Source organism: Kogia breviceps, chromosome 4, assembly GCF_026419965.1.
Source record: "Kogia breviceps isolate mKogBre1 chromosome 4, mKogBre1 haplotype 1, whole genome shotgun sequence".
NCBI classification, from domain to species: Eukaryota; Metazoa; Chordata; class Mammalia; order Artiodactyla; family Physeteridae; genus Kogia; species Kogia breviceps.
The window spans coordinates 22724338-22796426 of record NC_081313.1 but is presented as its reverse complement, the minus strand read 5'-3'; the positions used below and the strand labels follow the sequence as shown (position 1 = coordinate 22796426).

Sequence of the window (72089 nt, the reverse complement as noted above, 5' to 3'; positions counted from 1 at the left end):
TCAGCAACTATCAAAAAATCTTATATATTTACTATATACCATTTTCAACATACATATAATCATATGCCTCATTTTATGGAAAAAGTTGGCAATATTATATATAGTAAAAATGTAAAGCAGCAGCGAGTTCAATGTGAGCCTTCTTTATTTATAGAAAAATTTCAGTGAAATGTTTTCAATCTCATGATCTATCCCTTTAAAGAGGTTCTCTGGTTCCACCTTATCCCCACCCCCATCTGTATATGTGTGTGTATTTGAAAAAGTTTCAGATTTTTATTTGGAAAAAATTAAAATGGTGTGATGTGTCTCCCTAATATGGGTCTCGTTTTTCAGACTTTTGCATACTTTAGTCTGAATGCAAGAATTAAGGTCACTGGTCTTATACTTTAAGGGTTTTGGGGCTTATTTTTGGATAACTGTGAGACTGGGCCCATTTTCACATTAGCAGTGACTTGAAAATTATTCCACGGGGTAACAGACATATTCAAAAACCACAGTCAATACAATTAATATTTTAGATACGATCATAATAAAATCTTATTAATAAGTGATTAGGTTTGGGGGGAAATATTTTATGTGCATTTTGTTAATAAACAAAATATAACATGCATTCACTTTTAAGTGACTAGCCAAAAGCTCAAAGTACTGCCAGTATTGTAGTTTTGAAAGAAGAATTTCCCTTCACCAAATAAATGTTAGTACCGGTATATTTCCTGAAACAATCTAACTTTTTATTTTCCAAGTTAGGTTTTTAGCCTATGAACGTCAGCATATTTTTGAATATTTCTTTCTTTTTTTTAAATTTTATTTATTTATTTTTGGCTGCATTGGGTCTTTTTTTTTTTTTTTTTTTTTTTTTTTTTTTGCGGTACACGGGCCTCTCACTGCTGTGGCCTCTCCCGCTGCGCGGAGCACAGGCTCCAGACGCGCAGGCTCAGCGGCCATGGCTCACAGGCCCAGCATGGCTCACGCGCCCAGCCACTCCGCGGCATGTGGGATCCTCCCGGACCGGGGCACGAACCCGCGTCCCCTGCATAGGCAGGCGGACTCTCAACCACTGCGCCACCAGGGAAGCCCTGCATTGGGTCTTCATTGCTGCGCGCGGGCTTTCTCCGGTTGTGAGGAACGGGGGCTACTCTTCCTTGTGGTGCGCGGGCTTCTCATTGCAGTGGCTTCTCTTGTTGCGGAGCACGGGCTCTAGGCATGCGAGCTTTAGTAGTTATGGCTCGTGGGCTCTAGAGCGCAGGCTCAGTGGTTGTGGCACACGGGCTTAGTTGCTCCACGGCATGTGGGATCTTCCCGTACCAGGGCTTGAACCCGTGTCCCCTGCATTGGCAGGCGGATTCTTAACCACTGAGCCACCAGGGAAGCCCGAAAGTTTCTAATAATGGTGTACCATGAACTAATTCAACACCGATCATTTTCACATACTGGATTTTGTTGTTTAAAGCAATGAAAGACACTTAACCACAAGGACATCCTTTATTGAGAAATAGGATACCACTTAGAAATGCATCACACTAGTTGCAGAATATGTATTATCTAATATTCACTGACCTCACTGTGAGACAGACTTGAACTAGTAATAAAACAACCTATTTAATTAATTTTCATTTACGTAAGGGTCATTTAGTCCAAACTAAATATTAATTATCATTAATTCAATCAACAATATTTATGGAGCACTGATTTAGGGGCAGGTCCTTCTCCAAGCTGTGGAATTTCTATAAGTTTCCAAAAGACATCAGTACTAAACTCATGGAGCTCAGTCCTATAAATCTTTTTTTTTTTTTTTTTTTTTTTTTTTTTTTGCGGTACGCGGGTCTCTCACTGCTGTAGCCTCTCCCATCGCAGAGCGCAGGCTCCGGATGTGCAGGCTCAGCGGCCATGGCTCACGGGCCCAGCTGCTCTGCAGCATGTGGGATCTTCCTGGACCGGGGCACGAACCCGTGTGCCCTGCATCGGCAAGCGGGCTCTTAACCACTGCGCCACCAGGGAAGCCCAGTTGTATAAATCTAATTATATTAAAATGTCTTTTGTAAAGAACTTTTGTTGTTGTTGTTTCTAAAACAGACTCAATTCAAAGAATTGAAGATAAATTATATACTCATAAAATTTCAGGTTGATTTAAGTTAAAAAAAAGACAAGAGAGAGAAAGTATATCTTTCAAATTTCAAAAACAAAATTATCCATTTCTCATTAAAGCATATACCTTGTGTAAAATAAGGATGCTTCAGCTTTTTCTCTCACTTCCATAGGAAGGGCTTTTTCTTCTTTTAAGAGAGAATTTCCTGGCATTTTCCTTTTTTTTTACTAAAAAGAAACTATTCTTATACTTTTTACTGGATTTTCACAGCACCAGGACCCGGGGTAATCAAAGTCATTCACCAGAATGACCGTGCATTGTAACAAGGCCTTCTACTGCTGCTGTCTGTGAAGAATGGAATCATTTTTTTAATGTAGAGAAGCCAGGAAGAAATAAAATGAAATGTCTGCCCTTTAACATTTCAGAACTGGGAAACTGACTCACTCTGCCCTATTCCAGTTAAATGTAATAGATGTATTTTTGTACTTCTTCAAACCACAGAGCTTCTGATGGACACTCTTTTAAAATACTCCTATAGATAGAATACATTCTTCCTCTCTGTTTATTTTCTTTGGAATAGCAGCTGCCTCAGCTTAATGAGATTGAGACCATTTCTCTGAGGATCAGGTGCTAGTTCGGTGAGATTAATGAACAGTATGAAAGCTTAGTTTGATATTTGAAAAACTTATTTATTTATTTATTTATTTATTTATGACCACTACTCATGGAATTCTGCTCCATAACCAGCGAATTCTAGTTTCTCAGGCCTGATTCAGGGTAACGTGTAGACTTTAATATATGACCAATACTATATTGGTTCTCATTTTCTCAATATTCAACTCTAATAACACTGGGCTTTTGTTCAAAGCTAATTCTAAGCAATAAAAGGTTATTTTTCTTTATTTACTATTTTAGACCCTCAATAATTATCCTCCTAGTCTGTCAATTTATTATAATTTCATCATGATGATATTTTGACATCCTTGACTCTCTAGTAGAATCAGTAGATTTTTGGCAACATTTATTATTTGTTCAGAGATTTAGAGTTCATTCATTTGCATTATCTGTCTTATCACAGTGCCTGAGTGAAGAAGGATGCTGATGGTTTCTATAAATACACATATTCTCAGTTGAAGGAAACATTTTTCTAATCCTTTCCTATGGTCATTAAAAATACTTTGAAAGTAAATATTAAATATTTTCAATACCAGTTAAAATTAAAGTATTATATCTCTGTGTATCTATTAATATTGTAATTGCATCGTAGTAGGCTGAAAAATGTCTCCCCCCAAAATATTCACATCCTAATCCCTGGAACCTGTAAATGCTACCTTATATTGCAAGAAAACAGGGGTATTTGCAGATGTGATTCAATTGAGATCTTAAGATAGAAAATTATGTTGGATTATCCTAAATGCCATCACATGTATCCCTATAAAAGGGACTCAGATTTTACACAGATCGGGGAGAAGGCAACGTGAAGATGGAACAGAGAGATACTTAAAGACACTGGAATGATGGGGCCACATTTGACGGGATGCCTGCAGCCACCAGAAACTGGAAAAGTCAAGGAAAAAATTCTCCTATAGAGCCTCTGGGGGGGACGATGGCTCTGCCGCCACTATGACTCAGATTAAGTGATACTGACAGAACTGTGAGAGAATAAATGGAACACGTTTTGCTTGTTTTAAGCCAAGTTTCTGCTGAATTGTTACAGAAACTTTTTATGACTTCGAAAAGTTATTCTTATGTTATCTTCTTGATTGAGGGCTTAGCTAATTTATTTCTTAGCTTTTAGTTAATTCATGAAACATCAATGTCTTTCTGAGAACTATTTTTATCATATTATGTATTCATCGGCTCATAATCCATACGGTTGCCATTTAAGCAAATTTAGTGAGATTTTTCTTAGCACCCATATTCTATGTGTGTAAAACAATATAGATGCTTGAATAGATAGAATGTTATTCATATCGTAGACTCATATATTATAGGTTAATGTATAGAGGGGTATGGATAGATAATTTTTAATATCAAGCAAAACCAAGTTTTATTATGATATCATTCCTTCTTTATTTTTTCCTCTTAGTTTTTTGCTTGCTTTGCTATATTTGAACAAAACTGTTTTCTATTGACTTATTACTTATACATGTCATACAGTTTGTAATGAATTCCTGTGAATTTAAAATATACATTGTTATATCTTTAATTAATAGACATTTAGTTAACCAGTTTCTACCTATAGGTGATATGTTGTTTCACCTGTCATATAAGATCTTTAAAACTGGCCTTTAAATGCCCTAAAGGCCAACATTGTCACTGTTTTTTTTTTAGCTTATGACTTTTGTCTTGTGGTGGAAATAAAGGGAAGGATCAGGATGCATATACTTGTTCCACCCACATGGCTTTGTTCCCCTCTCCAGTCTGCAACACTATACGCATTTCTAGTTGATCTTTCAGACCTTTACTGTGAGAAGCCAATGGGGTTCATGAAGAAAGAGTCCTCCAGGGCATGCAGACTCTCCCAGTTTCTTCAGGGCAGGGTTGTTTCACATGGCATTGCCAGCCTGCAATTAACCTTCCTCAAGTGTCTGTCCTTCTAGCTAAATTCTTCTTACCAGCGTCCTGCTGTGTCTACCAATTTTGTTTACTTTTGTGTTGTTTTAAGAACGTGTTTTATCTGTGTGTAATAGTACTATTGTAACAGTGAAGAGCTAAATTGGACTCCAGGTTAGATCTGTTTCTTTGAATTTAACTTTTGCTTTTCATTGCTTTTGTTATTATATCATACATAATGGCCTGCCTCAAGGAACACTGCCCCTCTGCCTGAATGTTAAACTAAACTGCCTTCGTTCAGCTCACAGGGAGCCGATCTGCCCCTGCCCACATGTGAACGGCTGCAGATAAGAAGAAATTAACACATCTCCTCCTACTTTGCAAGATAAATGGCCTTTTTAACTTTACTTCTTCACCTCCTCTCCCTCTCTGTTCTATAAAAGAAACTGGCATCCAGACCCGGATAAGATGGGTTTTGGGGGGACCCTAGTATGATGCCATCTTCTCGGTCTGACGGCTTTCTGAATGAAATCGCTCTTCCTTGCCTCACCACTTCCGGTCCTGATTTATTGGCCTGTCGTGCAGCAAGCAGAGCGAGCTTGGACTCGGTAACACTATTGCATTATTTGGAACATTAGTTACCTCTTAGATGTCATTTTCTACGAAAGACAGCTTCACATCTGACTCTGACAAATTGTAAATTCTTAAGTATGTCTTAACTGCTAGAATTTTCTATTTCTTATTCCACTTTTTAGAGTATTTCCCTCATTCACATGTGTGTTATATTGTCCAAGTTTTACACACTTGTGATGTTTCTCTGTTCTTGTTTACCATAATTTTTACTGATATAGAGCAAACCCCTTGATTTTTAAATCATTTTTACCGTAAATTCTATTTTGACTGAAATTTATATTGAAAATCTTGTTTTAATCTTGCTTAAAATTTCCAGGTCTATAAATGGAGATACTTTTAAATGTCTTAAATTTTGGGTTTGATTTGTCTACTATAAATAATATAGTGATAGAATTTTAAGTAGTCACTCTAGGAAAATTTGTCTTTTAATGCAAGCTTTATAACAATTCACAATTATTATGATCCATAATATACTTCATCTTATATCTGGTTTTCATTTAACTTCTTTTGCTTTTTCCCTTGTTTCTGCATTTCCTTGTATTCCAATTTAAAAACTTTTCTAGAAATAGTTTGTGTTTTATATTTACGGTTCTTATTTTTCTCTAATACTTAAAAATGTCTATCCTCCCTTTATAAATGGTACATGTGAATCCGAGCAGGGCCCTTTTGAGGTTCCCGGGCACAGAGGTCTCTTTTTTGTCCCCTATTTCTTGTCTGCAAGACTCCAGCCTCCATGACCTTCCTTGAGTGCCAAAAGGCAGATTTAAACAGTTGCTAATCAAGGGAGGAGCAGCCAAGAAACCACTTGAGGCAAGATTAAAGGGGCCACAGAAGCTCCTCAAGATTAGACCAACCACTGAGACCCTGCACACACCCTAATCTTGTCAGCAACCCCACCCTTGGGAGGCATTGTTATAAAACTCCTTATCAAATCCTCCTGGGTGGGGACACACAGTTTTTGAGGCAGAAGCCCGCTGTGTCCCCCTTTGCCCGGCAAAGTTATAAAGCTATCCTCTTCTATCTCATCCAAAACTCCGTCTCTGAGGTTCTATTCGGGACTGGTGTACAAGAGAAGCTGAGCTTTCGACATCAGTTAACTGAAATGACCGTATCTAAATGTAAAACAACTTTAACTGCAGCATAAACATCTATGTATATATCCCTGGTAAAACAAACAAATAACAACAAAAATATCAATATGCGTAACTTGTTCTATAACATAGCAGTACATTTTGCATGGAATTTCTTCATCCTTCTCCCCTCCCTACCTCTAAACCCAAGGGTTGGGCATACCATCTAAAATATCTCTTCTTGTTTATAAGTTTGTATATATACAAACAAAAACTGCAAACAACATGAACGTTCTTAAATGGTAAAAATGCTGAATAAATGATAGTACATATAAATACAGAAATATTACCATTTTTATATGTGACTGGTATGTCCGTCCTCACATGATATCCTGATTGTTGTTTAAGTGGGAAATGCGGGTTTCAGAGTACTGTGCATAGTTTGCTTCCGTTCTTTATAGAAGTAAACAGCAAACACATCTACATATGTGTTTGTGTGTATGTATGTTTTTGTATGGGTGCGTGGTATCGAAGCTGAATCCAGCCTCTGTACCCTGACACCGAATGGAATCTCAGAGACAGAGTTTTGAGTGAAGCAGAAAAGAGTAGCTTTATTACTTTGCCAGGCAAAGGGGGACACAGAAGTATAATGTCCTCAAAACTGTGTGTCCAAAAAGGGAGGGGGGGGGTGTAAGGAGTTTTATAGTCAAGGGGGCAGGGCTGCTGATAAGGATCCGTCTGTGCATTCCTTCAATCCAGATATCATCTGGCATCAGGTGGTGATGGGCGAACTGTTACCTTCTCTGGAATGAAGAGTGCTTCCTTTGGTGAGGGTTTTAGTTCTGCAGAAGAACTCAAAGATATTGTTATGAATATCCTTTGCGGGGGGTGGGGGGGACCAGGACCCTGCCCCCCAAGGCTGTCCTATTGTTTCTTGACTGCTCTTCCCTTGTCCCTGCATCCCCCCTCCCTCTCCTGATTAGCAACTGTTTGAACCTGGCTTTTGGAACTTCGAGAAGGGGATATAGAAAGGCTTTTGTGCCCAGGAGCCCCACAGGGTCCTGCTGGGTTTCAGTATCTTTTTAAATTCATGAGGAAAGATGTAATAAGTTATATATAAAAAGAAAAACCTCATTGCTTGAAGGAGCTAGAAAATGTTTTATTTCTGTGATTGCACTGAACTTGTATTATTTTGCAATACAAATATTTAGTACTTAAATTGCATTACATTCCAAAGCAGTGTCGTCAAAAAGTATTTATGTTTTAGTCAGTTTTCTCCAGAAAAACAGAGCCTGTAGCAGATTTAAAGATATACAGAGAGAATTTTTTTATGAAGGTGACGTGATTATGGAGGCTGAGAAGTTCCGTGATCTGCAGTTGGCTTGCTGGAGGCCCAGAACACTGGTGACGTAGTTACTATTCAAACCCAAAGGCTAAGTGGAGAGGAGCCAATGGCGTAGGTCCCAGTCTGAGTCTGAAGGCCTGAGAACCGAAAGCATTGATATCTAAGGGCAGAAGAGGGACCTCCTGGCTCCAACAGAGAGTAAATTCACCCTTCCTCTGCCTTCTTGTTCTATTCAGGCCCTCAGTGGATTGCATGACACCCCCCTGCATTGGTGAGGGCCATCTTCTTGCCTTAGTCTACTGATTCAGATGCTAATCTCTTCCAGAAACACCCTCACAGACATACTCAGAAATAATGTTTCCCCAGATATCTGGGCATCCCTTAGCCCAGTCAAGAAAGTTGACACATAAAATTATCTATCACAATTTAGCAGGAACTGTGTTTTGCTATTTACACATATATGTACATACATATGTAGTTTGTTTATATATAAATTTATTCTCAGTTTTACTAAGCTTATCTATGTGATTTTCTTTTTCTGAAAAAAATATGTATGTAGTTTATTTTTTAATTTTTATATTTCTTCAATATATTTTGCTTTTTTATACTTGCATAACTAGTTACAGAGTTGTTTTTGCAATATCTTTTTTTGACCACACTTTCACAAGTCGCTATATTGTTTTGGAGAATGGGGTCATCTCTCAATACATGTTTTATTACCTCATCAGATAATAAAGAAAATGTGACTGCTTTAAAGTATAAATATTCCTTTTCTCTAGAAATTTGTAGGAATTTATTATTATTTTGTTTGTTCATTAATTTTGTCTGAATGTTTCAGATGAAAGCACCATCAATCTTAACAGGATTTTTGGTTTTTTTTTTAAATTCAGTGAAATGTTCTACTATTTATTTATCTAAATACCTTTTTCTCTTATATTGTCTCTTTCCCTCAGTAGGACATATGTTACTGAGGTTGCATGTGCATTTATTTTAAATTCCTAAACTCCCTTAAGGGAAAGTTTCATATTCATATTTTGCAGGAATCTTCTCAAACATTACTAAGCATATTTATTAAGTTATTTGTGGTTTTTTTTCCCCATTAATTTCTTTCCTTAATAGATAGTTCTTTCATTAGCTCCAGCCGGTGTTCCTCTTCTATGTTCCCCTCAGATATTTGGTCACTATGGATTTTTCTGTGTAAATTTATAACAGTAGTTAGCATTGATCAATATTAGTAGTTTAAGTGGCTTCTTTTTATTCACTCAGCACGACACTAAATATTTTTCTTTCCCAAACAGCAGATGCACTTTTACTTTATGTGATTTCTAGCTGTGGTTGTGATTATGAACTTGAGTCTGGTCTGGTTTTTCTACAGAACAGAAAGAAATAGCCTTTTCTATGGTGATGACCAGAAGTTTTCCTCAGCACACCTCTCAGCTTCTCTTTCCAGCTTCAACACTCTGGGAACCTGTCATACTTGATCTCTTTGGAGAGGTATTCTGGGACAAATCCTCTAGATACAGAAAATGTTAAGAGGTAAACTGGCACAGAATTAACAGCTTTCATACTTGGCTACAAGACAGTCTTCTCTAGTTTCCCAGATATTTCTTTTTTTTTTTTTTTTTTTTCGCGGTATGCGGGCCTCTCACTGTTGTGGCCTCTCCCGTTGCGGAGCACAGGCTCCGGACGCGCAGGCTCAGCGGCCATGGCTCACGGGCTTAGTTGCTCCGCGGCATGTGGGATCTTCCCGGACCAGGGTACGAACCCGTGTCTCCTGCATCGGCAGGCGGATTCTCAACCACTGCGCCACCAGGGAAGCCCCCAGATATTTCTTGACCTGATGCATTTAAGGACGTTTGAAATCACACTATTTTGAAGTGTCTTAATTTTGCTTATATTGGGTTGTGGAAGTTTCAGATTAGGTTTTTCCTCTCAAGGCAATCTGATTTTATTGGCTCTGTATCCTTCAGAAATAACTGAATAATTTATTCTTACTAGGGACTTCTCTTGGTTTTTCAGGACCTCCAAGTCTTTAACTGTTTATTTATTATATTTTGTGATTATTCTATCATCTCAATGGGATTTTTGAAGGAAGAAGAGATTAAAACATGCCCTTAGTCAGCCATTTTGAACCCCCAAGTCTCACTTTTTTTTTAGGTAATATTATCACAGTGAGGGAACAGAAAAAACAGTTAATAACAATCAGAGTTTAATACAGAGCACAGTTCTCTGATATATACGTGGACTTATATAAACAGCAGTTGAAATCTAATCCCTATTAGAAGGAAATGCACATTCTAAATGTGATTATTTTAACTTAATTATGATTAATTTTAATAAAATTACATAGTTTTCTGTAATCCAGTTTATCATTAATTAAAATGAAAGGTATGATTAATACATCCACATTAAAAGTGTTTTTAAAAATTAAGCAAGGGGCTTCCCTGGTGGCGCAGTGGTTGAGAATCCGCCTGCCGATGCAGGAGACACGGGTTCGTGCCCTGGTCCGGGAGGATCCCACATGCCGCGGAGCAACTAAGCCCGTGAGCCATGGCCGCTAGGCCTACGTGTCCGGAGCCTGTGCTCCGCAGCGGGAGAGGCCACAACAGTGAGAGGCCCGCATACCGGAAAAAAAAAAAAAAAAAAAAAAAAAAATTAAGCAAGAAAAAATACACTAATAAAGTAAATGTGAATTTTATTAGTAAATGAGGAAAGTTAATTGGTTTGAAACAATTAGAAATAGACATATCCTAGATTTAAATTGGGTGTAGAATAGAAATCCGACAGAGAATGTAACTTTAGTTCAAAAAGTAATACGGAGAGTTTTACAAATCATAACTTGCGTGTGCGTGGAAAATCACTTCGGTTTCTTTTTAAAGTGTGCATTCCTGGTCCTCATTTCCAAATATCCTAATGAGATTCACAAGAAACTAAATTCCTAACAAGAATCCCCAGGTAATTCTAATGAGAGACGCTGTTCCTAGAGAGCATGTACTCATTTTACCACTCAATAAAAGAGCTCAACAGAAATAGTTAATCAGATTTGATAATGCTGCAGCAATGCTAACTATAAGAGTAATAGTAATAATAACAATTACAAGGGCAAACAAATTAATAGCTTTATAGTTGTCAGTCTGCTATGAACTTTCTTTTAATGGTTTCTACTAATCCTTATAAAAATCTGAGTTCCTACAAATTAAGCTCATACTTCTGATAAAGAATTTAGTCTAATGCTTACCTGGCAGGGGAGATACCATGATCACGAAGGTGGTTTTCCCAGGGCGAGGCTTATACATTGCACTCCGGATGTGCTGACCCCTGCGATTTCCCCAAATGTGGGAAACTCGACTGCATAATTTGTGGTAGTGGGGGACTGCGTTCGCGCTTTCCCCTTAAAAAAAAAAAAAAAAAAAAGAATTTAGTCTAAGAAAAGAGAAGCTATTTGTCTGATGTCATGTAAGTAGCAAGCGTCAGCACTCTCTGACAGCAGACTTCTCCCATAATCCTCCCTGCTAGACACTTCTATTTAAAATCATAATTTTAATAGTGCAAGTTGAAAACAACATATATTTATATAATTACTCTGTACCATGTTAATGTATCACATGACTAATAGAAAGACACCTTTCTGATGTTGATTCTTCCCATACAAGAACAAGGTATTTACTTCCATTAGTCATATCTTTTTTTAAGACTCTCCATAATGCTTCACTATTTTATCTATTGAATTTCTAAAATTTATTGAATGAGTTATTTCTAAATATGTAAATTTTTATTCTATTGCAACAGAGTTCTTTTTTTCTTTCTATGATGTTTCTTATCAATTTTTATTAGAAGTAATTTTGGTATATGATTAGGTCACCAGTTTAACACATTGCTTATTTAAATTTTTTGTTACATTACTAAAATTTTCTAGGTAATGTATCTGTAAATTGTTAAAATTTTACACCACTTATGTCTCTCATATAATCATATGATAATTGAAAAATGCATATTAATCAAGAACTGTGTCAAGCACTGCATTGAGTGTTGGAGTGAAAAAAAACAAAAACAAAACCTTGCCTCATTAAACTTACAATTTACTGGTAATCTCAGGCATTTGCCAAATAACCATACAGAAATATAATTCCAAATTGGATAGGTTCCATTAAGAAAACACAGAAAGTCTTTTTTTCAATAAATTTATTATTTTATTTATTTATTTTTGGATGATTTGGGTCTTTGTTGCTGCACGCAGGCTTTCTCTAGTTGTGGCTAGCGGGGGCTACTCTTTGTTGTGGTGCAGGGAATTCTCACTGCAGTGGCTTCTCTTGTTGTGGGGCACAGGCTCTAGGCACGCGGGCTTCAGTAGTTGTGGCTTGCGGGCTCTAGAACGCAGGCTCAGTAGTTGTGGTCTACAGGTTTATTTGCTCCGCATGTGGGATCTTCCCGAACCAGGGCTCAGACCCGTGTCCCCTGCATTGGCAGGCAGATTCTTAACCACTGTGCCACCAGGGAAGCCCAAGAAAATACAGAAAGCTTTTAATGTATGCCACGGGGCATGTGATTAGCAGTTCAGATTTTAGAGAAATGCTGCAGTTAACTAGAAGTGTTACGGAATATTATTTTACATGGGTGGCACTATTTGAAAGCTCCAGACATGAGGGAAATCAGGGCACAATGGACAGCCTAGGGCCTGGTGACTGGGGCAGAGATCACAAAGGGAGATGAGATAGGAGAGTGTATTATCTACTGCTGTGTAAGAAATTACCCCCTGGGCTTCCCTGGTGGCGCAGTGGTTGAGAGTCCGCCTGCCGATGCAGGAGACGTGGGTTCGTGCCCCGGTCCGGGAAGATCCCACATGCTGCGGAGCGGCTGGGCCCGTGAGCCATGGCCGCTGAGCCTGCGCGTCCGGAGCCTGTGCTCCGCAACAGGAGAGGCCGCAACAGTGAGAAGCCCGCGTACCGGGAAAAAAAAAAAAAAAGAAAAAAGAAATTACCCCCTAATTTAATGGTTTCTAACAATAAAAATGTATTTTCTAACAGTTTTGGGGAGTCAGGGGTCAGAGTGTGACTTAATTAAGTGCCTCTGTCTAACATCAATACTGAAATTATAGTCTGTAGGCCACCTAGGGCTCTGGTCACACCTATAGAGTCAAAATGAGGGGGGGGAGAAATCCAGTTACAAGTCCATTCATGTGCTTGTTGGCAGGTCTCTGTCCCTCGACACATGAGCCTCCTACAGGGCTGCTCGACAAGGTGGCCTAACATGGTGATCAAATCTAAGAAAGCATGAGAGAAAACAGCCAAGATGGAAGCCAGTCTTTTACAGCCTAATCTTGGAAATGACACTTCACCCCTTCTGCTATTCTATGTTACAAAGGACTCCAGCTTCCACCACTCACAGCCCCTCCCTCCCCGACCCACACCACCACACATACACACACATGCACACTCCATCCTTCCCATCTTCTCCATCTCACTGTCTATTGTTTCTTTTCCCAGGGTGACCATAAGCTGTGGCTGAACCATAAAAATCTTCACGTGTGCACAACCTGACAGTGCTTTGCAAAACGCCCAAAGAAGTCTGACGACTTCTTTGTTTGAGCTGGTACAGGGCCTCATGTGACACGTTCCTTTGCACAATCTGAAAGTATGTGGGAGTTAATGTCCCAAGGGATAAACTTTGAACAGTAGGATTCAGTGATTTGTGGATAAATTCATTCCTATTTATCCCTTCCAATAGAAGGACCCCAAATGAAGCTAGTATGGATTTTTGAGAGTAATCATGGTATTCTGCAATTTGTCTTACTTAGTGGTAGTCAGTTCAATAATCTGTACTTGTATACTCTCTCCCTTCCTCCTTGCCACTTTGTCTTTCACTTCTGCTCCCTAGAAATGAACATAACTCCTCTGCCTCAGGCTCAGCTTTCTGGAAAGACTAAGCTACCAGCTTGTACTTAGAATGCTAATCTTCAAGGTGGAATTTCGGAACTGAATTTTACCCTCAACTGAAAGCAATAAGAGCACCATAAAACAGCACAATCACTAAAGATTTTATCTGTCATTTGGATAAGGTATAGGTGGAAGGTGAAGAGTTCAGCTTTATAATGGCTAAGGCACTTCAGCAGTATGACAGCAAAAAATAATTATAAGGACTGTGAAGTGGGTTGGCTTTTTATAAACTTCTAACCATAAGAATGTACTGTAAACCGTTGTTATTTTTAACCCAAATTTTAGTATAAAAATATGTGACCTTCAAACATTAGAAGTTTGCATTCCTATATCCCTTACCTAGAGTTTCCAGGTTTCATTATTTGCTATATATCCTTTATCTCTCACCCTCGGTCTACCTAAACATACACTCACAACAATACACATTTTGATTACGTATTTATCAATTATTTAAAACTAAGTTTCTGATACTTCACACAAATATTTTAGCTTGTATTTCATTTTTTAAAAAAGATATTTTATCTAATTGTAATGTAATTATCACACCCAGAACATTTAAGCCTGATATACAAAATGTTCTTTAATATGTATGTCATGTGTTCAATATAACAATTTTCCCCAAATAAGCCACCAAATATTTTTCTAGTTTTTTTTATTTCTTAGTTCTGATCCAAGATCTAATAAAAGATCACAGATTGAATTTTTTTGGTCATCTAGAACAACCCATATTCCTTTTATTTTTATAACATGGACATTTTCATAGTTGTGACTGTGAGAATTTTCTTCACTTACTTCCAAATACCAGGAATGAACTTGACTAAGGGCTTCAAATCCACCACTCTGAAATCCAACTCTGATAACACTGAGGTCACAGGCTGTCCCTAAGACAGATTCATGGAATAAACGGGACTCCTCTTAGAGCTGATGTTGCCAGTAGCAATGTCCCTTTATTTTCCATTCTTGATATTGAAAGTTTTCATTCTTATGGGAAGCTCTTCTCCCTTTTTTCTTGGTCACTGTAACTAGAGGTTTGTCAATTTATTGAACTTTTCAAAGAACATTCTTTTATTTGCATTGATTTTAAAAAATTTTTCTATTTTCAATTTCATTAATTTCTTCTCCATTCTTTATTACTTCTTCTTTCTACTTGCTTTGGGTTTAATTTACTCTATTTTTCTTTAAACATTTCTTAAGATGAAAAATTAGATTATTGATCTCAGTCATTTCTTCTTTCCTAATATAAGTATTCAATACTATAAATGACCCTGAAAGCACTGCTATAGCTGTATCCATCATATTTTGATGTGTTGTATTTTTATCTGTATTTCATACAGACTATTTTTTCATTGGTTTTAGACTTCCCCTTTAACCCTGGGTTATTTAGAAATGGGATGTTTAATGTCTAAATATTTGAGAATTTTTTAGATTTATTTCTGTTTGACTTATAGCTAAATTCTATTATGCTATTAAAATGTAGCTATGATTTCTATTCTTTTAAATTGTTTGAGATATTTTTAATGGCTTATTATATGGTCTATCTTGTTGAATATTCATATGTCTGAAAATAATATGTATTCTACTGTTGTTGGGTGAATTGTTCTATAAATGTCAATTAGGACTGTTTGGTTGATAGTGTTCAAATCTTCTATACTCTTAGTCTTTCTGTTTACTTGTTCTATCAATTACTGGGAAAGGATTTTTGATATCTCAATTATAATTTTAGAACTGCCTATTTGTTTTACTAATGGCCATTTTTGTCTCATTTATTTTGATGCTCGTTATCAGTAATATATATATTTATAGTCATTATGCCTTATTGGAGAATTGACCCTTAATGATGATATACTGTCCCATTTTATTCCGGATAGTATTCCTTGTTCTAAAGCTGGCTTTTTCTGATATTAACATAGCTATTCAAGGTTTTGGGGGATATTTTCATGGCATATCTTTCTCCATCTTTTTACTTTTAACTTATCTTTATCAGTATATATTAACTGCATTTCTAATAGACACAGTAGAATTGGATCTTGCTGTTTGATCCAATCTGACAATTGCAGTCTTAAGAAAGTTATATTTAAGCCATTCATAAGTAACGTGATTATGGATGTCATTGGATAAAAACTTTACTATATTGCTAGCTGTTTTGTATTCATTTAATGTATTATATACTCTTGCTCTGCCTTCTTTTGTGTTAAATAAACATTATATAGTATATCATTTTACCTCCACTATTGACTTATTACTTATACATCTCTTATAAAGTTTGTAGTGATTTCCTGCTAATTTAAAATATACATTGTTATATTTTTAATGAATATACCTTTAATTAATCAGGTTCTACCCTCAAATGATTGTTCCACCTATCATATAAGGTCCTTAAAACTGGCCTTAATATACCCTAAGGCCAGTAGTGTCACTGTTCTTTCTGATTAAAGCTTTTGTCTTGTGGTGGAAATAAAGAGGAAACATCAGGATGCATATACTTGTACCACCCACATGACTGTGTGCCCCTCTCCAGTCTGTATCACCATAGGCACTTCTTAGTTGATTTTTCAGACCCTTTGCTGTGAGAAGCCAATGGGGTTCATGAAGAAAGAGTCCTTCGGGACATGCAGACTCCTCCGGTTTCTTCAGTGTGGTGTTGTTTCACATGGCATTGCCAGCCTGCAATCATCCTTCTTCAAGTATCTGCTCTTCTAGCATCCTACCAATTTTGTTTTGTTTTGTCTTGTTTTAAGAACGTGTTTTTTTCCGTATATAGCAGTACTATTACTGTATTAATTGGAACATTATTCTTCTCTTACATGTCACTTTCTAAGAAAGACAACTTCACATCTGACACTGACAAATTGTAAATTCTTAAGTATGTATTTCCTGCTTGAATTGTCACATAATAGTAAATGTTACACTGAAAATATTTTATGATGAAAGACCTTTGGAATAAAATACCCATGGAATATTGTAAACAAAGTTTTAACATATTAAACAGGGAACTTTTTAAACAGAAGTATTTAGTAAGTTTCTCACAACTTGACATAACCTTAAACACATACCTTGCTTAGAATGATTTCTTCTATCATAGAACAGTCCTATGCTGAGATCTATTCCATTATTGAAATAGCTGAAAATCAATGTGTTATTGGGATATATATAGCCAGGTGTATATTCACATTGTCAGTATGCTTTATAATAAATGCTCAAGGACTTCAAATTATTATAGCTAAGTGATTTGCCCTTGAAATTCATGGATTACTGTTATGTATTTTGATTCTTGCATTTTATATAATAGTAAGTTCATTTGGTTCAGAGCCTTAAATGTTTCCAAATGACTACAATTTTTTCAATGCAGGCAGTTTGGAAAATAATTGCTTTGAATCTCACTTTTTTTTTATTACCCATCATCTACACTATGCCATCCAGACAAGAGAATAGTGAAGTAAAAAAAAACATTGTTGATTTTTTGGTTACATTACAAAGTCTTCCCATTAACGTTTATTGATATGGAGTTTTTTTAAGTGCAAGGACTAAGATCACTGAAAGTATAAAATAACATGCCTTAAATTTTGTTGTTGCTGGTAGATAGGCTCTGCTATAGAAATGCTGTTTTGAAGGATAGTCACAAAAAGTCACAAAATCAGATATGTAAATTTTACATGGATTAGAATATATTAGCTCAAATTTAACTTAATCCTAATTTTAGAAAAGCTACAGAACATAACAGAAAGTCAAGTTAAAAGCTTATTATAATTTGTGATAAGACAAAAAAATCATATATTCATACCATTCCACACTTCACAATATATAGGGCATGGAATTTCTAACACTCTTGATATCTTTGGCTTAATCCCATAAAGTTAACATTAAAAACTTCGATAATTTTTGAGAAATATTAACAATTTAAACAAATATTACATATGGTTGAGGATTTACTAAATGAAAATTGAAATTCCTTTCTGAAATTTAGTGATTATTGATTTCTTCAATCCACATAAAATTAATTTCAGGGCACCAAGACACAGTTCAGTCAGATGAGCACAAATTTCCTTATTTTCTCTGTTCAATGTTAGACAAGAAATATTCAAATATAAACCATACTATCTTCTGTCTGCTAATAGTGTGTCAGATACAATGGTGTTCATCAACCCAGTCTATTCAGCCCCACTGTTTTCCTAGTCTTCTTTCATCTAGGGAAAGCAATGTAGCATGGTTCCAACAATGAGATGGAAACAAGTCACTGAGTTGAGCTTTGGGGAATGTTTTGAAGAATGGTGAGGCTCCATAGGCAGGCAGTTATGCTTTTGCCCTTAGGCACTTTATGTTTTTTCCACCCTTTCTTCTTCTTTATGCTTGGAGTAATGGCAGGTTGTTAGAAGATCATCAACCATTCCATGAACGGGAGAATGGAATCCACATGCTAAAAATGGCAAAGCAGGAAGACAGAATGTACCTGGGCCTTCAATGGCATTGGTCAGAAGTTGCATGTTTGAGAAAAACTTATAACAGCAACAAAACAACTAAAGAGAAGAGGAGGATGAGAGAGAATGAGAGAGAGAGAGACTTAGAATGAAGAATGTTCTTTTATGTTTTTCTTCCTTGTTTGAACTCTTTCTTTGAAAAAGAAAACCATCATAGGATAAAGTGCTAAAAAAAAATGCTCAATATTTAGTTAGTTAACTTATTCAATATGCTTTCCAGAAGAAAAAAATAAAATCATTACATGATGTGGTTGACAGAATTGTAAAAATATCTCCCCAAGATTTTTTGTTCCCTAGCTGTTCAGTAAAGCACTGATACAGGTACTGCTGAGAAGAGTCTTTCACATGGAATTAAGTTTACTAATCAATTGCTTTATATTAGGAAGGTTATCCTGGATTACCTGAGTGGACCTAATGTAACCATATGAGCCCTTAAAAGCTAAAGAGGAAGACAGAATCGTCAGTCAAAGAGATTAAGCTTGAGAGATTTGAGGCATGAAAGGGACTTGACCCACTCTTGTTGGTTTAAATATGGAGGAATGGGGCCAGGAGCCAAGGAAGCTGAGAAGGATCCCTATGTCTAGCCAACAGGCAATACCAGCAAGAAAACAGGGACCTTAGCCCTACAACCACAAGGAAGTGAATCCTACCAACCACTTACACAAGCCTGGACGTGGATTCTCCCTTAAAGCATCAGGAAAGGAACACAGCCATGTAGAAACCTTGATTTTAGCCTTCTGAGACCCAAAGAAGCTAGACTTCAGACTGTGAAGGCACTGTGAGATAATGCCTGTGTTAAGTCTCTAAATTTGTGGCAATCTGTTATGGCAACATTATGAAAATAATAATCATAATAATACAAGAGAACCTGTTTAGGACATTTGCAAAAAATGTCCTAACATATTAACTTTTCAAAAATTACTTTCATCAAATTATAAGGCACAGATCAGGGATCAGAACCCAGAAAAATTACTACTAAGAACTCAGTGTTTTAGTGGAGGCAGGGAAGTAAGGATCATGTGATGCAATCAGGGTAGACAGTGTGTGGCACTGTGGATGGGCCTTTGTGAGTGAGTTGCCCATTGGAAGTTTGAAAAATAAATGCCAAAAAACTACACTACTTCATAGTTTTCACTAGTGTCAATTTCTAAAAAATTTTACATGAATTACTATAATTTCAACAAAACATTGATTTTACTAACATTTTATATTGTTGTAACTCTAAGATTTGAACTATATGATATGGTTTACTGTGAAATATAGGAAATTTATGATTATGTGTTTTTAAATTTTTTGCATGTAAAAAGTAGGTTGGGGCTTCCCTGGTGGCGCAGTGGTTGAGAATCCGCCTGCCGATGCAGGGGACACGGGTTCGTGCCCTGGTCTGGGAAGATCCCACATGCCACGGAGCAGCTGGGCCCGTGAGCCGTGGCCGCTGAGCCTGCGCGTCCAGACCCTGTGCTCCACAACGGGAGAGGCCACGACAGTGAGAGGCCCACGTACCGCAAAAAAAAAAAAAAAAGTAGGTTGATTGAGACTATGCAATCCCATCTAGTCACTCTTTTTGTGATTATACTGAAATGCCATTCTCTTCAAAAAAAAAAATATAGAGAGCTCAACTGAAATGAAAGGATTATAGTAGTATGAATTAGCCATTCATATTAGTGATATATTCAATCAATCCAAAAATATTAATTGAATAACCATTATATCCAATGATTTTTATATATAAATTTACCTGTATTGCCACAACACAATGCATATTTTGAATGCATTTAAATTATTTTACACACATACACAAAATAAGACTGATGATGATTAAATTTCACCTCGAAGTATCTTATTAGGTGATTAAATAGTAGGTGGCACAGAGTACAGTGAATAGTACCAACTATTATTTCGTCACTCACTTATAATAAGAAAACATTGAATAAAGAGTTAGTGTTGTATTTATCTGAGTTTCCCAAGAAAACAGAAAAATACCTAATTCATAGGAACATAAAAATGCTGTTGGAGTGAACTGTATGTTAATACTTACACGATTTAAGCAAGAATATGACCAAGGATAACTGTATAACTGAATAGTTATGTTCTGTCATTTTGATTTAAAAATTCAAAATAACACTAAAAAATCAAAATTAAGTTTTATTCTTAATTATTTGCTATCTTTCATTCTCTAAACAAATATTACATGAGTACCTGCCATGTAGCAAGTATTGTTCAAGACATTTAGGGAATGGAAATGAACAAAGAAAGTCTGGCTTTAAGAATTTCCTGGACATGTTAGAATGTTTGCCACATGCAATACCTGAAGATGTTTATTAGAACTTTATTCAGCATGCAGCAAAGGGCAGAGGAGGAAGTGTTTAACTCAAGGTAAGTTGTTTATCTACTGGGGGAAAAATCAGTGAAATCAGCTGAGAAAAACTGTCATGTGATATTATGGTTTAGTTATTCTGAAATGGGAAATAAAAGAACATTTTATACAGAAAAATTATTTTATGGTGTGCAAATTAGATGTTTTTTGCACTGAGGTTTTTTAAAATGACAATGTTAATCATGAACTTAAGAAAAAATACAGGTGTAAAAAGAGAAATGAGTTATATTTTTCAGGATTTAGCTGAGGAGACTATGTTCCAGGCAGTGGCACTGGAAGATGCCACTTGTAGGGCTGTGAAAACGCATGGAACCTTTGAATGATGACAAGGAGTTCAGAGCTGGAGCTGAGAGGTTTCGTAGGCAGGCAGGGATGCGTCTGAGAAGCAAGTAGGAGAAAGATCACAAAAGGTCTCAAATATATTGCCAACAAGTATTTTACTTCAAGCTAGGCTCTGGGAACTCAATGACAGATGCGAATTGCAGAGGAATGACCATATTTCCATTTCAGAACAATCACACGGGCAACAATGTGGAGGAGAGTCAGAAGGGAGACCAGAATGTGAGCACTCAAATGAAGAAATAATGAGCATGAACCCAATGCCAGCAGAAATAGGCTGGAGGAGAGGGCTTCAAGAAAGATTTAGGACGTAGAGTCTGTAAGACTTTCTGATTGATTTGAAATGAAGGGGAGGAACAGCCAAAGGAAGATTCAAGGCCACCGCAATTTACTGGTTATCAAAACTTAACTTATCACATATACTTGTGATAACTATAAACTGAGATTTTAAAAAATCGTATTTATACTTGAATTTCAGAGTGAACCTAAACATCTCCTAATAAAACTTGCCTATAATTATGATTCCTTCTATTTTTTTCCTAATACGCAAAAGCAGTAATTTTACATTTCATGTAATCATGGTATAAATAGCATGAGAAATACTAATGGCAGAATATTTACTTCAATAAGCCTTTTTCTCATATGTTTGAATATTTCAAAACATAGCTTGTGACATTAAAGAAGAAATAAAAAAGATATAGTTAATTCTAAAAGGCACTATGAAATGCAAAAGTGCAACCAATACAATCTAACTATACTTAAAAAAACACTAAAACATTGAGTATTTGTCCACATACATTGCCCACTGATTTGCAGCAGCGGTAATTCATGTAAAAGCTATCATGTAATATACATGAGCTTGCTTGTCTACAATCTTGTAGAAAGGATACTTGGAAGTATCCTTTTGTACCAAAATTGGAATCATTTTTCTGATGATAGGGTAAAGTAAGGTGAAGCTTTGCATTTCATGAGTAGTCAGTAAATGTAGGTGGGTGAAATCATTTATTCCTTTCAAAAAGATCACAAAATGTGTTATTCTTGATGATTTCCAACAATATTATAAGTCCTTGTAGTAGCACATATATTTGCAGAAAAAAATAATATACACATAAGCAAAGCAGGGTGAAAGAAACAAAAAATTACCCATGATCCCAATAGCGATTATATATGTATTTGAAAGAGAGAGAGAGAGAGGACGCTAGCTAGCTGACTAGGTAATGAGACTCCCTAAGCAAAGTCTACCATTACAGGGATTCTAGGAATCTAGGGGTGGGCAGGAATATAGTGATTCTAGTACGTCAAAGTGCTTAGTCACTGGGGAAGCAGTCTGGCATGAACACATTGGCCAATCTTGGGGCACCTGGAGGCTGTCAACCAGCTATCCTTCCTGCAGAAGTTTTCGTTGAATAGAGATGTAAGCAAGACACCTCCCATCCATCCCTTGCTTCATACAGATTCTCTTCTCTGTGCATGAGGTTTGGAAAACAGCTCTTCCGTCGTTCTTTTTTTTTTTTTTTTTTAAGTTTTGTATATGCATTTTATCTTTTGAACCAGAATCTTTTTTTTAATTAATTTTTTAAAAAAAATTTTTTGGCCGTGTCCAGTCTTTGTTGCTGTGCGTGGGTTTTCTCTAGTTGCGGCGAGGCGGGGGCTACTCTTTGTTGTGGTGTGCGGGCTTATTGTGGTGGCTTCTTTTGTTGTGGAGCACAGGCTCTAGACACGCAGGCTTCAGTAGTTGAGGCACGCGGGCTCAGTAGCTGTGGCTTACGGGCTCTAGAGTGCAGGCTCAGTAGTTGTGGCGCACGGGTTTAGTTGCTCCGCGGCATGTAGGATCTTCCCGGACCAGGGCTCAAACCCGTGTCCCCTGCATTGGCCGGCGGATTCTTAACCACTGTGCCACCAGGGAAGTCCCTCCTCCATAGTTCTTGTCCATGTTTCTGAGGAGAAACTTATGAGAGGATAGTGGGAAGAGGTACAGACACCATTGCTGCAGGTAGGTTCAGGGTACCATTAATACTCATCCTCTCCCTCCTCAACCACCTATACTAATTTCCTCCTACCCTTAACTATTACCACAGGATTTGGTAGCTTACCTGGCTTTATGACCCAGAACTAGCCACATAATTTGCTGTGTTCAGTGCAGAATGAAATGTAGGACTCCTTATTAAAAAATTACTAAGAATTTCAAAACAGTGACAGCAGAGCAATAAACCAAGAATGAGGTTCTTTTAAGTATGGGGTCCTTCATTTGATCTGTGGGACTGCCCAGGTCAAATGCCCATGAATCTGGTGCTGTTGTGGCCCAAACTTAAATTTCTAAAGGGACCAAGACCTGGGTAATCACCCTCTGTCTGGCTGGGGTTGCTACATCCATCCACTCACAGGTACAACTGGTTAAGTTCCAAATTTTATCATGAGAATGCATAATCATTACTGAACTGAGCATAAGGAATTGGATTAATATCAAGATTTTAGGTGTGGAAATGGTAAATAGGAGCTTAGAATTCACTAAATTATAAAACTGAAGAATTCTATCTTTAAAAATGTTTCCATGTTTATGCCAGTTGAATGGTATTCTTTTAACAATGTTACTTTGTTTTCATATGTGATGGGAACCTCATTCCGAAAAAGACCTGTGATTTCTGAAAAAAATAAACAATATCTTGAAGTTTTGTGATTTCACACCTACTTTATAAACTAATTCAGCTGAAGATTAGTGTTTAAAATTCTTATGTTCTCGAGTGGACAGCTTGTGAAAAAAATTGAGGAAAAAATAACACTTACTGGAAAATAAGAAATTTATTTGGTAAAGTATAAAAATATTCTACTGGAGAAGTGAATATGGCCTGTGCATTACTTATTAATAATAATAAATATTTACAAAACACCTTCTAGGCACTAGGAAAAATTCTAATTGCTTTACATGTTTTTTTTATTATATGATAAATGCCCCCATTTTATGGATAAGGAAACGTAATGAGTAAATCTAGGTAAAAATTTAAGAGTTACAGTCTTAATCAGTTTTTAAAATTAATTACAAATTAATAAAATTCATGTTCTGGTATAAATTAAATTGTGTTTTGAATCATTTACTTTTAAAATTTTTGTTTTAATTGTACTCAAAGAGAAAAAATATACTCCTGAGTTTGATTAGAAAGAAAAGTGGTCACATTTCAGGAACTAGGTAATATATGATCTTTATATACTATGCCAGCACCCAGGAAGAGACAGCCTATCATAAGTTGTTTTTCTCAAAATAACAGCTTTATGGAAATATAGTTTACTTATCATACATTTTACCACTTTAAAGCATGCAATGTTTAGCATTAGTGGTTAAGTGTTCATTGTTTGCTGCATTCACAGAGTTCTGCAAGCATCACCACTATCTCATTTTGGAATATTTGCATCACCCCAAGAAGAAATCCTTTAGCAATCTCTCCCCTGTCCTTCCTCTTCTTAACTCCTATTAAACTCATAAGTTTTTCAAAATTGAAAAAAGTCACGTTGAAACCTAACCTGAGGCCCCATTTTTTGTTTGTTTTTAAGCTGTGAAAGATTTATTTGTTTGAAGTTTATGATAATTTTGTTTTTAAGAGATTTACAATGCCAAATTACTGAGGGTTTGATAGTAATGTTAATTTAAATGTGTTACACTAGATATAACAAAATTCAGATTTTTCCTTATGTAGTATGTTTAAGATGGGTTGCTTATACATTTTAACCCCTTAAAATGACTCTGCATTGAATTTCTAGGGTAACTGCATTTCCGCAAAAACATAAAAACATTCAGAGGCTGTGCCCTCTCTCTCCTTTTCCTGTTGCCTTTCAGATCAGGAGAACATGTCTCTCCAGAAGTCACTGGAATGCCCTATATACATTTATTATTATTGCTATTTCCATCCCCCAAATTAATATCAAAACTACCATGATAGATTTGTAAAGAAATCATTTAGGACTACTCATGAGAAAGAAAATTATCTTGGATGATGATAGAAAAGAAAAAAAATACAGTTAGAAGATAGGAAGTCAAATTCAAAGCAACCTTCTAAAATAAATATTCATGTTAGTTTAGCACCCTCTTCTCAATATATTTTAATATGAGCATTGATTTAGGGCACACTCTATTTCTGTACATTGCTATTTTTGGAAAACAATGATATATTTCATCCTGTATTGTGGAGTGACTGAAATTAAAGGTAACTGTGGGACCAGTTCCTCAATTTTATAATTGAGGTTTGCATCTTGATCACTTACTTTATCCATTTCATTGAACAACTAAGAATATTGCATTATTGGGTAAGCAGATTCAAGCCTTTCTTGAAGAATAGCAAATCTGTTATCTTAAGTCACAATTAGAACCAAATAACTGTGGAGACAGTAAATGAAAATTCTTGACTATTGGTGACTACAAAGGGGGGCAATTAAGTATGTGGAAAGTACATAAATCTTCAAGTTGCTGCTAAAGAAATATATGTTTATTTTCCTCTCCAACTGCTACTATTAGGCTCATTTCAAGCAGTATTCTTTATATCAAAGTGTTCCTTTGTCACATAAAATTATTTGTTATTTAGAACCTTCTCACAGTTGTTTAATCAAATCCACTGAACATTAACTGAGTTCTAAGTGACCAGCAAAGTGCTGGGTTAGTAATAAAACAAGGATTAAGAAATCTGTATCTTCAAGGAAATTAGAGATAAGTGATGGATATTTACGCATAAGCCAATGGGTTTGTGTAATAAAAGATAAATGCTAACAGACAAATAAAAAGCTGAGTTTTGGGAGTTTAAAATGAGTGGATTTATCTCCCCTTTGAGTTTCAAGTAGTGTACACCTAAACTGTATAGCGAATGGGAACAAAAATTAAGAAACTTAAATATATAAAAGTCAAACTATGAAATATTAGCCCATATGCATGTAAGGAAAGTTTTATACAGCAGTGATTCTATAGAAATATATGAGGAAATGAATAATGAGGTAGGACATGAGGCTATAGGCTGGGGATAAATCTATCCATTCTCAAAGGGGCTGGAGGAGGGGTGCAAGACTAGGTGCAGACTCTGGAATTAATCTGCTTCCTTGGAAACCTGACTTCATTTAGTTACCTGGGTGCTTTTGACCAAGTTGCTTACTTTTCTCTACCTAAATACCTTAATCTGTAAAATGTGCCTGAGAGGTGATAAAGGCTTAAATGAGATGAGATATGTAAGCACGAGCCCTCTCTAGATCAAAAAGTATAATCTATTATTTCATCAAACCAATTATTCAAAGATAACTTTTATTATTCAATTAATGTTTACTTGTTCATGTGCTTCAATTAATATTTAAAACAAGTGCCTTTTGGCTGGGACTCAAGTGACCATTTTTGCCCTTTGTTATTATCAATATTTACTTCTCTATAACATGATAAATTAGACATCCTCTTATGAGTTTCCAACTGAGAATATTTGTATTTAATGAATTTTGTTTCAACACTTATAGACTTGCTACATTATAATATTTCCAATTTATAATTTCATAGTCACTTGAGGTTTGGTGTTACTCAAATATTCCAAGTAGGGCAAGTAGACCGTTTCTAATCTAAAGAGCTACTTGGAGCAGAAAAGACATTGCATGGAGATAGAGGCATGAAGAGAATATTGAAAATCCCCACTTTCTCTGTGGTTGATTAACAAGATTTGCTATACACGTGGTTATCCTTACCATTCAGTCATGCAGGGATGAGTGAGGGGGAGTGCAAATGTAAGTGGCTGCAGTGAACAGAGAGCAGGGAAGGTTCACTGAGGAACTAGAAGGCAAGAGTCTTGGTAGCCCAGTGTATCCACAATACAGGAAATTTAAAACACACGCAAAAAATTAATTCACTCACAATACTAGTAATATAATTAACAGTATCACAAAAGATGGTATGCCCAGCTTTTCCAAGTAAGCTTCAGAATGAATCAGAAACAGAATAAAGGATAGGTCTCAGCTAAGATAGAAAAGGAGGGTCAATGAAAACTAATGATAATATGCTAGCAAATGGAACCTGTGAACATGTAATAGGAAAGAACAAATCTGACTCCATATTGGATTTATTTCTTTTACTTTAATCTTTGTGTTCTATTGCTTTTGCCACAAGTAAATACCTAAAAGAATGTTGCTTAGAGCCTGAAATGTACATGATAGCCCATTCTCAAGGCTCTGATCTGTAAAGGTATAACACTTTCCCATTCATGTAGAGTTAAAAAGTTGCAGAGCAGAGAATAATATTTGTCTTATTGGAAGTTTACAGGAACACTGTGACCAGAACTGGGTGGACATCTGCAAGAACAACGGATTCAGGCACCAAGAAGTTTGCAAAAACCACACACACCCTCCCCTTCTTGAATTATAACTCGAGTAAGATGGGTTTTGGGGACACTGGCCCACCATCTTCTCAGTCTGCTGGCTTTCAGAATAAAGTTGCTATTCCTTGCCCCAACACTTGGTCTCTTGATTTATTCACCTGTCCTACAGCAAATAGTAGGAGCTTAGACTCCTACTAAGTAACAAACAGAGCTTTCCACAAGTATGGCCAAGGAGAAGAGAAATTGCCTGACAACTACAGAAAAATATTCATTCAAATTTTTTTAAGAAAACCTAGCATGAAAAAGATAGAAAAGAACCAGATATTAGAGAAAACCTAATTCAAGGTACAGAAGAAATATTTCCATAGAGACTTAATGATAAAATAAACCCAATAAACAGGGACTCAAAATTGAAATGGAAGCCCATGGAGAAAAATCAAATCTCACACAAAACTAATAAATGATTAGACATGGCAAGTAAGAGAATAGATGCAACTGAAATGGAATTGCTGACAAAAAGAAAGGTAAAAACTTACAAAATGATATAATTTGAAGAAATTAGGAAGAGGTAACAGATAATGAGGACAGAAAAAATCATCCAATTGGAAGATAATTGGTATTTCTAGACACCTTAACAGTGAGAAGAAAAGGATTTTAACATGTTTTTTTCTGAAAAGAAATTCATAAAAGAAGGAAATAACTGAATTTGAAGCCTACAAGAGCACACTGGGAAATGATACAGATAATTGACACAAAGACATACCCATTTTAAGTAGTAGAACTTCAAGAATAAAAAAATAATTTAAGCAACCAGGCAGAAAAAAGCAATATGATTTCATGACATGAAATTAAAACTGAGCACAGATCTCTTGTGAGTGCCATTCAGAGCCAGAAGATAAAGGAGCCATTAGCATTTTCTTCAGGTAAATAAAATATGACCCTATATTATACCTAGTTAAGGTTTTGTTCAACTATGAAACCAGAACATATACATTGTCAAACCTGAAAAGCTAAAAAATAAGACCTAACACCTACTGGTCTTTCTTGAAGACAAAATCCAACCAGACAAAAAACTCACAGAGAAGCAAGCAAAGGACTAATGTGATATTTCTTCACAGAAGACAGAAGGGTTATGTCTGAAAAGTTCTGAGAGAAAGTGTGAAATAAAAATTTTCTACCCAGCCTTTAAAAAAAAAAAAAAAAAAACTGGATAAAAGCAACACTCAAGCACTCACAAATATGCAGAAACTCAGACATCTGCAAATGGCTTTCACAAATATTAAAAACAAAGAGTGAAAAAAACTAGACAATTAAATCCAATGAATTAAGACATAAATGTGAAAAAGTAACTCATGACTGGAGAAGCTTTGGCAAAGAAACTGGTGATCCTGCTGAATTATGGTAAGGACCCAAACATGTTCACTACAAAGGAAAACTAAGAAATGTAAGACTTCAGTACATTTGAATTGATATTGATATAATAACAGGAAATATCAGAAACATTCTGGCATTTTTTATGCTTATTATAATTGTTAGAATATTTCTAAAACAGCTGTGGATGAAGTGATGTAGATCCTAAAGCAATCTCTATTTGGCCTTACATGGTGAAAGGACTTTAGTCTATTTTAAAATATAATTTATATAAAACAAGTGTGCAATTTAAGGCTATAGCAGAAAAATTTAAGTAACAGAAATGATGAAAGTTGGAAGAGAATGGGTGGAAATGTGGGAGGAAAGGTAGGTGATCTAATTCTCTGATCTTTCAAGAAGGATTCAATCCCAATTCAAATTATGCATCTTTTTATGTATATAAAAAGATAATGCTCCGAACTCTTAATTTTTTTTTCACAGTCTACTTTCTTTTAACTTCAAAGTAACATTTAGAAGAGACTTATATCTGAAAAACATACATTTGTATCTAAAATTCACCATGTCTTTCACTATCATTTCAGCTTCCTTTAGTACTTCAAATCCAAGTATAACTGTATTTTATTAATATAGCATGCATCTTATAGCAACTCGCTAAGAAAGAACAGTTTAAAAAAAAGTATATGTGAATACATTAGTGGGGAGGTGATCTCAGGGAACAATGGTGAAAAATAGTAGAAGGGAAACAGAACTGAAATGAGGGCCGAAAGAAAGATATTCCGAATATTTCCATCACTAGGGGCTGCTACTTCCATGATTCCAAGATACTGCCTGAGAAGCAGTGTGAAGTGTATTTCAGGACCAAGGGGCAAAAAGAAAAATCATTGATCCATCAATTCCCATTGCATGTTTTTCAAAGATTTACTCCATAATATGTTGCATATATGAGGCAGTCAGGTTGTATTTAGAATTATTAAATATCTAGGTATTCCTGGGACTGAGGGGGTCCTGAGCGCCTTTTGGTGCTAAAAATAGGAAAGACCAGGAAATACTGAAATGAGTTGGTCTAGTCACCTTTGGTTATATCTTACCTCATGCCTTAGAGTCAACAGAGAAACCACGTGGTGAGGGGCAAAAGTCATCTGTTGTGACTTGAGGCAAGACTCTTTCATGCTGAAGAACAGTTCCCTTCAGGGGTGGCTGGAATAAAAGTGAGTAAAACAGAGCTCCTACAGTGGTATATAGAAACAGTCCACCATTTGTAACACTAAGATATCATATTCCTCCAGTAGTTCTAGCTCTCATGTCACAAAATGGGTCCTGCATTGTTGGGAGAAAAATTTGCCATCACTTCTTCTCTAAGAGAGGGGAAGTACGAGTACAATCCATCATGGAGACCATTTAAAATTAGTATCATCCACAATCTTTGAATGGACTCAAGGCAAGAGGGTTAGTGAAAAAGCAACAGTCCACACTATTGTAAGTGGCTCAGGAATCTAGGTGACTTACACATGCATCTGGTTGGATCCTTTCATAACTGGCCTAATCCTGAATGTATCATTTTCATTGTATAGTCAACTTCTGCTGTGCCCACTTGACTTTATGACTTAATGATATGATTATGCTCAGTTGATGATGAGTAGCTCTGGTCATAGGATCACCTGAAATCCTAGTCATGTTTAATAGAACATAGTGGTATGTGAGAAGCTCTTACTCAAACTAAGAGTAATTTACTGCCACAGAAACCAAGACTTTGTCCCCCAACTTCAATTAGGCTCTCTAATTAAGATATGATGTTTTGTCATAATATTTCATTCCTCTCAGATTTCCTATCTTTGGTTGTAGGACCAGATGGTTTCACTGGTGAATTCTACCAAATATTATAAGAAGTCATACCATTCCTTTTCAAACTTCTCCAAAACATAGATGAGGAAAGAACACATTCAAATTCAAGGCCATCAATACCTGATACCAAAGCCAGACAAGGATATACAAAAAAATTAAATTACAGGTCAATATCCGTGATGAACTTAAATGCAAAATTACCCAATAAAATATTAGTAACTAAAATTCAACAGTACATTAAAAGGATCATACACCATGATCAAGTGGGCTTTGCTTCTGGGGTGCAAGTATGTGTCAACACTTGCAAATTAATCAATGTGATTCACCACATTACAAAATAAAGGATAAAATCCTGTGATTATCTTAATAGATGCAGAAAAAACATTTGACAAATTCAACATCTTTTCATAATAAAAAACTCTTAACAAAGTGGATATAGAAGAAATTTATCTCAACATAATAAAAGTCCAATATAACAAGCCCACAGCTAACATCATAATCAGTGATGAAAAGCTGAAAGCTATTGCTTTAAGATCAGGAACATGACAAGAATGCCTGTTCTCACTATTATTTAACACAGTACTGGCAGTCCTAGCCAGAGCAATTATTCAAGAAAAAGAAATAAAAAGCATTCAAATCAGAAAATAATAAGTTAAATTGTCTCTGCTTGCAGATGATATGATATAATATTTATAATAGACTTCATCAAAAGACTGTTATAACTAATAAACAGTTTCAGTAAAGTTGCAAGATACAAAATCAATATACAAAGGTCAGTTGTGTTTCTATACACTAATAATACCTATCAGAAAGAGAAATTAAGAAAACAATCTCATTTACAATTGCATCAAAAAAGAATAAAGTACTTGGTAATAAGTTTGATCAAGGAGGTGAAGGCTTTGTACACTCAAGAATTGTTCCAGATTGAATGTTGAGCATCTTTTCATGTACCTGTTGGCCATTTGGGTGTCTTCTTAGGAAAATGTCTACTTAGTTCTTCTACCCATTTTTTAGTTGGATTATTTTGTATTGAGTTGTATGAGTTCCTTATATATTTTGGACATTAACCCTTTACTCCATATATGGTTTGCAAAAATTTTCTCCCATTCTGTAGGTAGCCTTTTCATTTTGTTGATTGTTTCTTTAGCTGTGCAGAAGCTTTTTAGTTTGATATAGTCCCATTTGTTGATTTCTGCTTTTGTTGCTTGTGTTTTTGGTGTCAAATCCAAAAAATCATTGCCAAGATCAATATTAAGGAGATTTCCCTATATGTTTTCTTCCAGACGTTTTATAGTATCAGGTCATATGTTGAAGTGTTTAATCCATTTTGACTTAATTTTTACGAGGAATATAAGATAGAGGTACAATTTCATTTTTCTCCATGTGGTTATCCAGTTTTCCAGACACCATTTGTTGAAGAGAGTATTCTTTTCCCAGCAAAATAAGGTATCAAAGAGGTATCAGCACTTCTGTCATTATTGCAACTTTATTCAGAATAACCAAGATATGAAAAAACGGAAGTGTCCATCAATGGATGAATAAATAAGACGTAAACTATATATGTATGTATATGTATAATTATATTATAATTAATATTATAATTATTATATATATATATAAAATTCAGCCATGAGAAAAATGAAATTCTGCCATTAACAACAACATGGATGGACCCTGATTTATCATGCTAAATGAGCTAAGTCAGACAGAGAAAGATTCAATGCTGTATGATATTACTTATTTGTGGATTCTAACAAAGATAAACTTGTAAAAACAGAGAGTAGAATAGTGATTACCAGGGGCTGAAGGTTGGGGGATTGGGGAGATGTTATTTAAGGATACAAACTTACAACTAATGGGTAAGTGAGTCCTGGAGTTCTAATGTAGAGCATAGTAATTATAGTTATTTTTTATAGTTATAGTTATATAGTTATAATTATACTATATTATGAACTTCCAAGTTACCAAGAGACTAGATCTTAATTGTTCTCATCACAAAAAAAGAAGCGATAATTATATGACACATTAAAGGTAATCATATTGCAATATATAAATGCATCAAATCAACACATTGTACACCTTAAAATTACACAGTGTTATATGTCAATTGTATCTCAATTAAAAAAAGAAAAAAAGAAAAAAAAAGTAATTGGTTGAATAATTTAGTTATCAGAATTGATGTATGTGTAACTTTACCACCTCAACGTGAAGCCCTGATTTCTTTCTAGTCTAAGCTTCAGAATTCAGTTTTACAGTTGTAAATTAGAAATGAGGATTTTGAAAAGTCCTACACATAAATCCATGTAGATACATATAGCATGTGCACACACACACACATCATACTTCGTATATTTATTTTGAATAGAAAATGGAATAAGCAGCTGAGTAGTTTCAAAGTTGAAGATTTATTCATTTTTGGAAATTTTTAGGTAATTTTAGTCAGTTTGATATAAATATCAATATACTATATGTTGGCTGCCATTGGTCTAAAATTCTACCAGATCTTGCAGCTCCATGCTACTAATAATATCTAGTACTCTTGTGAGCTGAATTGTGTCCCCCCAAAAGATATATTGAAGTCCTGAACCCAGGCACCTGTGAATGTGACCTTATTTGGAAACGGGGTCTCTGCGATTTAACCAAGTTAAGATAAGGTCATATTGGATTGAGGTGGGCCCTAAGTCCAATGACTAGTGTCCTTATAAGGAGAAAGAGACACAGAGAGGTAGACACGCAGGGTAAAGGGCCATGTGATGGTGGAGACAGAGGTTGGAGGGATGAAACTTCGAGTCAAGGCACACCAAGTGTTTGCCTGTGTTCACCAGAAGTTAGGGAGAGGCAATGAAGGATTCTTCCCGAGAGTCTCCAGAGGGAGCCTGGCACTGCTGACACATCAATTCCAGACTTCTAGCCACCAGAACTGTGAGAAAATAAATTTCTGTTGCTTTAAGTCGTATACTTGTAGTATTTTGCTATAGCAGTAGCAGCCCTAGGATATTAATACACATACTACATACAGTAGTAGATAGTAGACTGGCCAGTGATATTCCAACTGGGTAAACATTTCTTTGACATGTTCTTACACAGATGGGCATTCACCATAGCTTAATGACTTGCAACTTATAATTTTGCTTCTGTGACAGACCCATGATATGAACTTTGGAACAAAAACAACAAAAAGTACTGGGTGAAGGAACAGTATTGTTTCTTCTGAGAGACAATTAGAAACTGGTTTCAGACAGGCTGGAAGTGGAGAATGCAAATTTTCTGTTAAAAATCAGTGGAATAAAAGCATTTTATTTCAATCTCATCTTTTCAACCCCTGGCAAATGCCCCAAAGAACAAAAGAATAGTAGAAAATTCAAGCTTTAATATAATAGAAAAAAAAATTCAAGATACAAATAGAATTATACTAGCCAAAAAATGTGAAATATTAACCTAAACAAGAGTGCATATTTATTTTCACAAACTTCCTCAGTTAAGATATCAAGAGTTATAAGAAGGCTCTGGGTACTGTGGAATATATCCTGTTGGGACCCAGATATTTGCGACAGAAAAGCAGATACCCGGCAAATAAAAAATAAATAAATAATAAAAATAGACAAAACCATCTGTACATTTTCTTTCCTAGCCTGAAAGTTGCTTCACTGAAAGCTGAATAGAGGAGAGAAAGAAAAGCATTGCCATAGGCTAAATGTTAGTGCCCCCATTCATATGTTAAAACTTAATTTACAGTGGGATGTCATTTGGAGGTGGGGCCTTTGGTTGGTGATCAGGTCATAAGGGCAGATCCCTCATGAATGAATGACACCAAACCTGCTGGCACCTGATCTTGAATTTCCCAGCCTCCAGAAGTGTGAGAAATAAGTTTCTGTTGTTTATAAGTCACCCAGTCTACGGTGATTTGTTATAGCAGCCTGAATGGGCTAAGACAGGAATAGAGGAGGCAATCCATGATTTTATAAGTTGTGGGGTGCTCTGGATACCCTAGCTTTCAATACGGTGGGCTCTCAATATTACACTTTTCCTCTCTGCACTTTCTTCTGTACTTTTGAAGGATAAACCTGCAAGCCACATATTTCAGACACCCTAGCTTTCTGAATTTCTCTTGGTTTCTGCCAATTGGAGGCACTAGATGGAATTTAGAGGGAAGAAAGAAGAAACGGAATATTACTTTGCTATTTAGTTTCTTTCAGCACCTAAGGGCTGTGACAGTAGCAGTACCATAACGACAAAAGAAGGCATCTCGCTCATGTTCTTCTTGGCATGGAACCTCCATTCTAGGAGAAGAGTATGCGGGGGTGGAGGCAATGAAAGGCAGACCAGCTCTGCAATACAAAAATTTATTGAATTAAATGCTCGTGATATGGGTGAATTTTATAATATTTAACCTATATTTTATAAAGCTGTTTTTTTAAAGGTGACTTTAGGCAGCAGTGAATGTCAGCAACTTTGAGAGTAATTTAGCAGCAATGGAGAGTGGGCTCCCGGTTTTTGCTTAACAGCGAAATACATTTCTAACAGTAGCAGACACAGACAGAGAGCTTACCCCCTCATACTGTCAGCAGCTCTGGGGCGAAAACGGTCACATGAGTTGTAGTCTAAGGCAGTGACAGTTTCTTGATCTATGAAGAACAACCCTCCTCTTCCCTTAACACCTTTAGCCATTCCATCACTCTAGTGACCCGTGATCAGCTATAAATTTCCCCATCCTTGAATACTGAATGGTTTTCACATCCACCAAATGTATGCTGAATACCAAAGAAGATTTTTCTGTCACCCAAGCAATTTGTTGAGGAAAAGTTTGGAGTCAACACGTCTGAATCCACGCCCCAGGTAGGCCCAGTTACCACAGTTGTCAATATCTCTGGCAAGCAGCAAAAATAATTCAAAGATGAATCACACTTAGAGAGAAAATGATATGTGCTCTATGCGCAAAACATTTTTCTTTAAATCAGTAAACGGCCATTTGCGATGAAAAGGTGGTTCCAGTAAAACAAAGGAATGAAAGAAATGCTTCTCATTATTCTCACAGAATTTACAGATAATATCATCTTTAGAAGTAATAAGTGAAATTTGAACAATGAGAAAAAAGTATTCCAAAGAGACTTCATAGGATGTCCAAAGAATACAGAATTGAGTTGCAAAATGTCACAGTATGACAAAAAATGAAAAGCCAGTGTAGAGAATAAATGCCCGTTATAGGTGGAAAAAGTTAGTTGTTTGTGATGAGGGTGACTCAGAGAGAAAGAAAGGGAGGGAGGGAGAGAAGGAGGTGGAGCGGGGAGAGGGAAAGGGGAATGTAAACATGATCACAGAAGGAACGCTAGACTTTAAAAAGGTATATCTAACGTGCATTATTGATATTTTTAAGAAGAACTAAACAAATGAAAATATAGAAAGAGTCTAAAGTATAATTTTTTCAACATTTTTCTGAAATAAGGACGAGTTGAATGTGTAGACTGAAGGGGCTCATAGATTTCCAAGAAATAATGAAACCTAACATTCGTAACTACCATTCCAAATCAAAGCATATGCTGGTAAGGATGTTAAAATTCAGGTACAAAGAAAGAATCCTAGGAGTAGGAGGGGAAAAAAATCATGCCCCCTACTAGTGTGAAATATCAAGATGGATTCGACATCTTCACAGTAATATTCATGCAAGGTGACAGTTTGATCAGTATCTAAAATATACTGAGTAAAAAGGAAAATGGTGCACGAAATTATGCCATTTATGAATAACAAGGTCTGAAACTCCTAGGGGACAAGGCTAGGCAGTGATAAAGAAAGAAAAGGGGGAAAATGGAGCTGAAATCAACTGATTAGGTGATGAGAACTAAAGGATATTTTTTAAATTGACAGAGTAGACACCCATGCCAGCCCACCCCCACTGCTGACCAAATATGTTAAGATTAATTTTTATTTAATGAAAGTGACAGAAACGTGAGGTGGTCACATGATCAGAGCAGAGGTAGCAGGAATATTCAGCCAGCCTCCTTTGGGTTGCAAAGTGTTAATTTTGACTCTGTTCCCATGTGAGAACTCTTGTCAATACGCAAAGCTCATTTTTTCTAAGCTCAAAGCTTTTTCAGAGTCAAGTCACCTAACACCATTCAGAAAGAACTTTAAGCAGCATCTATGTCCTCCCTGTGAAATATTTATGAGCAACTTGGATTCTGACATCCCTGTCAAACCCACCAAAACCTAGTCTACATTCGCTTTTAAGGACATGATGGATGTTGGAAATGGAAATCCTGTTTATCCCCAGCCCACATCCATCCTTCTATTTTTTTCTATTTCTATAGATGATAGATAGAGAATAGAGATATAGTTAATTTCTCACCGAGCTTATTAAAAAATCTATTTTCTTACACGATGTTACTTATATTATTTCATTTGATTTCCCCAATACTGTTAATAGTTGGCATCATAATTCCCATTTTACAGCATAGAAATTTCAGTTCCATTAGGTTAAATCAATTTGTTCTAAATTACACAGAAATTCAGTTTTGTGTCTGGTATTAGAAGAATCTCTTTGTACTTCCCCACCACCCCTTACTGTAGTTGTAAAATGCACCTATTGTCAATCACATATGCTAAATGATCATATGATTCCAGAGAATAAATTATGTGTTAAACTTAAAAATAATGGCTTGTTAGTTCCCTATCCCCACACGTTTAATGACAGAAATCACATATCTTATTCATGAGGATCACAGTTTTTGAAGTAAAATACTGGATTTTTATTTCTATTGCTATGACGGTATTATTACAGTAATACCAAAACAAGAAAAAGACAATACACAAAAAGAAAACTACAGACCAATTTCCATCATAAAATAAATGCAGAAATTCTTAGCAAAATATTAATAAATAGAATTAGCAATATATAAAAATAATTATACACCATTACCAATTGATATTCATTCTCAGCATGTAAAGCCAGTTCAATATTCAAGAATTATCAATGTAATTTACCCAATCCTAAAGAAAAAAAAAATTGCATGGTCATATAATTCAATGTAGAAAAAGGGTTTGACAAATTTCACAACCATTCATGTTGTAAGAACAACAAACAAACAAAAAGCTCTCAGAAAAATAGGAATAGAGGGTAACTTCTTCCACTTGATAAACAGCATCTATGGAAATCAAAAACAAAAAGAAAACCAAAACCCAAAATCGCAAAGTTAACATTATACTTAATGATGAAAGACTGAATTATTTCCCTCCTCAAGATCAGGAACAAGGCAAGGATATTCACTCTCACTGCACTCATTTAACATAGTATGAGATGTTCCAGCAAGTTCAGTAAGTCAAGAAAAATAATTAAAAGACATATGTAGGTAAGAAAGAAATAAAATTGTCTCTATTCGCAGATAATATGATTTTATACAAACTGAAGTCTAGGAATACACATATACTCAAAAAAATACCCTTTTAGAATTAATAAGTTAAGCAAGGATACAGGATATAAAACAAACATAAAATATTAATTGTAAACCTATTTGCTAGGAATTAACTACAGGCAGTGAGAATTTTATAATCACTGAAAAAATGAAATATAGAAATATATCCAAATAATCAAATATTTACAAGACTTGTCATCAAAAAACTATAAAATACTAATGAAAAAAATCAAAGAGGTTCTAAATAAATGGAAGACATTCAGTGCTTATAGATTGGAAGCTTCAGCTTGGTAACTGTTAGTTTTGCAAGGGCTATCATAACAAAATATCAAAGACTGGGTAGCATAAATAAATAAATATATTTTCTCACAATCCTGGACGCTTAAAGTCCATGATCAAGATGTCAACAGGGTTTTATTTTGCCTAAGACTTCTCTTCTTTGTTCATAAATGGCCATCTCTTCTCTGTACCTTCACAGTCTTCCTCTATGTGTGTCTGTGTCCTAATTGCAAATCAGGGTGGATTAGACCCCATCCTAATTACCTCATTTTAATTTAAATACCTCTTTAAAGACCGTATCTCCAAATATAGTCACATTCTCTTATTGTTAAGTCTGGGGGGTTAAGACTTCTACACATAAATTTTGGGGAGAGTCAATTTAGCTCATAACAGTAAGGATTTCAGTTATGCCAAAATTGATATGTAATTTTAAAACAATTCTCATCAAGACATCAGCAAGAATTTTTGTATAGACCATATTATTTAAAAATATATATGGAGGGGCTTCCCTGGTGGAACAGAGGTTGAGAATCCGCCTGCGGATGCAGGGGACACGGGTTCGTGCCCTGGTCCGGGAAGATCCCACATGCCGTGGAGCGGCTGGGCCCGTGAGCCATGGCTGCTGAGCCTGCGCGTCTGGAGCCTGTGCTCCGCAATGGGAGAGGCCACAGCAGTGAGATGCCCGCGTACCACCAAAAAAAAAAAAAAAAAAAAATATATATATATATATATATATATATATATATATATATGTATGTATAGAAAAGAGCAAAGGAAATAGAAGAACTAAAAGAATTTGGAAAATGAAGAATATAGTAGAAGAAGCCAGTCTACCCAATTTTAAGCCTTATTTTTTTCTTTATCTTTTTAAAATTAGTGCTTTATTTATTTATTTTTTTAATTTTTGGAGTATAGTCGCTTTACAATGTTTTGTTAGTTTCTACTGAACAGCAAAGTGAACCAGCTCTACGTATACATATATCCTCTCTTTTTTGGATTTCCTTCCCACTTAGGTCACCACAGAGCACTGAGTAGAGTTCCCTGTGCTATACAGTAGGTTCTCATTAGTTATCTATTTTATACATAGTATCAATAGTGTATATATGTCAATCCCAATCTCCCAATTCATCCTTATACTATCTTTAGTAATCAAGACTGTGTGGTGTGAGTGGAGGAATAGACACATAGGCCAATTGAAGAGAACAGAAAATTCAGAAATAAACTCAAAAATATGCCCAAATGATTTTTGACAAAAGTGAAAGGAACAATTCAATGGAGAAAAGATAGCCTTTTAAACCAATGGTACTAGAGCAATCTGATAGGTTAAAAAAACATTGAGCCTTGACTTAAGTCACACATCTTACATAAAAATTAATATTCTGGTTGTGATATTGTACTATAATCTAAGATGTTACCATTGAGAGAAACTGGGAAATGAGTACATGAGGTCTCTCTGCATTATTTCTTATTACTGCTAATGAACCTACAATTACTTCAAAATGAAACTTTAAAAAAAATTTAAATACAACATTTAAATCCTAAATAAGATCAATAGTCTGAATGTTGATTCACAGTAAAGCCTTTGTCAGTTTGGTGCTTGTGCTTTCAACAGCGAGGCAAACTGCTATGATCAGGTGGAAAAAAGAGATTTAGTGTGTGTGGCCTCTCATCCTATAATACCCCACTTGAGTACAGACCTAACTAGAAGACAGTCCTATTTACCAATCAGCTGGGGGAACACATACTGTCTATATATATGTATATATTTCATTTTCAGGAGATTAAAGAAATTCCTAAGCTATAAAATCAACACTATAGTGCTTAGGACTCAGAAATGTTACTTGCTAATTTCATAGTTTATGAAGATCTTTCATTATGAGCTTAAGGGAAGAAAAGAAACTAATATGTAAATTAAGCAAAAGAAAGTTACAATAAAAGAAAAACAAAGAGAAAACCCAACAGAGAAGGTAATAAAATTCCAGTGGAGATCATTACAGGTACTTTTAAGAAATAAAGGTAGTAGAACATAATGATAAGCATGATTTAGAACTGAAAAATATTGAGAATAAAAGCAGTACATGCAATTTTTAAATGGCCAATATAACCTCCAAAAATGACAGAAACTGAGGATGGAAATTATTTTCCAAATAAAATTTTAAATGATTTTTTACCAACTGAGGAAATTCTTTGAGCCTAACATTCTCCCTCAAGGGGCATTTGGATTTGAACTCCTAAAGATAGGAAGATAATTGATATTTTATTGCTCAATATGTTTGCAATCATAATGATGAAAATATTGTTTATTGACTTTCAATTTTGAGTCAATCTTCAGGCCATGGAAAGAAGAGGCTATGTTTAAGGATGGAATGAAAATCCAAGAGCTATGATAAAAGTGTAACTTACACAAAGCAGATTGTGAAGAAAATTGGGTAGAGAAGCAAGGGCATTAAAATTGTCATGTAAAGTTGAAAACTGAATTAAAGGACTATAGAAAAATGATTGAGTTTAATTACATTGTTTATACTAAAGATAATTGACAGAAAAACAAAAACAATAACATAATTGACTAAAACAGATGGAGAAGAGGACCTGAGTGAGTTAAATATTTATATTTGATATTGGGGGAATAATAAATGTTATCTGATATTAATAAATTCAGAAAATATCTTATATATTGTTTGAGAAGGGAAATAACCAAAATATAAACAATTTTGAAGAACTTTCTGGAGAGTAGACTTAGAAGTGAAGAAGTGGTCTGACTCTGTTGATATTTAATATAAAACATTCTTTAACATGTGATTTTTTTTTAATGAGCATATATTACTTGATAAAACCAAATATTTTAAAACTACAACCCTACTTACTTATAAGTGATAGTGATTTATATGATAGGAAGGTGCTTATTGTTGAATTGATATGAAAAAATTTAGAATAGAAGCAACTACCAAACTAGAATCATGCATATAAACATTTTTTCTAGCATTTTTTATGTGTTAAAATGTTATTTTTCTTTGCTTTATACTGTTTAATTTGAAATATCACCCACCCAAGGCTCTTTGTTTCTCCCTAGTTACTTGGCTAGTGGCTGCTTCTATTTGCAAGCACATATCATGTGAATTACAAGGAAGTAAAATAATTGGCCTTCAACTAGACTAAATTTTCACCAAGTGGATTATTGTGCCCTGATAATGCCCACAGTCTAAATGACAACACTCAAAACTCAAATGTGTTCTTAATTTAATTAATTATAATTTCCAAGTTAGGAAGATTGTGTTTTGTATAAAATATTATTTCATTAAATTAGCCTCAATAAAAAATAAGAATCACCTTTCATTGAGAATATACAAGAGTAAGTTTCAAATAATTTTATCATGGAAAGTATTATAATAATCATTTCTAATATTTACAGTTAAGAATCTTAAAATCCTTCTGGCTTTACTTTCAAGAAAAGTCATCAGCAACATTTAAAAATGTATGCTTATGAAATAAATCATCCAATTACTCTATTTTTATGTTTAAATTCCCCAGTTCTTCTGGCAATAGAATGTAAGTCACTGAAGTTTTTTTCCAGGAGAAAGTTGCTGGTACCTCTAATCCTACCCCAGAAACCCACAATTATAAAATCTGCAATAATTATCCAGCTATTTTTAGTTCACTTCCATGCCTTTAATATTTACTTGTCATGTTACTTATTTTCACAGCTAGGCATCACATCACCCATCTTTACAAATAAATTTATTACAAATTAAAGGATATAATCTTTCTTCCCTGACTAGTTTTCTACAATTTCTTTTTCCCAGTAACAAATATAATTAAAAATAATAATTGATCATTTGTTTTAACTTGTCAGTAGAACTTACCATTTCCTGGTAAGGACATCTTTGTTAAAATTGGATGATTTTTAAATGTGTCAAAATGATCAAGATAATAAAGGTCTTGAAATATTTGCCTTTTTGAATTTAGAAATGTAAGCTATGACAGAATACAATTTCTTTCTGTAAAACACATACAAAAAAGAATAGCAGGTTTCCAATAGTTAACTGTTATTTCACAAGGATCATAAAAATTAAATAATTAGGTGAGGAACTCTGTTCCATTATTCAACAGGATAATTAGTTCTATCAACATTTACAAGTTTTAAATATATATTTATAATGTACTTTTATTTTTTATAGTGTATTTTTTAAATCTTCAATTAAAATCAGTAATCAAAAGAATTTAACATTAATGATAATAAAGCATTTATTATGTTTCTTTTATTCTTCAGTTATACTATTTCAATACTTTAAATACATGTTCAATTTTATTACCATATTTATGAATTAAAAATCTTAGTTTTGCTTAATTTCCTCCATGAGCAAGAAAACAAAAATTGAATGATACATTTCCATTTACTTATAACTTGAATTCTTTATAAATAATTTTATTTACCAAATATGAATAACTACAATTATAAATATAAGGTTTCAAAAAATGAGAAAAGCGAAGATACAGTTCATGAATTTGTGCTAATGACAGTTAATTATGCTTAAAATGTATTGTCAATTTGAACAAAAAACTATCACAAAAACAAAGTAGGACATTATATAATGATAAAAGGTCAAGTCACCAGGAAGATACAACAATTACAAATATATATGCATGCAACATCAGAGCACCTAAATATATATATTGACTAGAAAAATAGAAGTGCAATAATAGTAGACGATTTCAACGTCCCACTTTTAAGACTGGAGAGACAGTTACCTTATAGGGAACATTTTTTATGAGTTTTTCTTCTCTCCTTCCCTTATTTATTTTTGCAAATATTAAAAAAAAGCACAAACTGTGAAATAATAAAGAAAGAAAAGAAATAGAGATGAAAGAGAGAGAAAGGGGTGGAAAGAAGGAAGGAAAGAAGGAAGGAAGGAAGGAAGGGAGGGTTTCTTACACAAAAGGTGACATACTATACACAGTTTTCTGCAACTTCCTTTTATCACTTAATTTATACTCCAAAGTATGCAATATATAATCTGTTTAATCCATTTTGTAGAGTTCTTCCCAACTGCTTTGCGCAAGTACATAGTAATCCACTGTGTAGATATATTGCAGTTTATATAACTGTTGGATTTTGGTGTTAGAATTTTGGATTTTGGGGGTTATTTCAATTTTGTTACTAGTACCGATAATGTTACATTGAAGAACATTTGACACATGTCATTTCAAACTAATGTCAGTGTACTTTTGGGTCTTTGGAACAGATTCCTGGAAGAGGGATTGATAGGTCAAAGGCCAAATACAGCTATCATTTTGTTAGATATTGATAAACTCCTCTCCACAGATGTCCCATTTTACTTTTTGAAAAACAAAATATTAGACTGCTTCTTTCCTCCTTAGCCTCACCAACAGAGTGTTATCAAACTTTTCACATATTTCAAATCTTACAGGTGACTAATGGTTTTGTTTTTAATTAGCATTTTTCTCATTATAAAGATTATAATACAATATGAAATATATTTTCTAACAAACATTGTTCCATTGAAAATATGAAATCTACATTTGGATCTGAGTAGCCCAGGGAAGTATCCTGGGTTAATGACATAAGTGGCTATTTACTTGTAATTAATTAGGTTAATCTGAAACCATCCCTTTTACTCAGGACTGCAGTTTAAAGAGATAGGAGAAAGAAAGAACAGAAGAAAGAGAAGGAAGGAAGGAAGGAAAGAAGGAAGGGAGGGAGGAAATGAGGGAGGGAGGGAGGGAGGGAGGGATGGCTGAATTAAGCTAGGTCTGAATTAAGCCCCAAAAATATATGAATAAATGGGAAAGAACTGCTTAAATCAATGTAATTACCCTTGTTTGCTTGAAATCTGTGTTATAGTTTGAAGTCTGTGCCATACCTACCTTGTTAAAAAAAAACACTAAATTTACCTATTTGGCTCATATTCATGTTTCTCATAAACTCTAACCAGAAATTACAAATTTTAAAGTTTTACTGCATTTCAGCAGTAAACTATGTGCATAACCTCAGAAATGGATGGATGTCTCTTGTTAATACATATTTTGTTCATCATATGCTGGGTAGGAGCTACATATTAGTATATATCCTCAAAAATTTTATTGCATTTAACACACCAGAAGGGACATTATACAACTAATAAGAAGTGAAATCCATGTTAAGTTATTTGATCAAATATATTTCATGCAAACTGCCTAAGAACATCAAAACAATTAATCAGACCCCCAATTCAATCTGAGTTAGCATTCATATTCAAAGATTTGAATTCAAAGGTAAGTTCAGAGACCAAATATCATATTTTGATTTGTTCTGAAGTGGCCATCTGCCATATGAAAAAGCTACTGCAACAGTTTGGCAGGCAGTTTAAAGAACCAAAATAACTACTCTGTGCAGGTCAGGTTCACAGGCATCCGGGTGTTGACTTGGAAAGCACAAAAAGTAATAATCACAGCATGTGGTACTTTACAGAGTAGCCAACCAAAAGTGTCTGTCTAAATAGTCAAAAATTTCAGCTGTCATAAGAATCCTTTGAGGAAACTTTATAAATACCTATCAAATTTCAAATATCAGTGGCCAACATTTTTTAAAACAGCATAAAGATCTAATGAAAAGTTATAATAATCCTGAGGTACCCATAATTTATATCCTGGCACATTAAAAATGTTCCTTTTGTTTAAAAATGGGCTTCAAAGATATCAATAGTTTTATTTGTATATTTTATAAATATTTGTGTGCTAGTCCATTGTCTGATTTTTAATTGTTTAAAGCAAATCCAGTGCCACAAAGAGCTACTTTAGTCATGCCTTGCAGGAGTTCAAGGGGAATATCTTCTATCTTCACCCCTCTACCCCTCCTCTACCTTCAAGTCTTCTCCTCACAGGTCTCTGCCTGGGAATTGCGGACCTTTGCTTCTCCTTTTCTTGGAAGAGTGGCTGTTGAAAGGAGTTAAATATGTCTCTTGGGTAAGTAAGTCTGGGTTGGAGGGCCATGAAGAAGGGTCAGAAAGAGGACAAGCTCCCTTGGTGTCCAGAACTTGTAGAATAGCCTGCAATAGAGTGGACCACCAGCTGAGCTCCAAGTGAGAGCTACAGGCTGGCAGGGAGAAGGGTGACCCCCAGTGTCAACCAAGAAAAGTTAGATGTGGCTGCACTTCAGAGAGCTCACCAAGCAAGTGATGGTCACCAATAACAGCACGAGGATGTTCCCAGTGCTGAAGCTGAGTATGTCTGGCCTGGACCCAAACACCGTGTGTTGTTTCATCTTGGACTTTGTGATGGAGAGCAACCACTTCTGGAAGTGTGTGAACAGAGAGTGGGTGCCTAGGGGGTCAGTCCAAGCCATATGTGCATATTGAACTCCTTACATAAATAAAAACTCTAAATTCATATAGTACGAATTCAGGGTCTACAGGGGCTGACTACCAGCCATGGCATTCTCAAGACTCAATGCATATCTGTCAAGGCTCACCAGAAAGAGATTACAGCTCTTAAAACTAAATACAACTGATTGGCAAGGGCCTGCTGTGATGCAAAAAGAAGCAGGGATCACAAAGATAAGATGGAGGAACCCAGAGACAAACCTGGCTATTACTAATGGAAGTAGCTTATCCCTGGACTCAGTTCCTTCTATCTGCTGTCAACCCCCATCCTCAGTTTGGAGGTCCTGTCTCACTTTTCTCCACCCATGGCTGTGAAAAATGCTCTATGCTGAGGAACCACAGTTCACCCATCCATGTCCCTGTCCTCAAAGCTGTGCCTACGCCCCCTTCCCACTTGGACAAGCTCATACTTAGCCCATACACTCATTGGAAACATTCTCTAACCTATTCTGACAATTCATTTGCAAGTTGTCCATGATCTGATCCCATGAACTTAGCTCAGCCTCAGCATGTGTGTACATACTATTATGTTACTCCTGAGCACAACAGGACTGCATTAGTACCGCAACCTGTGGTCAGCTAGCAGGGCACCTTCACAGCAGGGTCTCAGACAGCATAGCTGCCTAATGGGCTGGGAGTCCAGTCCTTTCCAGTGAACACTATCTTACCCCAATAATATCAGGTCCCTTCTCCTCAGGATTCTCACTCTATAAGAACCATGTCATGGCCACAGATATTCCTGACAGCCAATATCACACCTTGACCTCATAACCTCATGAATATCCCTGTCACCACCTTCCGTGTAAACCAAAGCCTTTCCTTAAAATATACACTACTTTTTTTTTTTATGTCTACCAGTGTTGATTTGATCTAGGTACAAAATGACAGTCTCATAGGTCAAGAAAGAAAAAAGAATCTTATTAACTTCACTTTAAAATATGAAAAGGAATATAAGTTCTGCTGTTCATCAAAAAAATAACCCCACCCATCATCTGCAACACAAGTGTAGTTCTATGTTGTGTTTATATGCTACAGATGAATTTAAGTATGAATTTAAGTAAAACTCAGTTGGACTATTAAGTCACCATTACTTGATCATAATTAAATTTTGTTTGCTAAGATCCAGAAACTTATTTTTATGTGTCTCATACAGAATACAGAAGATTTGACACACTAGAATTAATAAACTCAACTCATCTTATTTAGTGAAATAAAAAGCATACTTTCAATTGCATTCCTTGTTGCTTCAGAGTAGTTTTCAGGTCCCTTTTGTGACACCTATCATACTTATAGTTGAGCTGTTAAGGACAAAATAATAAATTCATAGTTGAGGACAACAGACTTTAATTGAAATGGAAATTTCACTGTTCTGCCCATTAGAATGTGTTTATTTTGAGCATATGTAATTGCCTCTTGTATTGTTAAACCTACAATGGCAATATTTTTCTTCTGAAAAAAATAGCCAAAGACAATCAGCAAAACATTTTCTGCAAAATAAAGGCAATATGCAAAAAAAAAAAGAAACAGCAACAACAAAAAACTAAATACAGTTCTACAAAGATCTAGTGAGAGGATTCAGTACTAGAAATTAGTGACTTAAACATAATCCACTAAAATTTTCAAAAGTTACATAGTTCAACCTTCATTCCAGGAAAAAATAAATTTTAGGATGGAGAACTCTTATTACATATGTATATATTTTTTAAAAACCTAATAAATGATTTAAATGACTTTTCTTTATTAAGTATCTCCTCAATCTGCCTCTTAAAGACAGATTAAAATGCAGTAATTTTTTTCTTAATTTTTAAAAATTAATAGACTATTTTTAGAGACTATTTTTAGGTTAATGAAAAAAGTAAATGTAAAATACAGATTTCCCAATTGCACCCTTGATTGTGTTTAGCATTTTTTGTCTGAACTATAAAAGTCCCTGACTTAGTAAACTTCCCTATTTAATCTATCCACTGTTAAGGCTGTAAAAGCAATCTTTTTAAAATGTAAACCTTATCTCCTGTCATATCTGTGTGGTAAACTAGAGTTGAAATATTGAAAAATATACCAATCCATTAGTGAATAGCCCTGACTCTACCACTTAGGTAAAGACTTCACTGTGGTCATTGTTCTCTCATGCAATGGGAATCACCTAAGAGCCTGTTCAACCCTGGGTTGCTGATTCAGGTTGTGAAACAATGGGTCTGGGTAGGACTTGAGAATCTGCATTGCTAACAAGTTCCCAATTGATGCTGATATTCCTGGTCCCAGAGCCAAAGTGTGAGAACTACTGCCTTACAAATTAGAACACTGCCTAACACCATACACAAAAAATAAACTCCAAATGGATTAATGACTTAAATGTAAGACCAGACACTATAAAACTTTTGGAGGAAAACATAGGAAAAACACTCTTTGACATAAACCACAGGAAGAACTTTTTTGACCCACCTCCTAGAGTAACAGAAATAAAAACAAAAATAAACAAATGGAGCTTAATTAAACTTAAAAGCTTTTGGACAGCAAAGGAAATCATAAATAAGACAAAAAGACAACCTTCAGAATGGGAGAAAATATTTGCAAATAAAACAACAGACAAAGGATTAATCTCCAAAATATACAAATAGCTCATGCAGCTCAGTATCAAAAAAACAAACAATCCAGTTAAAAAATGAGCAGAAGACCTAAATAGACATTTCACCAAGGAAGACATACAGTTGGCCAAGAGGCACATGAAAATATGCTCAACATCACTAATTATTAGAGAAATGCAAATCAAAACTACAATGAGGTATCCCCTCATGCCAGTCAGAATGGCTATTATCAAAAAATCTAGAAACAATAAATGCTGGAGATGGAGTGGAGAAAAGGGAACCCTCTTGCACTGTTGGTGGGAATGTAAATTGGTCCAACCACTATGGAAAACAGTACGGAGGTTCCTTAAAGAACTAAAAATAGAACTACCATATGACCTAGCAATCCTACTACTGGGCATATACCCTGAGAGAACCATAATTCAAAAAGAGACATGCACCCTAATGTTCATTGCAGCACTATTTACAATAGCCAGGACATGGAACCAACCTAAGTGTCCATCGACAGAGGAATGGATAAAGATGTGGCACATATATACAATGGAATATTACTCAGCCATAAAAAGAAATGAAATTGAGTTATTTGTAGTGAGGTGGGTGGACCTAGAGTCTGTCATACAGAGTGAAGTGTGTCACCATATGCTAATGCATATATATGGAATCTAAAAAAAAAAAAAAAATGGTACTGATGAACCTAGTTGCAGGGCTGGAATAAAGAGGTAGACATAGAAAATGGACCTGATGACGTGGAGTGGGAGGGCGAAGCTGGGGCAAAGTGAGAGTAGCATTGATGTATATACACTACCGAATGTAAAATAGATGGCTGGTGGGAAGAAGCAGCACAGGACAAGGAGATCAGCTAGGTGCTTTGTGATGACATAGAGGGGTGGGATAGGGAGGATGGGAGGGAGGCTTAAGAGGGAGGGTATATGGGGACATGTGTATGCATACGGCTGATTTGCTTTGTTGTGCAACAGATACGAACATGATATTGTGAAGCAATTATACCCCAATAAAGATGTACTAAAAAAAAAAAGGTATCAATAGAAAAATTTTAAAAACTCAAGCATAAGGACAGTTCAAAAAACTGCAGTATTTACAAAAGCTGAAGATACATAAGATCATAAGGTTCCAAAGATAATCAGCTCCACTCCTATATATATACCTAAACCCAACAGGAATGCATTCATAAGTTCACTGAAAGGCATGCACTAGAATATTCATTATAGCATTATAGCATTATTTGTAAGCCCAAACTGGAAGCTACCCACATAAATGTCCACTCATAGGAGAAGCCATAGAAATTGTGGAATATTCACACAATGGGAATTGATCATCTATAATGTACATAATGCATAATTTATCAATACTAAGTACAAAAAAGACAGGACTAATCTCTGGTTTTAGAAGTCATGAGAGCAGTTAACTGGAACAGTTTTTACTGAGATGAGAATGTGTTAGGTTATTGGTATTCTGTTTTTGATCTGAGTCTGACCAAGCAGGTAATTTCTGACATGTGAAATCAATCCATTGAGCTGAACTCTTTTGATGTGGTCACTAGTCTTTACCGATACTATGCTCAATAAACACTTAAAAGTACATAGAAATTAAAAATATCATTCCCATGATATTTTTATTTATTAACTCATTAAAATAAGTAGAAACACATTTGAATCATGACATGCTTTGCAAAACAAAAGAAAAAAAAGACCCCTAACTTTCAAAGACTTTTATGATCACTCAAGAAAGCAAAATTACGGAGACAAAGAAGCATCAGGAAATCAGTAAGGAAAAATAAATGGTAAATTAAATAAAAATGATTTAAACATCAGGAAGTGTTATTTATACTGGTTCTGTGGGCTCCATGACTATGAATTCTTCTGTGAAGTGCATGAAGACTCCATCCAGGACAAATTTAATCTCAGTCAACTCAGTGAGCACGTGCCTCACTGTAGACAAGCTCTAGACATGATCTTGGACCTAGAGCCTGATGAAGAGCTGGAAGACAACCCCAACCAATTAGAACCCTGATTAAGCAGTCAGCCAAGATGCTGTATGGGTTCACCCAGACCACCTATATCCTCACAAACCATGGCACCACCCAGATGTTGGAAAAGTACCAGCAGGAAGAGTTTGGCTACTGCCCCATGTGCACTGCGAGAACAAGCCGATACTTTCCAATAGCCTTCCTGACACCCCAGGTGAGGCCCTGGTGAAGCTCTACTGCCCCAAGTGCATGGACGTTTCCACACCTAAGACGCCATTGAGGCAGCACCACACGGAAGGCCCCTACTTGGGTACCAGTTTCCCTCACATTGCTCTTCATGGTGCACGCTGAATGCCAGACCAAGCAGCCCACTAACCAGTTTATGTCCAAAGTCTACAGTTGCAAGATCCATCCACTGTCCTACCAGGTGTGGTTCCAAGCCGCCAGCAACTTTGAGTCCGTCAAGACCGTTCACTGATTCCCAACCCCACCTGTCACTCAGTCTTTGACAGTTCCAGTCCTCCCCTGTCACTTTTAAGGAAAGCTCTATGGTTTATACTTTAAGTTAAAAGAGTCTTTATTGTGGTGTGAATATGAAATAAAGTAGAAAAAAGGCAAAAATAAGCATTTACTCAAAATTTGCATAAAATCTTGTCGGATCTCTTCAGGAAAAATATTTTAGGGCTTGATGGCTCCTAATATAAACGTTGTAAAATCATAAGGTATTTTATTTAATTACTAAATAAAATTGATTATTTATATCAAGATACATTAGCATCATTGATTAATGTATGAGAAGAATACTGAATAGTACCATAATAATGAAGAAATTTTTTAAAAGATCTACAAAAACTACCATGTTGAAAGGTACAAGAATCACAGGTCTTTAGAAAGGAAATTTTCATATACCTAAAATCAACTAATTCTCATATTATTTAAATAGTTCTGGGCTATAAGTTGAAATGGACTTTGCTGTGTCAAACCACAGACTGACTTGCATTATTTTAAAAAAAGCAAATCTCAAATATCACTAGTAAATAGCAATTAATTCTTAAGAGAATATATTTTTATACTTGGTAAAATCAATTCAATGTTTAATAAAATTCAAAGAAAGCATAAGACCAACAGACATATTTAAACATGACAAGAATGTGTATCTCAATCCACCTATATTTCAAAATGTTCTGGAAATTAACAGCTTTATGATTATAAATGTGAAAAGAAGCTAAAATTTAGGTTTGATCTAACAAAAATCTGATCTAGCAACTACCATAATGAACTATAAAACCTTTTATTTTTGCCTTGGAATAGAGAGTCAAGTCAAAAATAATGAATAATCCAATGAAATCAGAGTATATACAAAATTTATGAACATCAGTGGGGAGAGATTGGATGACACTTTAAATTGAGAATTGGCTAATTATGTCAAGTTGGGTTGATATAAAACATCTCTTAGTTGGAGAACTGAAATTTCAATCCCATCTCAGTGGAAAAAGTCAAGATGCCTATTTGGAGAGTGTTCTTAGTCATCAAAATCTAGTTAGGCTAATTCAATGACTAATGATAACACCACACTTCTATGTGAGTGACAACAAATATAGACATTGTAATATTCATATTCTTCTCAGTATATTGCTTGCTAAGCACTGCATGTTGTTCTAGGTTTTTTTTTTTCATATTATAAGTGTTAGTTTTGGTTAATTTGATCTTTCTACGCCTATCTATCCTTGTAGTGCTTGGATTTATCCTGTAGATACTATGTTGGAATCATGTTAGCCACCTCAGGGTCAGGTATTATGAAACATTTTTGTAATCCACAATGGAGACTTTGTAACAAGCTACAGAAGTGGGGAGTAGCAATTTATTTAAGTATAAGGTATAAATGCGGCAGCTAAATAATAACACTAAAATTCAAACAAGGCCCTTTCACATAAGCATATTTGTTGAAAATATTTAATCTAAGATGCAAGTAGACAGATGAGTAAGGACAAGGAGCAGAAAACTATGGTCTTGGAAAACCATATCCATGTGAAAATTGAATACTGTCAGCACCAAGTTCTTTCATGTAGTCTTGAATTCAACTGTAACTGAAGCACAGATCATAAATCAGAAAGGTTTTTCAGTCTGACACCCTTAGAGGAAAAAAGTGACAAATGTAATTTTCAGATTGCAAAGCATTAGTTTTTCATTGCACTTTGTTGTGAAGATATAGAACGGAAGCTGGAGAATATTTACATACCACTTATCCTAATGACACATGGAATAAGAAAGTTGAGCTCATCATTCTGAAACTTAATATCTCTTTTGTTTACTAAAAAAAGCAAAAAGCAAAACTGTGATAATCAGATATTTTTCACTTATATCTGGGGATAGTTATATTAAGCATGGTGTTTGTAATAAGAAGCTGCTGTTGCTCAAATGGATATTGCAATATATTTTTCTTGTCCACTCAAATTTATAATCTATGTTAGACACAGAAAATTTAGCTTACCAACTTACTCTAATTATCCAAACATATATCCCAGTTACCATGTTTTAATTAATGTGAACATTATATAAATTATATAAATCATCTTGAATTATGAAAAACTTTTTAAACTATCTTTCTAGCATATTGTTAAGATAAAATTAAAATTTTATTTACAGTCAATTCACTTAAAAACGTTTTATCTGAAGATTTTGGGTGGAAAGAGTTTACTGTTACCTATACCCTCAGAAGGATTGACTCTTAGTATCAAATAACATATACAGAAAGTATGAGATAACTTGTTTCTTAATCATATGCATTAGGAAGTATATACTGCCTTGCTAAATAAGGGTTTGAAAACTCTTATTCTGATGCTTTCTAGTTTCATAATCTTGAGAAAAGATACTTAATCTGTATTAAACTCAATTTATTAATCTGTGATGAGGACAAACATTGAGTGACTCCTCATAGATTAACTGAAGAGATTAAATCACATAAGCCACATAAAGTATACTACTATACATGGAAAATGATCAAAGTGTATTAACTACTTTTGACATTAATTTAATGTAAGTAAGTGTATTTGGTAATTCCACCCAAACAATCTCTCTATAGTGCTCCTGGCTTCTGGGATATTATGAGAGCTATTTTCACTAAAGATTGGAGATGATTCCACTTCAAATATAGCATATTTCTTTCAAATATATCTTCGATCCTGTTTCTATTTAGCATCCTTTGAAGTACAAATAAATTTCCAAAGGGAGCCAACCCTCTTTTGCTGAATGTTGTAAACAGATTTTTTTTTCCTATTTATTTATTTATTTATTTTTTGTAAACTGATTTTAGTCTCAGTACCTGACAGGACAACACAGCTCTTCTCTTCAGCACACCATGTATTTGTCAATCTACTCAGTGTATCCAGTTTTCTGTGCACTGTAGATCAGTAGCTGTATCTCCATCTCCAGGCATATTTATTTCTGCACTTTCTGTATCACCTAATGATCCTAAGTATGCATTGGTTGTTTCCTGAATTTTATATTTCAAAGGCACTCGTTATTGATTGGACAGCTCCAGAAACCTAGATTTGTGCCCTTATCTCCAAACCCCATTCAGGGACAGCTAGAGCAGTGGCCTATATGCCATTCTTCTCAAAAGCCTAATTGTTTCAGGTGACTATCCCTACTATTTTCTGAAACCTCTGAGATTGAATTCAGAGAGTTGAATTCCGTTCTTTTTTGACAGGTTCTGACTACATTCATAGAAGGAAACTTGTACACATTTTCAATTTTTAAAATTACCTAAAATAGCAAGACTTTAGCTCCCCCTGGATGCCATGCCTCACAATCATGGTTGTTTCCTTGGGACATCAGTCTGGGCAGGAATCTCCTCCTTCTTTGTCAGGAGGTGAAGTCGTATCTTTGTGCTTGCGTTTGTTCAGTTTCTCCACACTAAGTTTGGAAAGGCTGTTTTGATTATTTTACAATCCTGACATTCAATTGTGAGCATGACTAACTTACTGCAACCAAAACTATTAAGGATCCAGGAATGAAGCATCACATTTCTGTTCTCAGAAGGACAAAGAGTGCCACACTCAAAAGGAAAATTGTTTTTGGTAGACCTATTCAATTTTTCTGAAAGGATGCAATTAAAATGCAGACTATAAACACGTATTGTACATATTGTCCTGCATTGTATAAGGAAACAAAAACACAGGTAAATAAAAGTAAAATTTCCTTCAGAGTTTTGCAGTTCACTAAAATAGCACTATAAAATTTCTTTGTAAAAGAAGATAATAGGTCTGTTGTTGGTTTCAAAACAGTTCTAGTAGGGTAAAAGTATCTTGAACTGTCACCAAATGTGGCATCCATCTTATCTATTAATGGTCTTGGGAAAACGGTTTTCAGAATGCAAAAGTTTAAAACTGAAATTCACTTCATGGGGTTAGAGCTTTTAATGGACTGACTGTCACTGATAAGGAAATGATGGAGAGCACAATGTTTCTGCAATCTCATTAGCTGGATGTGTTGTGTGAAGTTGAATTTCCCAATCTCCAGAATACGAACATATACTACTAGTGAGGAGAGAAGAAAAGCAATTCAAAGTTCTATATTTAACTTTTATTCTTCTGAATACAGCATTAAAATAACAATTTCCATGGCATTGTATTTTCCTTATTTCTTTAGTGGGCAATAAAAATAAATCTCATGTTATTTTAGCATAACATCATCCTTCCAAGGGAAATCTATTTTGAAATGACATGTCATGTGGTCAGAGAACTCCCCTTAGTTCATATAAAGTTGGCAACTACACTGTTTTCTTCATTAGAAAGAGACAAGATAATATATTCAATCATCAGTGTCACAGGGGCATGCTTCATAAGTATTTGCTTAAAACTTTTAATTCTGTGCAAATGTGACATTTAGGGAATATTTATTTAGAGGAAACCAAATAAATTTGTTGACTCATTCATAATGCCCATGGAATATGATTTTCTATTGATCATTTATATTAAAATGTCAATGTGTAAAACTAGATCTCAAAATGCAGGAATATCTGTATATGAATGCAAACTATGTCAATCATGTAGAATTGGTTGACAGGTACACAGATGTTTGGCATACTTCAGCTTAACTGACAAAATTTCCCTATAAAAATATGGTTTTCTCTTGTTAATACAGCCTTTTCTTTCCAATTTAATGGAGAAAGTCTATGAATTAAGGCATTCAAATTTTTTTACTATTTATAATTTCAACTTAAATATATTTATATAGAAATATATAATGAAAGCAAAACAAACACAAATTTAGTCTCAGTTCTGCCACTTTCTTATTTATTTATTTATCCCAAGCAAATCACTCAATCTCTCTGAGTTCCCATGTATTGATACTTTTGTGTCTAGTAACTAGATAATTGTCAAAGACACTTATAACTTTATGATACCTTTAAAAAGACCAGAAACGGGGTAGAGTAATCTCAAAAATACATTAAATATGTGCCACAGTGAATAAGAATTCTATTTTCCTCTATGAAGATGGTTGCTACAAATGTGCAATGTTTCAGGTGGGAGAAAAATGTGTCTTCTGACATCTGCAGCAGTATTTCCATGTAAACCAGGAAAAAAGAATGACTTCAAAGGACATAATGATAAGTAAGATGTATGGAACACTTTCTATCACTGATAGCTTTAAAGATTTCCTTACAAAATCCTCATAGTAAGCCTCTGAAGTTGATCCCCAAAAGACGATTATTTTCTAGATGAGGAACCTGGGACTCAAGAAATTTGGGTAAGACACACAAGGTGAAGTAGCTAGTAACATCAGAACTGGATTCAGAATATGAGAGTCTGGCTATAGAGGTGATATAATTTAACCATGCTTACAGTGACAATTTTGAAAAAACGTGAGAATTCATTCAGAGATTTGGAAGAGATATGGAAAGAGACCATCTATTTTACGTGAAAAATGTATTGAAAGCAATATAACTTTGTTTCAAAAAATACCTGTATTGCTGTAATTTTAAAATAACCTTTTAAATACTCTTCCCCTTTATCAACTGAGAAACAATTATTTCATTATTGGGAAATATATAAACAATCATATTAGCCAAATGATTAGAGTTGCTTGGTCTTCAACCATGGCTTTTGGAAGGAAATAAATTTTTCTCTTGATGTTCCTTAAGGAAAAATTGGCATAAGAAATAATTGTCACTTAAATATTTTCTAAATACTTTGAAGGACTTTGATTAAAATTGGGGAGGGCCAAGACCAAGGTCAAGTACATAATGCTTTTTCTGTTCATTTAACAAGGAGGAACTTCCTGACTTTTTCGATTCCGCTCACAAGGACTTTTTTTTGCTAACATCAACACTCAAAAATTTAGAGAGCTCACATTAAAATATGAATTTCTTTCTTTTCCACAAACACTGGAATATCTGCCAAGCCTGGTTCTGAATTCCAATGTGGCAATGATCCATGGTTGCTGGGTAGCAGCTGCCACCTTGAGGCGGGCCATGCACTTTGCAATGTTTCCAACCACCCAGGGCCTGCTTCACTCAATTACATTTCCAATCTGGCATTAAAAAAAGAATTTTCAGTACTTTACAATCTCCTCCTTAATGCCACCATTTAATACTTTTTTTTTCTTCCCAGTACTCATTAGGGTCTTGTGAAATGCCCTGAGTCCAAAGCAATGAATAATTTTTGTTGCCAATGGAAAGAAGGATGGATTAATTTGATTAATTTCCTCTGAATGCTTTGAAGTAAAGCATCAAAGAATCACTGTTTACCTCTTGAAATGCTCAGATTTGATTCTATAGCAAAGAAAATGTGATTCAACTTTCATCCAAAGGACAAATGGAGAGCTTTGGAACTTTGTGCTTAAACAAAGACATATCATAGTCCTTTTTATTCTTTTCTTAAAAGGTATGTATTTAGCATTAATATTATTTACCCCCTGGCATGTATCAGTAAAAATAGTTTCCCTTTAATATGATTTTTAAGTGTAGATTTATAATTAAAATACATTTGCACTGTAAAAGAAGCTTTCATCCAAGGAAAATAAAATTTGAAACTATTTTAACATACTCAAATTTGTGCTTTCAGAAAAACTTCCTGAATTATTGCATTACAGTTAGTTGCTATGAGATCATCTAGTCCTTGCTGTTCTGAAAAGAACCTTGCATAGTAACCCTATAATTATATGTGCACTATCTGAGTGAAATGAGAACAATAAAAATAATAAATTATATTAAGTTTATGAAATTATAATTTGTATCATTTAGGGCATAATTCTGATTTTGCAGAATATAATTAGTATTTTGATTCTTTATATAGCTAAAAACTGAAAATGACATAGAGTCGTGCCGCCTTTACAATCCTTAGTATCTCTCTGTCTTTGTCTCTGTCCCTGTCTCTCTTGCTCTCACTAGCACAGAAAGCACACACACACACACACACACACACACATACACACACACACACACACACACAACTGCAATATCTTTTCTACTCAAAGTCTGAAAGATTATACTTACATGATGTTGTGAAACAACAACAAAAAGAAAAATTAACGCTAAGTCATACTCTCTAAGAGATAGTCTGTGGTATACTCACACATGCTGATGGTTAAAATGGAAAATATATATTTTTTTTTTTTTGGCGGTATGCGGGCCTCTCACTGCCGTGGCCTCTCCCGTTGCGGAGCACAGGCTCCGGACGCGCAGGCCCAGCGGCCATGGCTCACGGGCCCAGCCGCTCCGCGGCATGTGGGATCCTCCCGGACCAGGGCACGAACCCGTGTCTCCTGCATCGGCAGGCGGACTCTCAACCACTGCGCCACCAGGGAAGCCCCGAAAATATTTTTAAATGATACACAAGACAGAAATTTTCTATGAGCTTTGATAATGCATGCCTTTTGCCTCTCAGTTCAACTTTATAGACACTATATTGAAGAATATTAAAAAAAGTTCAGATCACCTTTATGCATAGAACTGTTCATCTTAGTTCTACAAAATGAAAACCTGGAAACAGAATTTCAAAACTAGGAATTAGTATTTTTTTATTTCACAAAGTATATTATTCTAATGCTATTAAAGTAATATATAAGGAGTGTGTAAAAAAAAACAAAGTCCATCAAATGTATTTCCTTTAATGTTAAATGACCAAAAAGTGCCAGACATTTCAAAATCCAGTTGTGTTTGTGTGTTGGTATGTGTGAAAACTGACAAGTAGAATATAATATTTATATTAAAAATCAAGTAGTCAAACATAGCCAAGACTACCTTATTAAACAGAAAAAAATGGAATGACTTACATTATTGAATATAAACACATATCGTGTTACCATCCTCTAAAATACAATTTTTGTACAATCTATACAATCTACATGTAGGATATATATACTCTGTAAAAGTTACTTTTAAATGCTTTTGAGAGCTGTGGTTTTCCCTGTTTTATCCTATTCTGATTCCATATTTTTCCAATATTGACCTCATATTGCATTTGTAATCAGAAATAAAATTTTAAAAAATAACGTTGGAGTGAGCCTCAGTGCATCCTGCAGGCAGTTTCCCAGCAAGTACTGTGGGACTTCAGTTAAGCAACATTCCAATGGGCGTTCCAGCCACTTCCCTGCGAGTTCAGGACCCACCCCACCTACCCCATACGTAGCTCCCCATGAGTTTCCTCTACATATAGGAGGCAGTTCTCTGCTTGCTGGCATCCTCCTGTGGAACTGCAGTGAACTTCTCCACTATCTGCTGGGCTACAGCCATGCGCCACCAGGGGGGTCTGAGCCTCAGTTTGGGGTGGGGGGGGTGTTTTGGGGGTGGGAGTGAGGGAGGAACTTTTGCACTGATCTCACCCCTACGAGTAGTGGCTGCTTTCTCTATTAGGTATTACTGCATTCTTTACTCCATTCACCTGTTAATAGGTATGAATTCTTTTGATAAACTGCACCCATTCCACGTACCACATGGTTTATCTCCTGACTGAACCATGACCGAAGACTCAGCATTATTTACAGAAGAAGACAGATTGAAAGAATCCAACTGGTAAAATGTAAGGGTAATATTTAGGTCAAATGTGAGACACAGGGTAACATGAAAAAACTGTAAATGAAACCTTCCTCATTTGAGAAGAAGAGAGTGAGAAAAATGTGACTTTGGATCTAATGACTAAGCTTCTGAAGAGGAAGAAAAAAAAATTATCTTACTGAGCTAATTATACAAATCATTGCAACAGTTAGGCATAAAGGTAGTTTTTTTTTAGTTTTTTCTTTTTTTTTGGAGTATAGTTGATTTACAATGTTGTGTCAGTTTAGTTTCAGGTATACAGCAAAGTGATTCAGTTATACATATACACATATCTACTATTTTTCATATTCTTTTCCCATATAGCTTGTTAGAGAATATTGAGTAGAGTTCCCTGTGCAATATAGTAGGTCCTTGCTGATTATCTATTTTATATATAGTAGTGTGTATATGTTAATCCCTACCTTAAAGGCTAACCTGTCTTACAGGTTGTTTGTCCTGAGTCGTCCAGCACTGGAGTTTGCAGGCACTTGGATAGAGCTGGGTCTTGGTGCTGAGATGAAGACTTCCGGGAGGCCTCACTCCAACTGATATTCCCTGGGCTCTGAGGTTCTCTGTTAGTCCAGCGGTTTGGACTCAGAGCTCCCACCACTGGAGCTCGGACCTGACCTTCAGCCTGGGAACCAAGATCCCGCAAGCTTCATGGCACAGTATTTAAAAAAAAAAAAAAAAAAAAAAAGGAAGAAAGAAAGAAAAAAAGGAGCAGTACAATATCAAAGAATAAAAAACAAAATAAAATTAGAAAGATAAAAAATATATTAGGATAAATAAAACTATAATTGAAACAACTGCAACAAGGTAAAATAAATACACAACAGAAAAAGGAAAAAAAAAATTGGGGGTGAACAAGCCAAAAGGAAAGATCACTAACAAAGTATAAAGAATAAAATAAAATTAGAAAAATAAACCATTTATTACGAAAAATAAAAATAGAAAAGAATCAACAATAATGAATCAACAAGGTAAAACATAACCCCAATCTGACGGAGCAAAAAGGAAAAGAAAAAAATAAAAGAAAAACAGCCTTGGCTATGGGGGCGGATTTGGGGGGGGAACTTAGGCTGGGGCCGTGTTTAGGGTGGGGGGGTGATGTTTGAGCGTGGAGCAGGGACTCTGCTTAGGACCTAAGCAGAAGGGGAGAGGCAGCATGTGGAAAAGAGGGCCTCTGGATTGTGGGCTTCTGGAGTTTGGAGGTAGGCCCCTGAGTGAGGGTGTGTGGGTGGGGTTTAGGCCCAGCTCATTGGAGGGGGTCTCTGAGTATAGAGGTATGGCCCTGGGTGGGGGTGTAGGGGTGGGGCTTGGGCTCTACACCACAGGAGGGAGGCTCCAAATGCGGAGGATTAGGCCTGGGAGCCCAACAGGCTTCCTGGTGCTTAAGTGTACAGGGAAAGCACCAGCCATGTTCCCTTCCTGTCCTTCGTGCCCCTCCCCCATGGTCTCACCCCATCGCTGCTGGACCCCTAACTGTGAGTGGGTCCCGCTGGGTGTAGGAACTCCTCTCCTCCCCCAGCCACCCATCAGGGGTGCCAGTCCCAGAGGTCCGGCCTTTACTTTTGCTCACCCTTCCCTCCCTCCCACTCCCTCAGGACCTCCATGGCTGGAGGGTCCCAGGTGGTAGGTCAGGGATCACCAAGGCACGTGATTCTCTGGTGGTGAGACCACGTGTGCATTTACTTGACAACCAACAGCTTTCAAGATCTTTCTGAACATCTCTTCCTCACCGCTCATCCCTAAGTCTACCAAACAACCAATTCCACTGCCCTGCGTGGGGCCAAAACTGTTTCTTCACACGTTACATTTTAAGGCACAAATTATTCATTATAAACTGGAAGCCACTTTAAGAAATCTATCAAAAGATGGATTTCATGGTTGAAAATAATGTCTGTGAATTTATATCAGGTCTCCAAAGAAATCACAAAGAAAGAGGAGGTCAAGTGAGTTCTCAAAGAAACAATTTTTCTTGTCATTCAAATTTTCAAAATTCATGTGTGTGTTCTTCTGAGCCAGTGAAATAAGTAAAATGAATTCTCCTGTTTCATTTGTGAAATCTCTTCCCCAAATTTTGACATAATGAATTAATTTAATTCATCCTCAAGGCAATTTCAAGGTTTTCACTGTAAATTCCTTAAAGCAGAACTCAAATGTAAAAATTTCATGGATTTCTATAAAACAAGGACTTTGTTGGATCAAAATACTCCTAGAGCTATATACTAGTACAAAGCATTACACATTATTTGTTTATATATATCTTCTATACAGTGTCACTAAAGAACTTTGAAATCGTGGTTTCCATATTTCCCGTTTTATTTAATTTTTCCACACAGTTTCACTGTTTGTTTTTTTCCTGAGTGTGAATTTTACATAAATTTTATTGAAAAATTATTTTAAAAGGAATTTAGAAAGAATTCATTCATGCATCTCCCACTCCCAATTGTACAGAGAAAAAATTTTTTTCTCTTCATTTGATTCTTACTATCATGACAGCAGTAATTGCCCTGGTAGCTCTAGCATGGCAGCTGTGATCTTGGCAGAGGGACTGCTGGTGACGTTTTGAATAGTATAAAGCTGTTGTGTGTCCTTACCTTTAATTTCTGCTTTCCAGAATCCATGGACATGTGCCTTGTTATAATTTCAGTATTGCTGTCTCTCATTGATTCCATGAGGCTTTAATTTATATCTACTCCTAATGTACCTCCCTCTCCCACCTGCCAAAACACAAAGAAATAAACAAACACAGCTAGGGTCAGAAAGAACAGCTCAAATGTCCTTCACAGCTTAAAATAAAACTTATTGAACAATAGTTTATCTCCCCAAAGAGTGAAATTAAGATAAAAAGAACAGAATTCCTGTCCATGTGGGTACAGCATAACAGTTCAATGTATTTGATTTCATGTTTGTTTGTTTGTTTGTTTGACCTATTTTTTCTTTCATTAAAACAGGTAAAACACTCAGAGTAGGGCTTGGTGATAGTAATCATATGTCATTATGAGCTATTTTATTATACAAAGGGGTGGAGCATAGAGGTTAAGAACCCAGGTTATGGTTCTACACTGACTTTATTCATAAACTAGCTCTTCCATTTACACACCTGTGTGACCTTGGGCAAGTTACTCAACATCTCTGTGCCTGAGTTTCTTCATAGGTGAAATGAGGCTCATAATAGTATCATTCAAGACTGAGATTGATAATTCCAGCAATATTTATAGAAAAGTCTTGTCATATATTAAGCTCTCATGGAGTGTTATCTATTTCTAGCTTCATCTAATTTCATGTCCATTTTTCCAATAAATGCATTGAAATTTAATAATTATGTGTTTTATATATATATATATACTCTCTTCTTAATAATGAAAGGATTTATAGCTTTTCATGTTCTCTTTGAGTAAAGTATATAAAGTATATATAGTATATATATATATACTATATATATAAAGTATATAAAGTATATAAAAATATATTTTATATACTTTGTTATGTTTGGTTCTGCAAGTCCTTAATTTCTAAATAGGCATTGTAATTTTTCTTTCTTTCAGAGTAATTAGAGCTATTTAGATGAGTTCTATATTATAATTTCCTACTTGTTATTGTGTTATTAAGTTTATTAATTTCTCAAGTTATTGCACTGAGGCCAGAAACTGTTTTTTTTTTCTATTTTTAATAACTGATTAAAGTTTATTTATTGTTTTGAGAACATAAATTTTGAACGTTTTTCAGATATTTGGGAACTCTTTGCATGTCTATTTAGCCTAATTTTAAATTTCAGTATAGGGCTTCCCTGGTGGCGCGGTGGTTGAGAGTCCGCCTGCCTACACAGGGGACACGGGTTCGTGCCCCGGTCCGGGAAGATCCCACATGCCGCGGAGCAGCTGGGCCCGTGAGCCATGGCCACTGAGCTTGCGCATCCGGAGCCTGTGCTCCGCAACGGGACAGGTCTCAACAGAGAGAGAGGCCCGCGTACAGCGCAAAAAAAAAAAAAAAAAAAATTCAGTATAAACCTATTAATTCAGACTTGTACTTAAACTCTTCAAAATCTATATCATTTTAAAAATTTTCTATGGACTCACTTAATATCATTTTGAGAGATGAGTCAAAGATTTCCACTTACATTATAAGACCAATATTAATCATCTTCTCATTATTCTAAAAGTGTTTGCTATTCATATTATTATATATTCTTTGTGGATCATGAATTTGTCCATTTTAATATTGATATTGCCCATCCTCCTTTTTTTTGGTTATTGTTGGTATTTATTTGTTTGCTTTTATCAAGTAAAGAAGAGTCTCTTCACCATTTGCCAGTCAAAATCTCTTCAGCACAGACAAGCTGTAATGGAAAGGAATAAAACCCAAGGTCATAGGCTTATTCCAAGTTTCAGAGAATAGTCATGTTCTCTCCAAGTATTCTTTTCTTTAATTGAAGTATATTTGATTTACAATATTGTGTTAGTTTTGGGTGTACAGCAAAGTGATTCGGTTATACATTTGTATGAATAAATTAATATATATTCTTTTTTCTCAGTTCTTTTCCATTATAGGTTATTATATGATACTGAATATATTTCCCTATGCTAGACAGTAAATCCTTGTTGTTTATCTATTTTATATATGGTCTCTCCAAGTATTCATTTAAACACATGCCTGGCAGCCATGCCCAGTCAGTCTCTCCTTGACCCAGATAGGAGTTTCCCAGATTGACATCACCAACAGGTTTGACTTTATTTATGGCTATGCTTACTCAGTGCAAAATGAAAATGCAGTGCTCCTTATTCAAAAATTCTTCAGAATTTCAAGATGGCAACAATAGAGCATTAAAGCAAGTGTGTAGTCCTTCTGTCTGGGTCTGAGTGACTGCACTAGGTGCATGCCCATAAAGCTGGCTCTTCTTGTACTTTCTTTTTCAATGGTAATGTTTCCATCTCCTACTTCAGCCACTTTGGGAGAAACACGGGGAAAAAAACGGGAATTAGTTTTTTTTCTTGCAATCACTGATTTTCACTTTTAACATATAATGGAGTAAAATCCATGGAGCTAAATACACAGTTGAAGTTCAACAGTCATAATAAACCACTAAGATATTATATACTTCTGATTTTATAGTGTATACAGGATTATTTTTTGTAACGCATCTCCAGATTAAGGAATTTAAATAATTTAATAGTGAAAATTATGTTTGGGATTTAAAGAATATATTTAAGAATGCAGACGAAGTGAGAGTGGCATTGACATATATACACTATCAAACGTAGGGTGAATAGCTAGTGGGAAGCAGCCGCATGGCACAGGGAGATCAGCTCGGTGCTTTGTGTCTTCCTAGAGGGGTGGGATAGGGAGGGTGGGAGGGAGGCAGACGCAAGAGGGAAGAGATATGGGAACACATGTATATGTATAACTGATTCACTTTGTTGTAAAGCAGAAACTAACGCACCATTGTAAAGCAAATATACTCCAATAAAGATGTAAAAAAAAAAGAATGCATAAAATTTGACTTTTATCCTTATCTGTAATTTTATTCTATTTTTACTCTCAATATTATCTTACAAGGTTTTTTTCTTAGTTATATAATTTTTTACATTTTAGTAATGTGATATTCCTTATTGCTATTCATTTGAGTTTTATTCCAAAAACTCTGTTGTATCGATGACAATGATGATGATTGATGATGGGGGAATAAGATGTACATTATCCATGAATTATTTGTTTTACGATTATCTATATGTAAACATCGATGACTCTAAAAGTTAGTTATGAAGTTCATAAATTAATCATTTACCATTTACTCATTATGTTATTTTTGTTGATATAATTTTATTGATAAATGAATCTGTTGCAATTTCAAAGCTAGAAAAAATATATTGCCACTTCTTCTCAATGTAAGTGTATTACTTAATTTTTAAATCCAAATGCATCATAATTCAAAGTTAATTGCAGAGACTTTTTGTTAAATTATCCCAACTTATCTTGCTCTTTGTATTTATAAGCTCTTTAACATTGCATGTATTCAAGATATCAAAGTAGCCTTAAAAGCTTATTACAAATGATAGCTTTTTTACTTAGATTAATCTGCTACTATGGTACAAAGGGTATTTTATTAAATATTCATTTTCTTCTATCAGCACTGATACTAGTAATTTAAATTTGGCCATAGAGTAATCAATTAAAGTAAAGCATGCTGTGTGAACACTAAACCTAACACATTAATTTAGTCTATTTTGACTACTCCTGCTGTCTTGCAAATCATTCCTATGGTTACAACACATTTATCAAAGTTTCTAATAGAAAAACATTCCACGATGGCAAGGCCTATACTAAATAAATATAAGATTTATGGATAATAAATATATTTAGATTTAATTTCCTTAAATTAAGTGACATTTTCCTAATGTCACAGAACACATAAATAGAAATGAGCTAAGTACACTAAAATTTTGTTTAAATTATTGTGGAAAAATGACTGTGTAAGTTTAATCATAGAAGGTGCACAAATGATTATACAAGAAAAGCATAACATTTAATTAACTCTGTGATAAATTAAGGATAGTGAACAGGCAAGCGACATCTTAGAGCTGGCATATCAGTGAAATTGTGTCCAAGTGTCACCTTGGTTGGAGCTTTTTCATATTCCTAGTAAGCAGGTGTCATTATTTCAACAGAATAAAAGGACAAGAGACTTTACAAACAATGTTGTCTGAACTTTGGAATCACTATTGCAAACCCTTAAAATGATAGCATAAATGTGACTTTGGTAAATGTACTTGTATTGTAGGGAATTTAACTTTACCCTAAAGAGGTCTGGCCTTTGCCTTTGCTCTCAGGGAGATATATCCTTTGGAAGGTCCTGCCTGACAGGAGAATCTTTGCATAGGGGTCTGACCACACCCGATTAAGGTAGGGGTTGACCAGGATAGAAAGACCAACAATGTGATACAGAGTAGGACTTTGGGTCATACAATATCACTTGAAATGGAGACTAAGATCAACCAGGGGGCAAGTGGAACCCCAGTAGCGACTGAATACTGAAGCTGAATACTGGGGTGAGCTTCCCTGGTTCATAGTGCTGAAACCTTAGGGTACTGTCGCACAAGGATACCAGGAAAGCAACACCTCCTGATTCCAGAGAGAGGATTTTGGAAGTTCTGCATTTAGTACTTCTCCAGACGCTGCCCTATGTGATTTTTCCCTTGGCTGATTTTCATCTGTATCCATTCTTTGTGATGAACCATAAGCAGCCTCTAATGAGTTCTGAGTTCTTCTAGGAAATCCTGAACTTGCAATTAGTGTCAGAAGGAAGGATAGTCTTGTTTTATTTAGGACTGTGTTTCCTCTCACTTAGTAGTCTGCCTAAATACAAGAATTAATTTTAAAAATTGGTTAAAAAAGGGTATTATATGTTATTTTTCTGACCCTTGACAAGAAAGAAACTTAAATCTATTAATATAAAATGGTCCATGAAAAATTGGACAAAGAATTATATTCATAAAAATAAGTGGTATATTAAACGTGACAGATATTTCAAGTGGTTTTAATCATGTCATCTAAACCTATTTAAACCTTAATACTCACCGCTGGAAAACTAGGAGGTTGGGTTTTAAAACTCTTGTTGTCTTATTAAAGAATTTAATGTCTCTATGTATAACAATTGTAATGCTCTCAGCTCCTAGTTCTTGGTTTCCTTTATATCTATTTCATTAAACTTTTGTAACTTTAGCTGAACTCTTCTCCAGGGCCAAGTCATAAATCAGAATTTCTATTTATATTTCACTTTCAACTGTAGTCAAAGTCTTTCAATTGTACTGTCCTCTCACTGGATTTTGAAAGAACTTAGTGTCTGAGCAGCTGACAGCAAGTTTTGTTTCCTGCCATGATTACCTTGTATATATAGAAAATAATTTAGTACACCTTTTCATTAATATTCTTAATTCTCTCTCCCCTTCATCCTTTGCCCCAGCATAAAAATCTCTTATAACTAAATGTATATTTCCAGAAATCTCCTTTTGCTTTTAAAATTCAAGCCTATTATTCTTTAAACAATAAAGCATAATTGTTCCTGTCCTTTGGTTTGAGTGTTTTAGTGGGCACAAAGCTAACCACATGGACATAAACTCTGTCTTCTGCAGAAGTCTTCTTTGGAGAAAAATCAGCGAAAAATTACAGAGGCTTGTAATAAGTTCTATGATGGTTTAAATAGAGAGAACATGTCAGGATGATCTAGCCAAATCAAGGACAATGGAAAGGTCAGTAACTACTTCCCAGAAAAAAAATGCCATATAAGCAACATTCATTGGCAGCTTGTAAAACAAGTTGTAAAACACAACCCTAGTCAATTAGGTAAGCTTTAACATTTGCCTTTGATTTTACATCTATGATTCCCTTATTCCATATTTCTATTCTAAGAGTTTCCATAATAGACTATATTCTTTTCTAACCCCCATTCACTTCCCAAACTATTACATCCTTTATTTCCCTTTCTAGCTCACCACTAAAACTATTTTGACAAAGATAATTTTCTATTTTCAATATTCTGATTATATTAGTTCTTGGAAATATTTTAGGTATGCATTTATTCTTTCACAGTTTGCATATCTAGAGATAAAATATAGTCTTTCAATAAAAAGAATTTGAAGTTGACCCCTGAGTCTTACTATTCTTGAAAACATATTATTAACTTTTTTTAAAATTGGGGTATAGTTGTTTTACAATGTTGTGTTAGTTTCTACTGTACAGCAAAGTTAACTTCTTAATAACACATTTAATATTGATTTCCACAATATCACTTTCCTAATTCTTCTATTTCTGTTGAAGAGTTCCTTAATTTTAATAATGGTAAAATACAAATAAAATTTACCATTTTAACCATTAAGTGTCCAGTTCAGTAGTGTTAAGTATATCCACGTATGTCACCAATCTTCAGAATTCTTTCCATTTCAAAAACTTGAAACTCTATAACCATTAAGCAACGACTCCCCAACCTCACCCAGCCCCTGGCAACCACCGTTCTTCCTTCTGTCTATATGAACTCAACTAGTCTAATTACTTCGTGTAAGTGAAATAACACAGTATTTGACTTTTAGGGACTGGCTTATTTCACTTATCATAATGTTCTCAATGATCATCCAAGCTGTACCATGAGTCAGAATTCCCTTCCTTTCTAAGGCTGAATAATATTCCATTATATTTACAACATTTAGTTTATCCACTCATCAATTGTTGGACAGTCGGGTTGTTTCTACTTTTTAGCTATTGTGAAGAATGCTGCTATGAACATGGGTATACATGCCTGAGTCCCTGCTTTCAATTACTTTGGATATATATCCAGAGTGGGATTGCTGGATTATATGGTAAAGCTATTTTCATTTCTTTGAGAAACCACCATACTATTTCCCATACCAGCTCCACCACTTTATATTTCCATCAGCAGCATAAAGGGGTTCCAGTTTCTACACATTCTCAGTAACACTTGTTATTTTTTGTTTTTATGATAGCAGAAATCCTAATGGGTATGAGGTAACATCTCATTTTGTGTTTAGTTTGCATTTCCTTAATGATTAGTGATGTTGAGCACCTTTTCACCTGCTTCTTGGACACTTGTACATCTTCTTTGGAGAAATATTTATTCAAGTCCTTTGCTCATTTTTTAACTGGAATTTTTTTTTTCATCTTTTAGTTTTAGTCTCAACTTTTTAGGAGTTCTTTACATATTCTGGATATTAACCTCTTATTATATATGATTTGAAAATATTTTCTCCCAGTCCATTGGCAGTCTTTTCATTCTGCTGATGATATCCTTTGATGTGCAGTTTTAAATTTTGATACAGTTCAATTTATCTGTTATTATTTTTATTGCCAGTGCTTTTGGTGTCCAGTCCATGAAATCACTGTCAAATCCAATATCAAGAAACTTTTATCCATGTTTTCTTCTAAGGTTTTTGTAGTTTTAGCTTTTACGTTTAGACGTTTGATCCATTTTGAACTAGTATTTTTTATATGGTTTAAAGTAAGGTTCCAACTTCTATTTTTTTTTTTTTTGGTTTTGTTTTCATGTGGATGTAAAGTTTTCCCAACACTACTTGTTGAAAAGACTGTCCTTTTCCCTGTAAATGGTCTTGGTCAAAAATCACTTGGCCATGCATGTGAGGGTTTACTTCTGGGTTCTTTATTCTATTTCATTGGTCTATATGCTTGTGTTTATGCCAATACCACGTTGTTTTGATTACTGTAGCTTTGTAATTACTTGAAATTAGGAAGTGTGAAACTTCCAACTTTGTTCTTCTTTTTCAAAGTTTTGATTCTTTGGGGTCCATTGAGATTCTATATAAATTTTAGGATTATTTTCTATTTCTACAAAAAATGTCATTGGAATTTTGAGAAGGATTGTATTGAATCTGTAGATTGATCACTTTGGGTGATATTGATATCTAATAACATTAAGTTTTACAATCCATAAACATGGAATATGTTTCTATTAATTTGTCTTATTTAATTTCTTTCAGCAAGGTTCTGTAGTTTTCAGTGCACAATTCTTTTGCCACCTTGATTATGTCTATTCTTAAGTATTTTATTCTCTTTTACATTATTGTAAATGGAATTATTTTCTTTATTCCTTTTTCAAATTGTTCATTCTTAATGTATAGAAACACAATGATTCTATGTGTTAATTTTTATCCTGCAACCCTGCTGAATTCATTTATTAGTTCTGACAGATATTTTTGTGGAATTTTTAATGTTTTCTACAAATAAGACCATGCCATCTGTGAAGAGTTATAATTTTACTTCTTTCTTTTCAATTTGGATGCCTCCCTTAATTCTTTTAATTCACTGATCCATTTAGCTTCCTTCCCTTTTCTATTTTCAAGTATTGCTCTCCCTTACTTCTGACTTTAGTCTTCCATTGTTTTTATTCTAAATAAGCAGTACTTTCAATTACTTATTTATGATATTGAATCCCTTATCAATGCCTTTAACCCTGACTTTGTTCCAGCAATACATTTCCAACTGACTGCTAGATCTCTCCAAGTTGACGTTTACTAGAAATCACATATTTAGCATGATAAAAAAATATATATATATTGACCATAGCAGCCCTAAGCTCACCACTGGACAGTTAGCTGTGGTTCTAGAAATGTGGTAGCTCTACAGATGTGATGTATTTCTATAGGTTTTTCCACAAACTTCCCTTCATCTCCCCACTTCAGCAGGGGGATAGACATGGTTTCCCAGATTCCTCTTCAAGTTCTGACTTATCTACCTATACTCCTCTTTCAGGAGTCTTCTTACTGATTTTTTCCCTGATTCTCCACATTTCCCAGATTCTGAAACAGTTATATAAGGTTTTATATTAAATTCCATATCCCATAATACTCATATATGTTCTGCTTCCCTGAATGAACTTTATCTCATACAAAAATCTAATAAATTTTACATTGCATTGCCTGTGAAGAAACAAAGGTTGTTGGAAAGGCAATAAGAATATTGTTTTGGGAGGCTGAAAATAAGGTGGTTTATGTTATGTATGCAGGAATGTTGGCAAGACTATGTCTATTTATTGTGAATGGTAGAAAATGTGTCTAACCCAGTGCTTGTGATGTTGCAAAATAAAGCTATTTCTCACACTCAGCTTTGCTAGCAGGATAGGAAAATAATTTCAAAGTAAAGCAAGGCCTTAAGGGAAAAAAAAAAAATCTAATCGAGGGCACTGCCAGTAAAATATCAAGGTAAAGTTAAGGTTGTTTTAATAAAGCATTTTATTAAAAAATAAAATTAAAGTCTTGCATTATAGACTCACTCAGCTATTTAAAAAGACTGCAAAGATTATAAACAACAAATAACACAGTGCCCTGACCCATAGCCCAAAGTGGCCTGTCACAGAAAGATTTGTTGGTCTGGTTTTTGTCTAATGGAGAGAATGCCACTAAGATATGCCAGAGTTCTGTTTTTAGTTTTTTAAGGAACCTCCCTACTGTTCTCCATAGTGGCTGTATCAATTTACACTCCCACCAACAGTGCATGAGGGTTCCCTTTTCTCCACATCTTCTCTAGCATTTATTGTTTGTAGATTTTTTGATGATGGTCATTCTGACTTATGTGAGGTGATACCTCATTGTAGTTTTAACTTGCATTTCTCTAATAATTAGTGATGTTGAGCATCTTTTCATATGTTTGTTGGCCATCTGTGTGTCTCCTTTGGAGAAATGTCTATTTAGGACTTCTGCCCATTTTTTGATTGGGTTGTTTGTTTTTTTGATATTGAGCTGCATGAGCTGCTTGTATATTTTAGAGATTAATCCTTTGTCAGTTGCTTAATTTGCAAATATTTTCTCCCATTCGGAGGGTTGTCTTTTCTACCATACGACCCAGCAATCCCACTACTGGACATATACCCAGAGAAAACCATAATTCAAAAAGATACATGCACTCCAATGTTCATAGTATCACTATTTACAATAGACAGGACATGGAAGCAATCTAAATGTCCATTAACAGAGGAATGGATAAAGAAGATGTGGTACATATATACAATGGAATATTACTCAACAATAGAAAGGAACGAAATTGGGTCATTTGTAGAGACATGGATGGACCTAGAGACTGTCATACAGAGTGAAGTAAGTCAGAAAAAGAAAAACAAATATTGTATATTAATGCATACATGTGAAATCTAGAAAAATGGTATAGATGATCCTATTTGCAAAGCAGAAATAGAGACACAGATATAGAGAACAAATGTATGGATATCAAGGAGGAAAGAGGGGAATGGAAGGAATTGGGAGATTGGGATTGACACATATACACTACTGATACTATGTATATAATAGATAACTAATGAGAACATACTGTATAGCACAGGGAACTCTACTTAATGCACTGTGGTTACCTGAATGGGAAGGAAGTCCAAAAGGGAAGTGATATATGTATATGTATGGCTGATTTATTTTGCTGTACAGTAGAAACTAACACAACATTGTAAAATAACTATACTCCAATAAATATTAATTTAAAAAATTATAAAACATGCTGAACATATTTTTGAAATAAAATATATTTATTATAACTA

General features: G+C 35.1%; 1 non-coding gene and 1 pseudogene across 1 annotated transcript; both read left to right on the top strand.

The window, feature by feature from the left end:
* Positions 1 to 10920: 10920 nt before the first annotated feature.
* LOC131756485 (U1 spliceosomal RNA) lies at positions 10921 to 11084 on the top strand. The gene has a single exon (XR_009335659.1). It is a non-coding gene; the product is annotated as a U1 spliceosomal RNA (small nuclear RNA).
* A 9352-nt stretch (positions 11085 to 20436) lies between these two features.
* On the top strand, positions 20437 to 50464 carry LOC131755648 (casein kinase II subunit beta pseudogene; annotated as a pseudogene).
* The last annotated feature ends 21625 nt before the right edge of the window (positions 50465 to 72089 follow it).